This window comes from Nansenia antarctica, assembly GCF_963989245.1.
Source record: "Nansenia antarctica genome assembly, chromosome: 13".
In the NCBI taxonomy this organism is placed as follows: domain Eukaryota; kingdom Metazoa; phylum Chordata; class Actinopteri; order Argentiniformes; family Microstomatidae; genus Nansenia; species Nansenia antarctica.
Window position 1 is genome coordinate 1,783,968 of NC_137683.1, and position 72,089 is coordinate 1,856,056.

Genomic DNA, 72,089 nt, shown 5'->3' on the forward strand with positions numbered 1-72,089 from the left:
TTATCTGCAGAGACAGTCATCAAGCGATGTAAGGCACAGTTCGCTCGGCATGGCCAGCCAGAGAGGGTCATCACAGACAATAGCCCACAATTTACCTCTCAGTTCTCACATTTTGCCTCTGAATGGGAGTTTGAGCATGTGACCTCCTCTCCAAGGCACCCGAAAGCAAACGGCAAGGCAGAGTCGGCCGTTAAGATTGCAAAGAATCTGCTGCGCAAGGCTATGCTTGACAGTGACGACCCCTGGAAGGCCATACTACACTGGAGAAATACTCCCACCGAAAGCATGGACAGCAGCCCGGCACAACGTTTCATGTCTCGTCGGCTGAAGACCTCTATTCCAGTGACAAACAAGCTGCTGGAACCAGTCGTTGTGGTAGGAGTCACTGAAAAGCTGCGCCACAGGAGGCAGCTTGCCAAGTCTTTCTATGACCGGTCCGCCCGGGACCTGCCGGAGCTGGCAGTCGGGGAAACCGTCCGAATGAAGCCTCTGCCTAGTGACAACACTGGCATCTGGAGGGCTGGGACCTGCCTCCGCAGGGTTGCACCGAGATCGTACCTGGTGGATGTCGACGGCTCCCTCTATCGACGCAACAGGGTGGACCTCAGAGTAGCCGAGCCGACTGCTACTCCGACCTACGAAGAGAATGACCCTGTGCCAGAGAGTACCGCTGCAGAGGCTCCCCCAACTGTGGCCGAGCCGAGCCCGGTCAGGTTCACACCTAGGACCTCACCTAGTCCAATTGGCACAGCACCATTTGAGGGACGCGCATACACTAGGGCTGGACGGCTGTCTAAGCCACCTGTGAGACTCAATTTGTAACCTAAACTATATAGGGCTGTTGCCATAAAAAAAAAAAAAAAAGGAAAGACACAGAGAGTACAGAAGTTAACAGAGACTGTTGTTACATTTTATATAAGAACAAACTTTTGTTATTCTTGCACTAGATTACTTTTGCACTAAGTTCTAAGGTGTTTGTGTTCACTTGGAAAAGGAGGATGTTACGGGTCTACTTAGATCGATGCCATCGGCTATCGACTTGTTTGGTTGTTTCTGCATGACCCGTGTGTAGGTGCTTGTTCCCTGCACTTTGATATTACATGGCTGAACTTGATACACGTCTCTGTCGTCATTGCTGCATCATACCATACACAAACAACCTACATCGCAAACAAGGAACAAGTGGCTAAGAGGAACAATTGGCTCAGGATGAGGCAATTCTGTTGATGAGGGCTGCCTTGGTTTTACACAAGTACTGCTTACAACGAGGCCACACATTTGGCGGCTCCTTCCCGTCCAACTGTCTCACAACATCTGTTGCTGAACCCTTACGAGTGTTCAATGATATCGTCCTCCATGGTCCAGAGTTCCTCAAACCCTGTGCAGCTAATACAGAAGATGCCAACCTGCAACCGAGAATAATAATAATAATAATTATAATAATAATAATAACTTTATTTGTATAGCGCTTTTCCTGCAAATGTTGCAGCTCAAAGTGCTTTAATCATTATATAATCTTAATGTAATTATTTTGTAACCTAAATGCAATATTAAAAGGATGGGTTTTTATAATCTTAATTTAATTATTTAGTCATTTAAAGGCAATATTAAAAAGATGGGGTTTTAGTCTTGACTTGAACATATTTGCTGAGGTTGCATCCCTAATGTAAACTGGCAGTGCATTACACAATTTGGGTGCATAAAATGAGAATGCAGCCTCACCAAATCTCTTCTTTTGTACATACGTGGTATACAGAGAAAACCAGCGTCAGAAGACCTGAGAGCTCTATTGGGCTGATATGCTAGCAAAAGGTCTTTCAAATATTCTGGTGCTATGCCAGTGAGCGCTTTATAAACAAGCAGAAGGATCTTGAAATCTATTCTGAACTTAACAGGAAGCCAGTGTAGAGTTTCTAAAATAGGAGTTATATGAGCTCGTCTGCTTGTTTTGGTTAAAACTCTCGCTGCTGCATTTTGGACTAATTGCAGCTGGCCAATAGCTTTCTTCGGAAGACCAGAAAGGAGACTGTTACAATAGTCCAAACGTTTAATAACAAAAGCATGCATTAACACTTCTGCATCAGCTTGCCGGAGAAAATGTCTAACTTTTGCAATATTCCGTAGATGATAAAAAGCATTTCTAGTGATAGATTTGATGTGAGGCTCAAAGCTTAAGTCAGAATCTATATCAATATATATTATCAATATATATTATATTAATATATACAGTGGGGAGAACAAGTATTTGATACACTGCTGATTTTGCACGTTTTCCCACTTAGAAAGAATGTAGAGGTCTGTAATTTTTATCATAGGTACACTTCAACTGTGAGAGACAGAATCTAAAAAAAAAATCCAGAAAATCAAATTGTATGATTTTAAAGTAATTAATTTACATTTTATTGCATGAAATAAGTATTTGATCACCTACCAACCAGTAATTGAGAATGTATGAGACATTCATACATATGTCATGACATATGAGAATGTCAATGTCAGAAGCACAATGTTGGCGGCACCCATCACACCTGCAAGACCGACGCAATACGTCACAGCAAGGACATTGACATTTGCCAATCGACCTGACCCAAAAGCCAAACAAAACAAAACAAATGCATTATGCAAATTAGGGGTCCAGACACACCCAATCATGAATATAAGCATTCCACTGTGTTTCTAATAGTCAAAAAACATAAAATAGACACCAGGCTTGCATTTCTAGTTTATTTGGTTCAAAAGTTATAGCCGAAACCTTTTTCAGAGGGCGGCCATATTGATTTGGCCGCCATGGCGACCCCGGTGGTCGTTGGCTCGGGCGCCCTGCCTAAATCATTAGAGCATACTCTGAGCTACATCGGGGCCAAATTTGGTGCTTATGCACAAATTTGCACAAATATATCCCTAAGGCCCCCAACTAGTAGGGATGGGAGGTCTGTCCATGACGGCCAGGAGTTTGGTCCTCACCTCCTATTGGCCCCCTCCTCCACTAATATCACTAGAGGATGTCCTCAGCCTCCTATTGGCCCCCTCCTCCATTAATATCACTAGAGGATGTCCTCAGCCTCATATTGGCCCCCTCCTCCACTAATATCACTAGAGGATGGTCCTCACCTCCTATTGGCCCCCTCCTCCACTAATATCACTAGAGGATGGTCCTCACCTCCTATTGGCCCCCTCCTCCACTAATATCACTAGAGGATGGTCCTCAGCCTCCTATTGGCCCCCTCCTCCACTAATATCACTAGAGGATGGTCCTCAGCCTCCTATTGGCCCCCTCCTCCACTAATATCACTAGAGGATGGTCCTCAGCCTCCTATTGGCCCCCTCCTCCACTAATATCACTAGAGGATGGAGTGTGATTATGCTATACAATTTGGCATCTTGTAGATTTGGTCACCAATGTCATATTTATTGTGAAAGATATGAAAGAATTGCTGAATATACAATTACCATCATCCAGTGAATGAACTGGATCAATTCACATATTAAGTTCAAGGTCTGCAATATTTTTTATATGTATATGTAATATTCTTCCTTCTTCTAGCATTTCAACCGTCACTGGCCCCTGGCCCAAGCATAGATTAGCGGTACTGTTTCCTGCTATGACTGGTAGATAGAAGATATGACTGGTAGATAGAAGATATGACTAGTAGATAGAAGATATGACTAGTAGATAGAAGATATGACTGGTAGATAGAAGATATGACTGGTAGATAGAAGATATGACTAGACCTGGGCAACGATTCTGATTCTGGCCGGCCCGCGAAAGATGACTGGTAGATAGAAGATATGACTAGTAGATAGCAGATATGACTGGTAGATAGAAGATTCACTTACGGATGACGTAAGTTTAGTCCGTAGTCAAATGACATTTAGTCAAATGTATTTGTTGTAAGTCGCCTTGGATAAAGGCATCTGCTAAATGTCAAAGATGTAATGTCCTCAACTAGTCTATTGACCACTGCAGGTTCATCAGTCTGATAAGTATGTGGCGTCCTTTGTTCTACTACCCAGAATCCTCTCTGATTCGATGGTGATGGGCCCTTCATGAACCTTAGACACAGAGGCTTTCGAAAGAGTCTACTGAGAGAAAGACTGATGGAGAGAGAGAGAGAACAGAGAGAGAGAGAGAGAACAGAGAGAGAGAGAACAGAGAGAGAGAGAGAGAGAGAGAGAGAGAGAGAGAGAACAGAGAGAGAGAGAACAGAGAGAGAGAGAGAACAGAAATGTGTTTTCATGCAGAAATAAAAAGAGGAGGATAAGCTTTCTAGTCTACCACAGAGCTTAGAGACTCTGCCTTCCTATGGTTGATTTGACTGATTATACATGATACTGATGATACTGTTAGTTCAAGCTATTCAATGCCATTGTATAATGACTAAAGGCTAGTGGTGTTCCAGTCACCTGTGACCTTAGGTACATGTATGTGGTATGATGGGATGTACTCAGTCCATACAGATCACTTATGTTTATGGATTGGAGTCACAAAGACTTCCATTGACTGAAACTATGCCACTCACCAACCACTATTTTTGAACAGGCTACTCTAAGGCAGGCTAATAGAATTCTCACAAATCCCTCTCATGTCCTACATGCAGAGTTTGAACTACTGCCCTCTGGGAGGAGGTTTAGAGTCCCCCGATCTAGATTAAACAGGTTTAAAATGATTGTTTTCAGTTAAACTTTTAAACAGCACTTTAAAACGTTATTGTTTTACTTCTACTCTTGTCTGAATCAGGGCTGCCTTCTGTCTGTGTTTTAACATGCTGTATTGTCTGTTGTTCTGTCTGTGTTTTAACATGCTGTATTGTCTGTTGTTCTGTCTGTGTTTTAACATGCTGTATTGTCTGTTGTTCTTTTTTGGCTGCAGTGTGGTGTAGGTAAGCCCAAAACACATTTCCCAGTCATGGGACAATAAAGTGACTTTTGACGTTGACTTTGACCATACAGCATGGTTCTAATGCGCATACATTTGACTTGAATCTGAACTGACCTCTGCTCTTCAACCTTCATAATTTATGGGGCGTATACGAGTGAATAACTGTCTATCTCAGCTTGACTGTGTCAAAATTGTGCAATTTAAGCTTGGTCATTAGGGCGGTTCCATTTCAGTGAAATTAGGAAAGACATGTTTTTGATTCCAGTAACATTCACTCTGACGCCACCATGCTGCTCGCACTGCTGGGATTGCTGGTACTGCTCTCATCAACAGGTACATATATATATATATTTATTCATCAATTTGTGTGCTCTCATTTTTAAACATGCATTTCTGTACAGTAATCTAAAATATAATCAATGTGTACTAACTAGGTAATTATCATTGACTGTCAAGTAAAGAGCAGGTACACGTAAAATAAAACAGAACTGAAATATCACTTTTTATTCCATATGTGTAGGTACTGTACACTTCTGACATCCTTGGTACCTCTATTTGTTGCTTTTGAGTAGGCTGCAGGAGTCTTAGACATGAGCCCTGCCATTGCTATTCTCTTCTGCTTTGTGCTTCTGAATGTAACCTATCACCTCTCAACACACACAATTACTAAAGGGCCACCCCCCTTTGCAACACTTGACTATAAATGTATACATAATTTGTACAAATATGTTTTAGGGCATTCATTTTCTGCTTTATTGGGATAGAGACAGTAGAGGTTGACAGGAAGGATGGGTGAGAGAGAGAGGAGGATAGAGACAGTAGAGATTGACAGGAAGGATGGGTGAGAGAGAGAGAGAGAGAGAGGAGGATAGAGACAGTAGAGATTGACAGGAAGGATGGGTGAGAGAGAGAGGAGGATAGAGACAGTAGAGATTGACAGGAAGAATGGGTGAGAGAGAGAGAGGAGGATAGAGACAGTAGAGATTGACATGAAGAATGGGTGAGAGAGAGAGGAGGATAGAGACAGTAGAGATTGACAGGAAGGATGGGTGAGAGAGAGGAGGATAGAGACAGTAGAGATTGACATGAAGAATGGGTGAGAGAGAGAGGAGGATAGAGACAGTAGAGATTGACAGGAAGGATGGGTGAGAGAGAGGAGGATAGAGACAGTAGAGATTGACAGGAAGGATGGGTGAGAGAGAGAGAGGAGGATAGAGACAGTAGAGATTGACAGGAAGGATGGGTGAGAGAGAGGAGGATAGAGACAGTAGAGATTGACAGGAAGGATGGGTGAGAGAGAGGAGGATAGAGACAGTAGAGATTGACAGGAAGGATGGGTGAGAGAGAGAGGAGGATAGAGACAGTAGAGATTGACAGGAAGGATGGGTGAGAGAGAGGAGGGATGATATGCAAGAGATATGTCGCGTGTCGGAATGGAACCAGGAACCTTGTGATTATGTCTTATACTGTACCTGGGTAGTAACACTGTACCTTTTCTTATGTTTTTCTTGGTTTGTGAGGGGTCTACTCTGCCATGGATGTGTGGGGTCCGACTGAGGTGGCAGGGTATGAGGGTGAGACGGTCTCCATCTTATGCCAGTACAAAAGGAAATATGCCAGACGGATAAAGTCCTGGTGTAGGGGCATGCCCACCATCTTGTGCCAGCCACTGGCAGACACTGGCGGGTTCACCCTGGATGGTCATTACTCTATCAGGGACGAGCGTTTAAACAGCCGCTTCAGAGTGACCATGAGCAACCTGACTAAGGAGGATGAAGGCTGGTATCTGTGTGTGGTGTCTACGTCTGACGTCACTAAAGACTTCTCTCACCTGGTTCATCTTCACATCTACTCCAAGTTAGGTAACGTTTGGGTCTTATGTGTGTGTGTGTGTGTGTGTGTGTGTTAAATTCGGTGTAAAACATAATATATATTATGATTTAGATGGAGAATGCAGTCAGACTACCTAATTATGTTGTGTGGACCACAACTCATGACTCATACTCCATCTATCAATCTGCAGTAGGTCTAAGCCCTTACAGTCATTGGTCTATGCATTTCTCTGTTGTGGTTTTGGTGGACAAAAACAAGTAGTGTTGACAGTGTATGCTAATGCTGCTAACACCGTGATTCTGTCCTAGCAGTGCTGGACCCCCCCACCTCCCCCTCCAGCCCCAGGCCAGACCCTGGCCCAGGCGGCTCAGTCACATGGCAGTCACGTGGCCCACAGCCGTACGTGACCCTGGTCTCACACTAACACACGGCACGAGCATCACATTCAATCACAGCATGACCCTGAGATAGAAGAGACAGAGACAGAGAGAGAGAGAAGCAAGGGCCTATACAGCCCGAGTCCAACAGACCATCTGATGTTGACACACACACACACACACACACACACACACACACACAGATGACTCGCTTTGGCATGCCAGTCTGACTGGCTCCCTGTAGTGTTGAACTGGTAGGGAGTGTGGCTTGTTCTCAGCTATTGTATGGGTGTCAGTAAACAGACTCTGTAGTTAAATACAATCATCAAAACATCTTCCCCCCCACAGGTGGGTCAGTATCTGGACTGTTTCCCGGTGGCTTCTCTTCGCCATCCTGCTAGCCTGTGTTGTGACCACTACATGCTGGAGAAGAGAGACAGGCCAGCTCAACCCTGCTGCACCAAGCACCCCCACCTCCACTGCGGTTATAAATCCCACATATTGCCTGAACCTCAGATATAAGCCTTGAACTATAGCTTTGGATAACCTTTGACCTTTTATACTTGATATACTGTATAGGCCTACTGATTAGTTAGCACAAACAATGATTAGTTAGCATACGTTGTCCAAGGTAGGCCAACTGCCTGTTTCTTCACTTCTGTTTGTTCTGGTGTTTACCGAATCGCTTGCCCTCCCAAAGACAAACTGACAGAGAGACTATTGATTATTCTGTTACCAAGGCCACTGCATGCAGAGAATGTGGACAATGTACCGCAGGCTACACACTCACACACTCACACACTCACACACTCACACACTACACACTCACACACTCACACACTCACACACTCACACACTCACACACTACACACTCACACACTCACACACTCACACACTCACACACTCACACACTCTGCTGTGGGGCTTTACCATTCCTGAGCATAATCGACTAGGACTGTATGACGTTCAGCTTTTCTAAAGAATTGATTTCATTGTTGTTATTGACATGCTTCAATTAATGGCCTAGGCCAGCCTACTGCATATTAGCCTATATGTTTTACAGAGATGGGACGCAAACAAAGCGCAGTAGGCTATTGAAACATCTGACTGTATTTCATGGCAATGCATACAGCTCTGCATTAGGAGGGAGAACGTAGTTGTATTATCATTTCAGGGTGAGTAATAAATAAACCAAATTGACAGAATCCGAGAGAAGGTTCCTACTGTGAATTGTCGTTCACTAGGAACAACGCGGCACATGTTCACAAAGTAATAATTTTACTTTACTAATTATGTTCACAAAGTCAATGTTGATGAAATTCAAATTCCCACCACAATAACGTGAAAAAATACTTTTGTGCAATATGACAACCCTAGTTGACTATCTGTGCAGTATAGTACAGTGGATTGTGTACATAGCCTTTATTTATGTAAACCAGCTCCTTACCTTCTTGTGATTTTATTCTTTTTCTAAAAGTGTTTTTTTTCTTCCCTTTCCTAACACCAGGGGAGCCACCCCTCCTAAATGTCGTTGTTTGGTACCTGTACTGTAGCAATGACAATAAAGTCCATTCATTCATTCATTCATTCATATGTTCTCTGCTGCAGAATTCAAAGAAGCTCAACTCAATCATATGATATGCTAATTATCCCTGAGCTTAATCTATGTCCGCCCCCACCCCTTATGTTAAGGAGAGCCTATTGTAAACTATTTCACAAGATGATAATGTATTGTTAATAAAACATCAACATTTGTGATCATGAGTAATCATACTCATTTCAGGCACTCCTCGTAAACACTGTTTTTAATTATATTCGTCACTTTGTCATGTATCTGTGTATTATCTCTTTTTGTACTGTATTGCAATGTAATGCATTTTGCTGTGCCTGCTTATCTTGTATTGTCTTGCTTTGTCTTGTATTGTCATGTAGTGTATTGCCTGTTGTGTCGCTTTGTTGTGCTTGCTGATGTTTTTAATGACACTTCACCATTCATTTTGTAATAGCCTGCTCAGGGACTACAGATGGAAATTAGCTCATGAGCTAACTCTGGTGTATTTACATTGATGTGGAAACTGATTTGTTGATTAATGTGCACTGTCCCTGGTAAATAAATAAATAAACAAACAATTCTACAAATTGACGTCATTATAGGCATAGTCGAGTCCACTTGATCCAAATGCGTAAAGAAAACTATTTTATTCATGAGAATAACTTGAATTCTGCTCAATTCTGTCAAGTAACCTGCAAGGTCTTAGGTGTTGATGATGATGGGCTGTCCTCTTGTGTATGGAAGCATATAGCTGACTAAATTCAAATGCTAATGCAATATGAGATTGCAATTGCATGTTCCACTTTTGCATGCATTCTTTCAGACAATATTCAAATTCAAATGCAATTCTAATGATTTGCATTTTCATTTTCATGTACCCGATGTGCACATTCGCTGTCAATATTAAAATTATAATGCAAAGCCATTTGACAAAGTAATGCGCTGCTTTGTAGCTGACAAAATTCAAAAGTTCATTCTAATGTGCAAATGACTTTGCAATCCCAAAATAGCATATTCATTTGCCACTTTTGCCTGCGTTATTTGAGTCAATATTCAAATTGTAATGCAATAATGTGATTCGCAATTGCATTTACATGTTCTAGTAAACACATCCGCTTTGTAGCTGACAAAATTCAATTGACTATGCAATCCCAAAATAGCATATTCATTTGCCACTTTTGCCTGCGTTATTTGAGTCAATATTCAAATTGTAATGCAATAATGTGATTCGCAATTGCATTTACATGTTCTAGTAAACCAGGCATGATAATCGCTCACCTTTCGGCGAAATTCGCCGTTTTGAATCCAAAATAGGTGACCTACATTAATCCTTTTTATTTGTTTATTTTTTTTTTCAATCTTGTAATTCTGCATGTGACCACCACTAGAGTAAATCTAAAAGAAATCAGATATGAGAACATGGAAGCTAATTTTTCCACAAAAAAAACTTTCCGCCGGGACCGCCTAGCTGCAGGTTCCGGGTCTCGTATCCTTCTCACCTTTTTCACCCCGACCCATTTTCATGCCTGTAAACTAGGGCTGCAACGATTAGTCGATTAGTCACGACTAATCGATTACGAAACTTCGTCGACGTGAAATGTTGTTGTCGACTAATCGCATAAAAAGATATATTTTTAAAAAACGTTTTTTTTTTTTTTTTTTTTTTTTTTTTTTTAAACGGGAGCCATGCAAGAATCAGCTGGGTAAGTTTTAGCTAACGTTGTTAGCCAACTGGCTAACGTTATATTGTTAGGGTCGTAATGTTTATGTTAGCTTTACTGTTACATGTTGGAAAACAACGTCTCATGGACAGGGCTGTACATGCTATGAGCGTTTGTGCTATTAATTTATTTGCCCTGTGGCACGCATGTGACAGACAGAGGCGCTTGTATGTAACGTTACGTAGCAGGGGTTTTCCATGTTGAAGCCAGGAGAACGCGAGATGAAATGAAGTGAGGGGTGGTCGCTATTAAAATACCAGGTAGTCATGGTGGATAATCATGAATGATGCTTGATAAGTGAATGCTATTTCAATTATGTTGAGTCCACCAGCGAGCTGTCTGTAAGATAAACAGCGCCAAGCGTAGCCTACTAACGTGAGCTGTCTGTAGTCTAGCCAGCAATGCTAGCTAGCCAATCAACTAGCTCTGTGAGCAGCTGTAGCTTGGCGTAACGTTAGGTTAGATAGCTAGTTAAGCCGGATTTATGCTTCTGCGTCGCCATTTACGCGCAGCGAAAAGCCACACGACTAATCGCGACTAATCGAAAAAATAATCGACAGATTAGTCGACTACCAAAATAATCGTTAGTTGCAGCCCTACTGTAAACACATCCGCTTTGTAGCTGACAAAATTCAAACTCTCTATGCAATTCGGTGACAATTCGTGGCTTCCACCAATACCGTGACCACATTACATCCACTGACGGGGTGGTCTTGTTCAAGGACAGGGTGGTCATACCGCCCTCACTCCGCGTTGAGGTACTGAGTGCCCTACACGCTGGCCACCAGGGCGTCTCGATGATGACCGCCCGCGCGGAGTCCTCTGTGTTCTGGCCAGGCATGTCAGCCGACATCAGCGCCGCTCGGAACAACTGCGAGCACTGCCACCGGATGGCGCCTTCACAACCTGGGGCACCGCCGACCCCGCCCATCCCGGCCGTTTACCCCTTCCAGACGGTGTGCTCAGACTTTTTCATGCACAGAGGTGTACACTACCTCGTGACGGTGGACCGTTACTCGAACTGGCCGATCGTCTCGAGGTCATCGGGTGGCGCTCTCGACCTGATAAGCCACTTAGGTCGCGCCTTCGCGACATACGGGACACCTGAGGAGCTCTCATCAGACGGGGGGCCTGAGTTCACCTCCGCCGAGACCAGGTCTTTCCTGCGCAGATGGGGGGTCCACCATCGCCTCTCATCAGTGGCTTTCCCACACAGCAACTGCCGTGCAGAGATAGGGGTGAAAACGATGAAACGGCTGATCACTGACAACACTGGCCCGAAGGGTGAACTCGACACTGATGCCGTGCAGAGGGCGATACTGCAGTACCGCAACACGCCTGACCCGGACACCAAGATTTCCCCAGCGATGTGTGTGTTCGGCCGCCCGATACGCGATTTCATCCCGATCGCCCCTGGAAAATACAGGCCTCATGAAACTTGGCGTGAGACACTGACAGCGAGGGAGGAGGCCCTCCGCAAACGCCATATCCGCACAGCGGGCACCTGGGTTCGCAATGACCAGCTTCCGCCCCGATCGATCTATGATGATCTGGCGATCCGCATCGCCAGGCCGGCGCCCATTGTTGCGCCGCGGCTGCCTGACCCCACAAGCGGCCCTGGAATACCCGTATCGGAGCCTGGGTCCGCCCCGCCGCTGCCATCAGCGGGCTCTCCCCGGCGTGGGACACACCCCACCTCTGCCTCGCCTGTGACACCAACTCGAGACTCCCCAGGGTGTGCCGTCCCCCAGATGTCGCTTCCGGCCCCTGGGGCCACAGTGGTCTCTTCCCCGCCAGTCCCGGCCACGTCGCTGCCGCCGCCGCCGCCGCCGCCGTCAGGCCTACGCTGGTCCGCCAGGGCGACCTGCGTGCCGGCCTGGCACAGAGACTTTTCCATGGGTTGACATTACTAGGTTATATGGGCGTTGTGTCGTGTTGTGCACTTTGCTTGTTGATTTGTGATTTGTATGGACACTTGAGTTATTCTCTTCTTATAGGCTTGTTGTTGTTTCAGCCTTTATTGTAGTCGTGTTAAAGGCTCGGGGGGAGATAGGGAATATTGCACTACGGTCATATGTTTAGGTGCACGCACCGGAAAGGGAATTAGATAGACTACTGTTCTAATGTTTACACCTGCATTCGCCCTGCTCAGGACTTGTTTAATTATTGTCATTTCGCAGAGTCATTTCATTAAAGCAAATGAACAAATGGAATATTGTTCTTATTTATTATTGCATTACAATTTGAATATTGACTCAAATAACGCAGGCAAAAGTGGCAAATGAATATGCTATTTTGGGATTGCAAAGTCATTTGCACATTAGAATGAACTTTTGAATGTTGTCAGCTACAAAGCAGCGCATGCGCATGACTTTGTCAAATGGCTTTGCATTATAATTTTAATATTGACAGCGAATGTGCACATCGGGTACATGAAAATGAAAATGCAAATCATTAGAATTGCATTTGAATTTGAATATTGTCTGAAAGAATGCATGCAAAAGTGGAACATGCAATTGCAATCTCATATTGCATTAGCATTTGAATTTAGTCAGCTATATGCTTCCATACTTGTGCACCTGGTTGCACGCTGCCAATGCTACAATGTGCGACACATTGTGCCTGTGAGTGAAAGGGTTAACACGGGGAGGCTGACGTCCCCAGCACAGCGCAGGGCAGGGCTCGGTGGTTCTACATCAATAACAAGCGGCAGAATACCGCTGGATCACCGACGTTGAATGCATCTCAATACGGGGACTCTAATGTCGCTAGAAGGCTAGGGGTATGTGTGTGTTTAGCCCTGTGCTGCTCAGAGGATAGGAGGACAAATGTTCTTCCTTTCATTATCTCAGAAGAGGGCGTTGCTGGAGGAACAGAAGGTGACATTCCCCTGATCGGCAGTGCAGCCCAGCCAGTCGCGGATCCATTCAGAACTGGGTGCAGAAGAATTAGTCATTTCGAGAAGAATCGGCTTTTCATTGTTATTGTTGGGATAACGGCGGGCAGGTCCACGTCTACGACGGATCGCGCGTAACTGATGCCAACATGCTCAACATCGGGTGGATGTGCGCAGGTGGATCTGGATGGCCAACCTGACGGAGAGAGTCGCGTTTCTCACAGTTGAACCGCGGGGACGTGAGCCATGCTGCCCGGGGTCGGAGCCATGCTGCCCGGGGTCGGAGCCATGCTGCCCGGGGTCGGCGTGTTCGGCACCAGCCTGACGGCCAGGGTGATCATCCCCCTGCTGAAGAACGAGGGCTTCGCCGTGAAGGCGCTGTGGGGCCGGACCCCGGAGGAGGCAGAGGAGCTGGCCAAGGAGATGGACGTGCCGTTTTACACCAGTAGGATCGACGACGTTCTGCTGCACCAGGACGTGGATCTGGTCTGCATCAACCTGCCCCCCCCTCTCACGCGGCAGATCGCTGTCAAAACCTTAGGTGAGTCACTCAGGCCCCCCGGGGGATGCTGGGGCAGGTGGACTCACTCTGCATCAGCATGGGAATTATGAATGATGGAAAACCATACAAACTCTATGTTGTCTAGGCTACACTGCGTTGTTGGCTGGCACAGAAGGCGTAGGAGTCAGCTGGACATAAGGGGCTGGGTGGGGGGGTTCAGGGGGCTAAGGGGCTGGGTGGGGGGGGGGGTTCAGGGGGCAAACAGGACGATTGTTTGAAAACCAGCTTTTATGTGACTTTTGAGAAAAGGATACAGACAAATCATAACTTAAGATGTAAGCATGCAAAGGCCTTGCAGAGAGGCACTTAGTACAGTCTAATCTAGCCGGATAGTGTCCTCCTCTATGCAGTCCTTTAGACAGATAATAGTCTGACACTTTGCATGGATCAAAATAAGCATGACCACGCCAAGACACCGTTTGTAATCAAATTCTTATTTCACTCACTGACTCTTCTTTGGTGGTTCTCAAATGTATCTTGAAAAGTAATTTAATAGCATGTAAAGGCAGTTAGCGAGCAGAACTTTGAGCAAATCCTGAGGTGGAGCTAAAGACTATAGGACGCTATCCTCAGTACTAAACATACCAGTCTATCCTCAGTGTACATACTAAACATACCAGTCTATCCTCAGTGTACGTACATACATAAACATACCAGTCTATCCTCAGTGTACGTACTAAACATACCAGTCTATCCTCAGTGTACATACATACATAAACATACCAGTCTATCCTCAGTGTACGTACTAAACATACCAGTCTATCCTCAGTGTACATACATACTAAACATACCAGTCTATCCTCAGTGTACATACGTACTAAACATACCAGTCTATCCTCAGTGTACATACATACATAAACATACCAGTCTATCCTCAGTGTACATACATACATAAACATACCAGTCTATCCTCAGTGTACATACATACATAAACATACCAGTCTATCCTCAGTGTACATACATACATAAACATACCAGTCTATCCTCAGTGTACATACGTACTAAACATACCAGTCTATCCTCAGTGTACATACTAAACATACCAGTCTATCCTCAGTGTACATACATACATAAACATACCAGTCTATCCTCAGTGTACATACATACATAAACATACCAGTCTATCCTCAGTGTACATACATACATAAACATACCAGTCTATCCTCAGTGTACATACATACATAAACATACCAGTCTATCCTCAGTGTACATACATACATAAACATACCAGTCTATCCTCAGTGTACATACGTACTAAACATACCAGTCTATCCTCAGTGTACATACATACTAAACATACCAGTCTATCCTCAGTGTACATACGTACTAAACATACCAGTCTATCCTCAGTGTACATACATACATAAACATACCAGTCTATCCTCAGTGTACATACATACATAAACATACCAGTCTATCCTCAGTGTACATACGTACTAAACATACCAGTCTATCCTCAGTGTACATACATACATAAACATACCAGTCTATCCTCAGTGTACATACATACTAAACATACCAGTGTGACTGCCGGGTCTTACGACATGTGTTGTCATTCTAGCACGTCGCCTGAACAACCTGTCTTGCAAGTTATCAGACAGATCAGTGTGGAGTGGACTGAGTTTAAAATAAATAAATAATTGAAGGACTCTTTCTCTGCTACTGTAGCCTACTGTACAAAACATGATCAGTTTTTCCACACACAGAATTACCTAACGCTAGCTAGCTAACTCCAGATACAAACCAGCCACTGCAGCCACAGTAGGCCTAACTACCAACCAGGAGAAAGCTTATCATTTTCCAATTATTTTCACATTAATTCTCTTTCTACTCATATTTACTGTTTGTTGTTGCCTACAATGACTTGACCGGGTGCGATGAGTAGGGTAGTGCTGCTGCTGATGCTGACAATGGCAGGGAAATAGTTCTGCATAGTGAGAATGTTATGCAGAACTATGCTGGCCAGAGGTGTGGCAGAATATTAGCCATTTAATGATTAGGGTGGTTAATTATTTCCAAAATAACAGATTCAGTCTTTCCTCTGCAGTGTCATGTTTAGACAAAGGAACGTTTCCATCCATGACTGTACCTGTTTGATTCAACCTCTGGCAAGTCTATTGAATAGGCTAGTTTAAGATGCTGTAATAGGGTTATTATTACTACTATTATTACTATGTTATTACAGTTTTACATTATTGCATTACTTTACCATAGCAATAGCTCATCCTGAAACAGGGGTCGAGGTTAAATCAGTTGTCAGCAAACTTTATGCACTGTTCTGGCATCAGGTGTTGATTTGACCTATAGCCGACCTAGTAGAAAGGGTCAGAAGGTTAAAAGAATAACCTTTTCTAACAGATGAGCTTCATAGGCCACAGGGTTGATGTATGACAGGGGTGGTAATAACCCTTAATGTAGGCACAGTATCTCCTTCTCTACGTGATGCAGTATGACGTAATGGATTCATCCGACAGACAGACAGACAGACAGACAGACAGACACAGACAGACAGACAGACACAGACAGACAGACACAGACAGACAGACAGACAGACAGACAGACAGGAGCGTGTGTCTGGTGAAGTAAGGAGATCACACTGGGACGCAGGCAGCAGTGGTCTGATTCCCATCCAGAGCATGCAGAAGGGAACCTGAAATAAGCCATGGTGTCATACCAGCAGAGGACTGATGGAGAAAGGCAGCATCCCACGCTCTTAAATTGTCTTCTCTCTGGGGTCCAGGGAGCCGCTGCCCAGTTACATAAGACTGAATATAGTTAGCATATGGGTCAGCAGATATATAAATACTGTAGGAAGTGATGACAGAAATGAGAGTACTATAGCAGAGGAGTACTCTTGTCCAGGGTTTGTACCAGGGATACCCATATTACCCACAACATGATAGATTAGGGAGATCTCTGACAATTTGGTTAGACTTTATAGGTAGCAGACATGGGTCTTTATCTGGCCTAGAAGACAGATGCTTGGTGTTCAGCCCAGTGAATTTGGTTATCACTAATGAATGAAGATTACATTTGACTTCTCATTTCTCTGGTATTTTTGGACCTTGGTCAAAAAGCAGCATGACTGAAAGGAGAGAGAAAGAGGGGGGGGGGGCGGTCTGTAGTTGCCATACCTAGACCAGTTTAACCAGGCTGTTATAACCAGTCATATCAGTTTAACCAGTATCGACGAGTTTAACCAGTCGTATCTGTGGTTCGCCTCTTTGATATTCCTCTTAGAGGTCCAGTATGTAGCCTAACATTTAAGCTTTCTAAAAGCTTCCTAATGGTTGTTAATGACTATGTTTAATCAGTAGCGATCAGTTAATAAGATCTCTTGAAATAAGTATTTAATTTACCAACAATGTTTTGGTCCAGAAAAAGCGATTGGAGTCTGCTACCCGACACTCAGTTTGCGTATAAACATGTTGCTGCTGCCAGAGGTGTTCTATGGGACTCACCCATTGTTGCTCTACTGTCTCTGGCGGCTGCCTCTTTGAATAGGCTAGGTGCACGATCTCCCTACTTCCTGAAAGGCAACTGGTATGAACATATCCTGTCTCACTCTATTGGTTTAATTGATTAATCAGCTGTGCACTGTGTGTTCCAACGGTTTACCACACAGCTGATTAATCAATTAAACCAATCGAGTGAGACAGGATATGTTCATACCAGTTGCCTTTCAGGAAGTAGTGAGATCGTGCACCTAGCCTATTGTGCGTGCATGCAGAAACACAACAGCTAATATCTGACTCTGCAATATAGGCCTATTAATATTAGTAAGATCGTCATTGTTGTTCAGAACTTCTAACAGAACTTCGCTGAGGTGGAATTGTTTTTTACAAATGTTTTACTTTTTTTTTTTTTTTTTACAAATGTACCTCCTTTAGGAATTTTTATGTTTCTTAGTTTTTATGAGAACTTAGCCTGCAGTTTGTGTTTGGGAAACAGTGTAAATACAGTAAAGTTGTCAATGTGGACACTACTGTATACCGCCTGCTCAGTGTAAACAGGACATGTGTGTTTGAGTCTATTCATTTTCCTACTGAGGCGCTGCTTGCTTTGGGGCATTTCCACGGTAACAGAATGATGCTGAGACTGCTGGGAAAAAAACATGAATGACGTTAATAGAATGACTAAATGGGTCTCCTACAGAAATGTAGTTTGAATGTCATTCTGTATGATGATGTCACAGCTGAGGGGCAATTAATGTTGTTAGGCAAACAGTTTTTGAAAAAAGAAAAATAGGCCAATGTCATATGCAGACACACGCACACTGAGACACCCAATCTGCTCCGAGGCCGAGCTTGCCTCAGATTTTGGAAAATGAAAACATTATTCATTATCTAATGGATGGTACATTGTAAATGGTAAATGGACTGCACTTATATAGCGGCTTTATCCAAAGCGCTTTACAATGGCCTCTCATTCACCCATTCACACACACATTCACACACCAATGGCGGCAAGCTACCAAGCAAGGCGCCGGCCCGCTCACTGGGAGCAATTTGGGGTTCAGTGTCTTGCCCAAGGACACTTCGACATGTGGCCAGCCGGGCTCGAACCGCCGATCTGCCAACCTTGCTGTCATTAGACGGCGGCTCTACCTCCTGCGCCTCAGCCGCCCCCAACGGTATCTGATACAGATGTGTCAGTGTGCTCTTTAATGATGAAGAATAAATCCCTTGATATCCTTTTTGTAAGTTTTCAACATGTATTTCATCATTCCCAATTGAAGTTACTTGCGCTATATATTTGTGTGATTTGATGCCATTGCTTTCTCCACTGTACACAACAACAATAATAGCTGCTTGACAATAGATTACACTTATGTGGGTTTTTGCTAACAGAATGACTGAGAGATTGGCCAATGATTCTTAAACTTACAGAAGGCTATTTTCTTAAGTGTAAGAGTTGATATTAGTTGACAGAGTTCTGTACTTGAACATTTATGAGGTTTGATGTTTTTGTAAATACCGGATTTCTAATGCAAGATGATTGAGAAATGTTGGACTTCATTTCTCAAACATATAGCCTCTTCATTTGACACTACATTTTCTCTGATGAATTTTACCTTTTGGTGCTTATGGGCCCTTTGATAAATGTAGTGACAATGTTATCATGATTCTGATGATGGTGGAAGGTGTAAGGTACTGGTAGCCAATGAATGGAGTAAAGTGAATGCACCGGAAAGTGTCCCCATTGCCCCACCCTTCCACACAGACATGTACACATGACACACACATACACACACACACACACACACACACACACACACACACACACACACACACACATACACAGACACACACACACACACACACACACACACACACACACACACACACACACATTATGAGCCGCAGACAATCGTAGTTTGTTAAACTTAACACAACTTGATAAACTTAATTCAACCTGTGGCAATGCCTTCCTCTTGACACATTTCCTTATTTTCCTTATTGTCTCATTGTTTAAGAGGAAATGTTCTAGTCCTTTCTCTCCCTGGTCCTTCATATGAGTCAGAGTAGCATGGTCATTGGTCAGACTGAAGGTCCTGTGAAACCTTCTTATTTTATTTTGTGGGAACCAAAACCCCCAGAATGTGAATGACGACATGGTGTTGTCATCCAACATTTGGTGCCAAGATGGAGGATAGTTTGCCTAACTTTGTATATCTCTGCTCTGCCACATTGGCATGGAAAGGTTGGACAGGGAGTGCAAACCTACTTCCCCTTTTCAGGATGTTGGGGGGGCGATGCTTATCTTCGTCACACTGTTTTGTTTACCTCGTGCTTCATGATGATAAGACTAATCTGCCTCTCACAGATTAGGAATGTGGATTTGGAAGGCAGGTGCTGATACAGGCCAACCCAAACCCTAGATAGGGCCTGACCTGACCTGACCTGACCAGGGACTTTGAACCAAACAACACGAAACCAGGGGGCTAGGTTAACACATTGGTATCAGCCAAGCAGCTGCTATTGTTATGCGTTTCACCAGTCAGTAACAAACACAGTCTCATTACACTGAACCAGTCTGGCCTGATGAGCCACATTTTTTCTTCAAAGGGAATTTCTGCTCTTTTCTTCCCGCTGGTCCTACTATACTAGTACTAGTTACTATAGTAACTGTAGCATTCCTGAGGCGTCTGATGTCACAGAAACATTCTCAGGGAACCAAAGACGCAGAGCTCCGTCAACCAAACGTAGCAGTGAGGATTAGAAGCCTAGATCGTCTCACACTCAGCTCTTAAAGAGAGACATGCCTCACTACCTGTCTCACACTCAGCTCTTAAAGAGAGACATGCCTCACTACCTGTCTCACACTCAGCTCTTAAAGGCAGACATGCCTCACTACCTGTCTCACACTCAGCTCTTAAAGGCAGACATGCCTCACTACCTGTCTCACACTCAGCTCTTAAAGGCAGACATGCCTCACTACCTGGCATTTCTGCCCCATCAGGGTTTCTGTTTTTGTAGCCAGAGTGGATTTGTCGCTCCTTGGGTCTTTCTAGTCTTACTGGAACACATTAGAATACATTAGAATACATGAGCATCTCCAATGGGCTCGGGGCTGGAGAGTCTCCGTTGCCTTGCGGTGGTGTTTTGATATAATGGAGAGAGCCAGAGCAGATTGTGTGTATGTGAGGCAGATGCTAGAGGATATCGGAGCCTCTGAGAGGTTCAGTGAAGATGTAATTTGAGGAAGAGGATTTTTTTCTCTGTTTTTGTAGCGCTTGTATATGGGAAGCACTGGGGAGGTGGGGAGGACATTGAAACCAGTCTTGATGCACACACACCCCTCTTCAACACAATATAACAGTAACACCACATGTAACTTGTGTCTGCCTGTCTGTGCAAGCAATGGTCAGCCCCCAAACACCTGCCCGTGCGCTCTTCCACCTCTGCTGGACGACTGGCACCACCACCTCTACTATCTGGTCACGGCGCTTCACCATCGTGGCACCCTGCTGCTGGAACGACCTTCCCCCTCCTGTCAGGTCGACAGACTCACTCCCTATCTTCCATCGTAGACTGAAGACTCATCTCTTCAGGCTACACCTTAACTGTCTCTCCTGAAACCTCTCCTTCCTCTCTACACCCCTGTACAGTTTATCTACTGTAAAAAAGAAAATCTTCCTTCTATCATTATGACTGCCAATGGCCCCTGGCCCGAGCATAGTATTTATTTATTTTCTTGAGATGTCTGATGGATAGATGATTCACTTACTTAGACAAATGTTTGCTGTAAGTCGCTTTGGGTAAAGGTGTCTGCTAAATGCCACATCAAAAATGTGCACACACACTAGGGCTGCAACTAACGATTCTTTTGATAATCGATTAATCTGCCGGTTATTTTTTCGATTAATCGGATAAAAATGAAAAAAACAGATTTCTTTTGCAAATTGTATTTTATGTTTTCTAAATCAGCCAGGCCTATACATATACATGTGCAAAATGAATAAGTATTAATAAAAAAGTATAAATAATATAAATAAAAAAGGCTTTGCTACATCAAATAGGTTTAACAACAGGCCATGGACTATGGCGGTAGATTGTTTCAATAAAGTAGTTGAACTCTAGCTCAATACATGCATTGTTTTAGGTAATAACTTTGCTTAATGTAAAGGTCAGTAACCCAAAGTGCAATAGGCTACAGACAAGACACTAATGTTTTTATATAACAGATATGCTCCAAAACAATGCAATGTGTCCTCTCACTCCATACAATAGGCTAGGCTACAGTCAGTGCCTCACTCTAACTCACGGGTAGCTTGGTAGGCTACCACTAGCTAGCCTTTAGCTTATCACCTCTGCTCTACCACTGACGTTAGCCAGCACACTTGTCATGCAATATTGAATTCATGAATGCGAGCAAACACTCACTGGCTATCGCATTACATTACAGTCATTTAGCTGACGCTTCGCCAGAACTCACAAGTGCATCTCCTTACTAGTGACTATGAGCATACTCCGGTGCTGAATGCAATAGGTCATTAAGAGGGAGAATCTATTAGATAAACGAGAAGAACTAACTTAGGCCTACAGCTGTGCCAGTGAAACGAATGATCCTCACTTCAAAACGCAACGTATGGCATGGGTACAGCCAACGTTAAACTCGTATAACTAACCCTGCTGAGGGTAGCTTTTAATGTGACGATTTCGGTCGAGTCGTTTTCTCCGCCTCCGCCATGATTTAAATGTAGCCGCCGCAGCGGCTCCGCAAGACAGCGTGGTGTGCGTCAACAGGAAGTAGGTTTGTTATGGAACAAGACCCGACGAATCGATAATGGAATTTGTCGCCAACGAATTTCATTATCGATTTTTATCGATTTCATCGATTCGTTGTTGCAGCCCTAACACACACACACCTTGATGGTTCACAGGAAGTGAAACCCTATTGAGATGTGGCAGGTAGAGGTGGACTAGTGAGGCCTGGAAGGGAAGACAGATGGGTGCAGTTGGTCAGAACAGAACAGAACTGGACAGGCAAATGCAAATCCTTCTATAGGCCTATAGGCCTTTTACACCCCAAAAATATTTTCCAATGAAGACTTTGCTAAGACGGTGGGTACATCTTCAGTGCAGATAGAGGAGAGGAATTCACTTCAAGCTATTGAGATGCATCCACAGCCACTCTCCTGTCCTCTCTGCCTCTCTGCTCTAACTATGATGCATCTGACCTTTGCAAGCTCTGTGTTGAGCCTCCTCCTCTCCGCTCCGCCCCCCAACCTGGCATCATCGGCCAGGGCTATCAGGTAACGGGTCAGCAGCGTCCACTGAGTCAGACTGGCAGACGCTGCCTCATCACTGCTCCGCTCCACTGACTCGACCAGACCCGTTCACGAAGGATAGTAACAGTCCAGGAGGAGATGCTCACTTGGCTGCCTACTGTTCTGGGAGCCTAGCTGGGGTGGACAGTCCTGCACAAGACTATAATTATATCTCTCGGAAAAGGGCAAACGGGCCACCCCCGAACGTGCATGTTAAGGCCTTGTGTAGTCTGCAAGCTTAACTCCTTAACTGCCAAAGAATTCCGGACCACTCACCGCCTGGAGTGCGAAGTGTTTTATGTGGTGTTTACCTAGCAACAACACTTTGATTGGCTACAAAATGAAGCATCATAATTGATGCATGTTTGGTAAATCAAGTGACCCATGGCACTCTGGAATGTTGACAATTTGGATGACATTATTCACCCTTGGCACCAAATGAGTTTAGATCAGAATTAGATTAGATTCAACTTTATTGTCATCACAGAGTACAAGTACTATACAACGAATTTGTCTGTATCTGTAAGGGAGACATATACTGTAGGAAACCCCTCAGAGAGAGAAATGCGTTGCCATTCCCATGCCTCCCCCTCTGAATGTGGCTGCTTGTATCAGGAGGTTCCCAGTCATTCATGTTAAGCCCTTGTGAACGTCCATTACCATGCGTATAGCAGCCAGAGAGGAGGAGAGAGAATGGCTCAGAAGGGCCTGTGTGTCCTTGCCTTTGTCTGCCAGATGAATGGCTGAAGGGGAGTCCTTTCAACTCCACCTTCTCCCCCAGTGCTGAGAAGTGAGCATTCCTCCAGAGGAGGAGAGGTTTAGGCGTCCCCTCCAGACCCTCCAGACCCGGGTCCTCTATAGGAAATGATACTCTGTTCTTCTTCTGGCTCATTTATGTTTTATGTTTGACAACATGTCTTTAGCATGTCTAATGTCTTTATTTAGCCACCCACTCCACTTCATGCTAGTGATGCTTAAAGTACATATACAGTACATATACAGAACATATACAGTACATATACAGTACATATACAGAACATATACAGTACATATACAGTACATATACAGTACATATACAGTACATATACAGTACATATACAGAACATATACAGTACATTTATACAGTACATATACAGTACATATACAGTACATATACAGAACATATACAGTACATATACAGAACATATACAGTACATATACAGTACATATACAGTACATATACAGTACATATACAGTGTTTCCTCTACATGCATTTCATCGTGGCGGTCCGCCACGATGGAATTTCCTCCGCCACCATGCAGATTTCTCAACCCCCCCCAAAAAAAAAGGATTTAGGCCGCTTTTCAGACCTTCACAGCGCTAGACACACCCACAAGCGCGAAGCGACGCGCTTGCAAAACTGTTTTGTGATTGGTCGAATACATCTAGGTAGGCTGCGTCTAGTCTACAAACTACTTCAGGTGTTACAATCCATTACAGATTGATTAGCAACACTGCATCAGCACGACGGTGGGTTATTGCATTCTATGGTTCGTGTTCTTATACCAGTGCTCAGTATACAAGTATTTTAAATGAACATTCGTAATGTAGTCTGATGTTCATGGTCAACTAAATCAGGCTATTTTGTGAAACAATTATGTTTCCGCTACCTTAGAACTACTTAAAGTAATTGCCAGAAATGTTAGCTAGCAATGTTAGCTAGCTATATGTTCATAAATTCCTGGTTCCATTTTCAGATGAGTTTGTTAAAGTATTTCAAACGAAAAGTACCAGAAGATGAGGAAGACGGTCAGGTAACCACACATAGTGAAAAATATGATGATAAATACGATGTAATAATTATGATGAGACGGTATGATTTTTTTGTATCATTAAAATAATAATAGTTACAACAACCATAAAGCCTCCATAATGATAATGAAAAGAAGGGGAGACGATTTTTTTATTGACAACGGAATTACATGCTGGAAAAACATGCAGACACAGACAATAAGAGAGAAGTACAGGAAAACATTTTATTTTTTTGGGCCATCCACGAGTTTTGGCTGAAATTACGTCGTTGTTTTGAGCGCGCGTGCGCGTTTCATGCGCGTGCACGCGAAAAATCGCGCGCGCGCGGTCAGCACTACCCGCCACCATGGTAAAAATTCCTGGAGGAAACACTGATATACAGAACATATACAGTACATTTATACAGTACATATACAGTACATATACAGTACATATACAGAACATATACAGTACATATACAGAACATATACAGTACATTTATACAGTACATATACAGTACATATACAGTACATGCATAATGACTCATTAGTTTCAGTCATGTTGTGACACGCTGCACTAATCGTTGTGTAATTGTTCCAGTCGTCATTCAAATATCCGAAGCTGTTGACAGGATGGCATCATGACTGTTGCGCAATCAGGTCTCTGCCAGGCTGTTGATGAAATAATAGTGACAGATGTGTCTTAGACCAGGAGCAGAGGAGTCAACCACTCCTGAGGCTAACACTGTAGGGCTTGTCTTCACAAAAGACAAGCCTGCAGCTTTAGCAAGAATTGAGGAATGTGTGATGAAATCATTACTCACATGCATGCAACTAAGTCACAATACCTATCTATGAAGAGCTATATAAGTGAGTCATATAGCCAGTGTTTGGTACTCCAACTTTACTTACTATCTAGTATCTGACAAGCAAGCTCTCTTTGTCTTTCTGAGATTGTATCCTCTATTCCCAAAAGTATATTTTCTCATTGTCTCAGATGTCCTTTATGTGAGTGTGTACTGGTCTGGAGCAGCCTGGTCTGGAGCAGCCGCACTCATGTTTCCTAATTGGACGTTGGGGACAGGAGACAGGAGACAGGCCCATGTGTGGCGGCCCTGAGGGGGGGTTAGGGTTAGGGGGGGGGGGGGGGGGGGGCAGATCACAGTAGGCTGGTGGTCTTTCACCTGAGCCACCACTCCAGGGCCAGGCTCATATTTGGGTTGATAATAGAGTACAATGGAGTAACATCATTGCTCTGATCTCATTGCCTCATTGATTGTCATTGCTTCCCTGCAGAGAGCGGTAAGATCAAGTCTAGCAGACTTAAAAGGGAGAGAGCCTCACTGTGTAAAGGTCTGATGCAAAATCATCTCCTGTCGTTGGTTGCCGGTCTCTTGTCACTGGTCACTTGTTGCTAGTGGGTGTGTCTACATGGATGCAGTTCATTTCTGAATTAATGTATCCATTTATTAATACTACGTAATACTGTAATAATTCTGTAATAATTACTTAACAACTACTGTAATAAGGCAATTCTGTAATAAGTAATTATTGTCATGTAGCTTTCCATTTACTAATATTTCAGTTTGTCTTTGTCGTGTCGCTAGCCAGTGTCGCTGATGTCCGAGTCGCACGGTCTCTCCACAAGTCACTCCGTCTGCATGGACTGATGTTCCGGCCGTCAGGTCGTTCAGATATCCAAAGCTGTTTGACAGGATAGTCTGACTGTTGCCCAATGATGTCTCTGCCAGTTGATGGAATATAGTGATTCCACAAGTCGCTGCGTCTAAAATGAATGATTTCAGTGGCTCACTATGACATTGCTAATAATGGTAGCCACACACCACACACACACACACACACACACACACACACACACACACACACACACACACACACACACACACACATACACACACACACTCACACACTGTTGAGGAGAGCCTGCTCTGGCTGTGACATCAAAGTTATGAGTCATATAAAAAGTCCCTTGATTGGCATGTTCCCTATTTCCTTCACCCCAGCAGTCCCATTATGACTTATTCATTTCAGTTCTCCATTATTTCTGTCTCCCCCCCCCCCTCCACACACACACACACACACACACACACACACACACACACACACACACACACACAGGTCATCATCTCTTATGTCTCTCTAAGGACATGTGTTTTCACACACACAGAGATATAAAGTTCTGTCCCACTTTATATTTACACTAGATGTTGTGCTGCTGTATCTGCATGCATAGACATGTGAAACGAGGCTCACACAGATTCACTTCACCTCCATTCATCCCCCCATCTCTTTGATGTAATGTTGTTTTAATGTCAGGTCATCGGAAGCATGCCTATCTCCAATCCTCCATACCACTCATACCACTCTCTCAGACGCGAGCCACAGTGAGGGGCTCAGTAAGAAAGCACTGCTGAGCCTGGTAAATACACACAGTCAGTGTCATTTAGCAGAAGGCCTCTTATTGACAGTCTACAAGAACATTATATGTTAATAAGACTCTACTCAGACAAAAAAGGAAAAGGTACAAAAAGGCTACTTCCAGAGAGACAGTATTTAGTCAGGACTACAAAACTGTGGTATTCATGAAAATGCTTCCACATTTTATTGGATTTATTTATTTTTATTATAGACTAGCTCACACTCCTCCCTCCACCACTATAGACTAGGACACACTCCTCCTCCACTATAGACTAGGACACACTCCTCCCTCCAACACTATAGACTAGGACACACTCCTCCTCCACTATAGACTAGGACACACTCCTCCACCACTATAGACTAGGACACACTCCTCCTCCACTATAGACTAGGACACACTCCTCCAACACTATAGACTAGGACACACTCCTCCACCACTATAGACTAGGACACACTCCTCCTCCACTATAGACTAGGACACACTCCTCCTCCACTATAGACTAGGACACACTCCTCCACCACTATAGACTAGGACACACTCCTCCTCCACTATAGACTAGGACACACTCCTCCTCCACTATAGACTAGGACACACTCCTCCACCACTATAGACGAGGACACACTCCTCCACCACTATAGACTAGGACACACTCCTCCCTCCACTATAGACTAGGACACACTCCTCCACCACTATAGACTAGGACACACTCCTCCACCACTATAGACTAGGACACACTCCTCCACCACTATAGACTAGGACACACTCCTCCCTCCAACACTATAGACTAGGACACACTCCTCCTCCACTATAGACTAGGACACACTCCTCCTCCACTATAGACTAGGACACACTCCTCCAACACTATAGACTAGGACACACTCCTCCTCCACTATAGACTAGGACACACTCCTCCCTCCACTATAGACTAGGACACACTCCTCCACCACTATAGACTAGGACACACTCCTCCCTCCACTATAGACTAGGACACACTCCTCCCTCCAACACTATAGACTAGGACACACTCCTCCACCACTATAGACTAGGACACACTCCTCCTCCACTATAGACTAGGACACACTCCTCCTCCACTATAGACTAGGACACACTCCTCCTCCACTATAGACTAGGACACACTCCTCCCTCCTCCACTATAGACTAGGACACACTCCTCCCTCCACCACTATAGACTAGGACACACTCCTCCTCCACTATAGACTAGGACACACTCCTCCCTCCACTATAGACTAGGACACACTCCTCCTCCACTATAGACTAGGACACACTCCTCCACCACTATAGACTAGGACACACTCCTCCTCCACTATAGACTAGGACACACTCCTCCACCACTATAGACTAGGACACACTCCTCCCTCCACTATAGACTAGGACACACTCCTCCACCACTATAGACTAGGACACACTCCTCCACCACTATAGACTAGGACACACTCCTCCTCCACTATAGACTAGGACACACTCCTCCCTCCACTATAGACTAGGACACACTCCTCCACCACTATAGACTAGGACACACTCCTCCCTCCACTATAGACTAGGACACACTCCTCCTCCACTATAGACTAGGACACACTCCTCCTCCACTATAGACTAGGACACACTCCTCCACCACTATAGACTAGGACACACTCCTCCTCCACTATAGACTAGGACACACTCCTCCAACACTATAGACTAGGACACACTCCTCCCTCCACCACTATATACTAGGACACACTCCTCCCTCCACTATAGACTAGGACACACTCCTCCCTCCACTATAGACTAGGACACACTCCTCCCTCCACTATAGACTAGGACACACTCCTCCACCACTATAGACTAGGACACACTCCTCCCTCCACTATAGACTAGGACACACTCCTCCCTCCACTATAGACTAGGACACACTCCTCCACCACTATAGACTAGGACACACTCCTCCCTCCACTATAGACTAGGACACACTCCTCCACCACTATAGACTAGGACACACTCCTCCACCACTATAGACTAGGACACACTCCTCCACCACTATAGACTAGGACACACTCCTCCACCACTATAGACTAGGACACACTCCTCCTCCACTATAGACTAGGACACACTCCTCCTCCACTATAGACTAGGACACACTCCTCCCTCCAACACTATAGACTAGGACACACTCCTCCTCCACCACTATAGACTAGGACACACTCCTCCTCCACTATAGACTAGGACACACTCCTCCACCACTATAGACTAGGACACACTCCTCCCTCCTCCACTATAGACTAGGACACACTCCTCCACCACTATAGACTAGGACACACTCCTCCCTCCTCCACTATAGACTAGGACACACTCCTCCACCACTATAGACTAGGACACACTCCTCCTCCACTATAGACTAGGACACACTCCTCCCTCCACCACTATAGACTAGGACACACTCCTCCACCACTATAGACTAGGACACACTCCTCCTCCACTATAGACTAGGACACACTCCTCCTCCACTATAGACTAGGACACACTCCTCCACCACTATAGACTAGGACACACTCCTCCCTCCACTATAGACTAGGACACACTCCTCCACCACTATAGACTAGGACACACTCCTCCAACACTATAGACTAGGACACACTCCTCCTCCACTATAGACTAGGACACACTCCTCCTCCACTATAGACTAGGACACACTCCTCCCTCCAACACTATAGACTAGGACACACTCCTCCTCCACTATAGACTAGGACACACTCCTCCTCCACTATAGACTAGGACACACTCCTCCACCACTATAGACTAGGACACACTCCTCCTCCACTATAGACTAGGACACACTCCTCCCTCCACCACTATAGACTAGGACACACTCCTCCACCACTATAGACTAGGACACACTCCTCCACCACTATAGACTAGGACACACTCCTCCCTCCTCCACTATAGACTAGGACACACTCCTCCAACACTATAGACTAGGACACACTCCTCCCTCCACTATAGACTAGGACACACTCCTCCACCACTATAGACTAGGACACACTCCTCCACCACTATAGACTAGGACACACTCCTCCAACACTATAGACTAGGACACACTCCTCCACCACTATAGACTAGGACACACTCCTCCACCACTATAGACTAGGACACACTCCTCCCTCCACCACTATAGACTAGGACACACTCCTCCACCACTATAGACTAGGACACACTCCTCCTCCACTATAGACTAGGACACACTCCTCCACCACTATAGACTAGGACACACTCCTCCCTCCACCACTATAGACTAGGACACACTCCTCCACCACTATAGACTAGGACACACTCCTCCACCACTATAGACTAGGACACACTCCTCCCTCCACTATAGACTAGGACACACTCCTCCACCACTATAGACTAGGACACACTCCTCCTCCCTCCACTATAGACTAGGACACACTCCTCCACCACTATAGACTAGGACACACTCCTCCCTCCACTATAGACTAGGACACACTCCTCCCTCCTCCACTATAGACTAGGACACACTCCTCCTCCACTATAGACTAGGACACACTCCTCCCTCCTCCACTATAGACTAGGACACACTCCTCCTCCACTATAGACTAGGACACACTCCTCCCTCCTCCACTATAGACTAGGACACACTCCTCCACCACTATAGACTAGGACACACTCCTCCACCACTATAGACTAGGACACACTCCTCCACCACTATAGACTAGGACACACTCCTCCTCCCTCCACTATAGACTAGGACACACTCCTCCTCCACTATAGACTAGGACACACTCCTCCTCCCTCCACTATAGACTAGGACACACTCCTCCTCCACTATAGACTAGGACACACTCCTCCTCCACTATAGACTAGGACACACTCCTCCTCCACTATAGACTAGGACACACTCCTCCTCCACTATAGACTAGGACACACTCCTCCACCACTATAGACTAGGACACACTCCTCCACCACTATAGACTAGGACACACTCCTCCCTCCACCACTATAGACTAGGACACACTCCTCCACCACTATAGACTAGGACACACTCCTCCACCACTATAGACTAGGACACACTCCTCCACCACTATAGACTAGGACACACTCCTCCACCACTATAGACTAGGACACACTCCTCCACCACTATAGACTAGGACACACTCCTCCTCCACTATAGACTAGGACACACTCCTCCCTCCACTATAGACTAGGACACACTCCTCCCTCCACTATAGACTAGGACACACTCCTCCACCACTATAGACTAGGACACACTCCTCCACCACTATAGACTAGGACACACTCCTCCCTCCACTATAGACTAGGACACACTCCTCCACCACTATAGACTAGGACACACTCCTCCACCACTATAGACTAGGACACACTCCTCCACCACTATAGACTAGGACACACTCCTCCCTCCACTATAGACTAGGACACACTCCTCCCTCCACTATAGACTAGGACACACTCCTCCACCACTATAGACTAGGACACACTCCTCCACCACTATAGACTAGGACACACTCCTCCCTCCAGGCAAGTTGAGTCCTCATGGGAGCGTACCTGAACCACTCCTGTGACATCCACTCTATAACCTTTATAACCACTCTATAACCTTTATAACCACTCTATAACCTTTATAACCACTCTATAACCTTTGACGTTGATTACAGTAAGGATTTGTTTAGCTGTCTCACTCATGCCAGGATGGTGCAGGATAGTGGTTACCACAAACTCAAACATACAAAGTCGAGGACCCAGACAACTGCCCAGACGAGAGTTTTTATATTTGACTATTCAAATGTTCACAGGCCACAACGGTGTCATTCAAAACCACATGGTCTCTTACCAGACAGTTGTTTGGTACCAGTCTTGAGGCCTGTCTGCTGTTGTTGGCCTAACCCTCAAACAGTTTATGTTTATTTGCCCATTGAAGTGATGGTGTCCTTGGGGTACTGTGCATATTTCATCTTGTTTATCCGGCATCTTGATGCACTACACTAATTATTCATTGTGTCTTTCCTCTCAGCGACTCTTCTCTTCACACAAATGCTCCTCTCTCTCCTGCGACTATGCCAAATTACACTGAATAATATGCTCAGCCAAAGTAATTAGGGAAAGATCAACCTAATTCAATTGTCGCTGTACCAAATGGCCGAATCAGAAAGAGAATTTAAACTCGTCCCTATCTCAATGGTTAGCAATGTTGTCAACAACCAGTAGAGGTTATCCAGGGACATTTTTCTTCAGGTCAAAACCTATATCTCACAGCCTTATGTTAACTTCAACCTCCTAGTGGATATTGGGCCCTATTATACACTTCTTAACTTGCCGTCTTAAGTGTTAATTAAGACGCACCGCCAGGTTAAGACCTACCGCCACCCTTATTATGCGCTTCATACGCGCTACTGCTATTATGCAGGTGTCGATAGGCGCCCACACATAAGACGTAAAACTCCCGTGCATATATTACTCATTGTGGGAGTGTTCATATGTTAATGAAGTGCACTAGGCGCCCCTGCTATTATGCGATCTGACTTTGCTCCTATCGCTAAGAAGTGGTTTGAAAAGTTCTTAAGTTTAGACTTCATGCACGTTTTGAAACACGAGCGCGCCTCCGCGGTTTGCGCATGCATGTGGGCACACATGAACACGCACGTGGCTCCACGGCAAGACGTCAATTACGGTCACAGTATAAATGCTTTATTTCAGAAGGGAGAGGCAGAGAAGCGCGCTGACCTCCTTCTCAGGACTTCCATAATAGCATAGCGCTAATGACTCAACGCAGACGGTTCTTAAAGGGAATGGCACCTGGCACGCTGATTGGGTTGATTGAGAAGACGCCCAAAACACACCCATGACTAATTTCTTTGCTTAGCGCCGGCTTTTAGGCGCCCACTGCAGCACGCATAATAGCAAAGTGGCCTTGACCACGCCTCCACGTCTTAAGTTTAGATCTACCGCCTCGTCTTATTGATGAAGTGCATAATAGGGCCCATTGTCTCCTCTCCTGGGTGCTATATTTGCCCATGTCATCAGTCATGCCTAATGTGTGTTATCTCCAGGAGTGTTGTTAAAAAAGACAAAGGTCAACCATCAAAATCTTTTTTGATATTAGTGTGCTCTCTTCAGGATATGATATTAGTGTGCTCTCTTCAGGATATGATATTAGTGTGCTCTCTTCAGGATATGATATTAGTCTGTCTGTATCTCTCTCTCTCTGTATCTCTCTGTATCTCTCTCTCTCTGTCTGTATCTCTATCTGTCTGTATCTCTCTCTCTGTATCTCTCTGACTCTCTCTGTCTGTATCTCTCTCTCTGTATCTCTCTGTATCTCTCTCTGTCTGTATATCTCTCTCTGTATCTCTCTCTCTGTATCTCTCTCTCTCTGTGTCTGTATCTCTCTCTCTCTGTATCTCTCTCTGTCTGTATCTCTCTCTGTATCTCTCTGTATCTCTCTGTATCTCTCTCTCTCTGTATCTCTCTCTGTATCTCTCTGTCTGTATCTCTCTCTCTGTATCTCTCTCTGTCTCTATCTCTCTCTCTCTCTCTCTCTCTCTCTCTCTCTCTCTCTCTCTCTCTCTCTCTCTCTCTCTCTGTCTCTATCTCTCTCTATCTCTCTCTCTCTCGGCTGACCCTGAGTGGAGGGAACTCTTTTTCAAGAGATCCAGTCAAGCGTTATTCATCTTCTCTTTCTTAAGTGTAAAACAAATGTAAAACAGGAAGTTCATTTGTAGCACAGGAAGGGCAGACAGTGACACGTAGAACAGCGTAGCTACATGAGCCCATAGCTGTTAGCGTCTCTGCCCTCCAGTCACTGTGAGTCAATGGAGATGACACGTCTGACTGCCTCAGCCAAGCCTCTAAGCCAGTGGCGGATACAGAAAGTGGCTGATGGGTAGGCCTGGAAAAATCTGGGTGGGCCTGAGTGAAACTCATCACCGCACGTTTTAGACCTATGTATGAGCAGCCAGATGGATGGAACACAACCGGGCTCGCGATCATAAGCGCCGATTTATGTTTCTGCCCGTGGGTGCTCGAAACATTTGGGTGCAACGGACAGCCAAACAAGTTATTATAATACACACACGCAAGGCATTCAAGTGCCCGCAATAGTCAACGAATTAACCAATAACCATCAACTATGGAGGACCAAGTATAGAAATTGTAATAAGAAATGCCTGTATTATCATTTGCAAGCTTTTAACTGTGGGTGTTGACAGTCCAGTGCAAACCGAAAGCTCAAGTTGAATCATACATGTACCTGGCTCGGACCAGTTGTGGTGATCCATCATTTTATTACAAAACCTAATGCTGCTTATTAGGGGATTTACGTAAACTGGTGTATACACATATATTGTTGTGTACTTCTATTGTATTATATTATTATATCCAGTGAAGGCATACACAATGTTGTTCCACACAAATGTTTCCCTCTTCGTTTTAATCTTGGAAAGTCTCATAAAAAATATACTTCACCGAACTATTACAGCGCTGTCTCGGACTCTCCGCACGTCAGCGTGTGGCGTCATCATCTGTTATTATGAATAAATAAGATTTCTAGACAAGGCCTGGTCCAAACTTTCATTATTTTCACTGACTTCCAGACGTGGCTTTTTAAGAAAGCGGGACAAAGTTAGCTGTTTAGCCATCGTAGCGCGCACACTGAACAACTGGTCAAGGTCAACTGAACAATCAGAGTAAACGTAAAAGAGGAAGCAATGTAAACGTAAGAGAGGAAGTTGAATATTATTAGTATTAATACATACTTTTAATCATTTCCAAGACAAAACTATTCACATTACAGTTAGTTAGTGAAAATGAAACTTTAAAAATATTTTATTATTAAAAAAAAAAAAAATTGATGAATCTGACTGGGTGGGCCAGCTGTCAATCTGGGCGGGCCTAGGCCCACCCAGGCCCACCCATAGATCCGCGCCTGCTCTAAGCTGCATGTTGACTTCAGGGCATTGATGATTATTATTGAATTATTGCTGGCTTTCATTACACTGATTAATTTATATGACGTTTATATTTAATGGTGTCAATGGTGTAAACCACCCAGGCCATTTGGTGCCCTAATTCTAATTCCTGAAGAGGAATTAGAATGTCTCTGTCTCTGTCTCTGTCTCTGTCTCTGTCTCTGTCCCTGTCTCTGTCTCTGTCTCTGTCTCTGTCTCTGTCCCTGTCTCTGTCTCTGTCTCTGTCTCTGTCTCTGTCTCTGTCTCTGTCTCTGTCTGTCTCTGTCCCTGTCCCTGTCTCTGTCTCTGTCTCTGTCTCTGTCTCTGTCTCTGTCTCTGTCTCTGTCTCTGTCTCTGTCTCTGTCTCTGTCTCTGTCTCTGTCTCTGTCTCTGTCTCTCTCTCTCTCTCTCTCTCTCTCTCTCTCTCTCTCTCTCTCTCTCTCTCTCTCTCTCTCTCTCTCTCTCTCTCTCTCTCTCTCTCTCCCTCTCTATTATGGAGGCCTACAGAGTCATGTGCTCTGCCAATGTCAGGCAAGGGAGGGTGTGTGTGTGTGTGTGTGTGTGTGTGTGTGTGTGTGTGTGCCTGTAGTTCATCAGAGTATTAGCATTCAAGGCACCTTCCTCTCACCTCATACTCTTTCATTCATGTATGGAATGGCCTTGAAAGGTGCCCTTCATGGCCCCAACAAAAGCAATTAAAAGGGAGGCTTGAGTTCATTTAATGTGTCACAAAGCAAGGCTTGTTCTAAATGACAGACCTCACTGTAATGCTGAATGATGTGCCAGTTGACTCTGACTGAAGAGCAGCTAGCGTGTGTGTGTGTGTGTGTGTGTGTGTGTGTGTGTGTGTGTGTGTGTGTGTGTGTGTGTGTGTGTGTGGGTGGGGGGGGGGTGAGTTAGCAGCACAGGCAGGCAGATAATCATTATCCAGTGGATAAAGGAAATGGAGTCAGTCACACACATTGTATTATTATAATAAATTGTCCAAGACAATTCAAGAGTCATCACAGAAGGAGAATACCTTGCACAAGGCTGTTTACCGTGCTTCCAGTGTTGTGTGGTAATTACTCATACAACGTGTTACCCCCTCAAAGTAGCCTGTTATTGTTTTGACATTATGCTGCCTGATTGATTAAATAGGGAGCGCATAATATGCATAGCTAATTTACATAGCTAGCGCCTGTTCAACGTCCATTCATTAGCATAAAAATAAACTGAATGTGTCTATGAATAGTAAATATAGCCTACACCATCATTATTTTCTTTATGTTGGCGCCATGTTTTTTTGGCTGCAGGCGTAATGTTAGTACTCAGGAGATGTAGAGAGACTGCTGATTAGGTAGGTAGGGGGGTTAGCGGTTAACACACTGGCTAATTGGCCCCAAAGGACTATGGCATGTGGAAGCTTGATCACACACACACACACCCACACACACACACAGACACCACCTTGACAGGTGCATGTGATAGAAGTGGTAGATCAGGGTTAGGGTTAGATGAGGTCATAATACATCTTTGAGATAGCAGGGAATTCTGTCCTCTTGTATGGTGTTACTGTGTGATGCCTTTATGACATAGCCGTGTGTTTCTGGGCATTGTGACGAAAGCACCAAATAATTTGTTTGGAAAAAATATCTGCAGTATTAGGCCTACTCTTCTATATCTGCAGTATTAGGCCTACTCTTCTTTTGTACAAGAATATTGCACCCGTCATTAAAACCTAATTGCTATTGTATGTAATGGGGTTAGTCGTGTCCATAGTAGCCAATAGCCTATGCAGCATAATGGCTGCACTCTAAGCAATTTGGGAAGGCTCGGCTGCACTCTAAGCAATTTGGGAAGGCTCTCTGTTAGTGAGCGTAGGGCATTAGCTGCAGTTATGGTCGTCTAAGTGATGCTTACACTCTCCGTCATCCAGATTCACAGGACTGCCCTTCTCTTCACAAAGGTCCGCTCGTTAATGGAGGTCCTAGCGTCCCCACCTCATGGTTGGTTTGTACGGAGGGTTACCCTCCTGCACACAAACACACACATGTACCTGGACCACTATTCACATTTGAGATGATTTTATTTGTGCTTTTATTTCCAGACTGCAGTGAAGACATTTCTGAGGTGTGAAAGAAGTCTGCCTGTTCTTTACAACTCTTAATATAAACTTTAGATTTACTGTGCACTGTTGTTCTTTCCTGGTGTTGTTTTGTTCAAAAGACAATGGAGAGCAATGACATACTGTGCTGTGACTGCCAACTCATCCAGGTGTTGTTTACTTGGTTTCAGTCGTGAAGCTCAGTTAGTTCCTGCTGGGATCATATCATATATAATATATATATATATATACTGAAACATGGATGCACTCACTGCAATGTAGGCTAAGTCGCTTTGGTTAACAGCGTCAGCTAAATATCATATATATGATTAGTTACACAGTGAGCTCAAACTCCCCTTTTCAACTGGATTTGGCTGGACGGCAGCCTCCGACATCTCAGAAGGGTCATAACAATGTTAGGATGTTATGTTATTATGACATCACAACCCTGTTAGCCTCTCTATTAATACCATCATGACATAATGCACAAAATCATAAGTCTATTTCTAACCAACACATAATGTAATAAGAACAAGTATGTATCATGTAATACCCCTCCTAATACCTCTTACTCTGTACACTTCCTCTACTGATAATAGTAAAACTAATAAATAAATAAGTCATCCTTCCTACTTCTAGCATTATTACTGCCCATTTGCCCAGGTCCTAGCTTAGATTGTTGCTTATGATGACTGATGTATAGAAGATGATTCACTTATTTTAGACAGATGTACATGTTGTAAGTCACTTACATTTACATTTTAGACATTTAGCTTACAACAAGTACATTTGTCTAAACAGTAAGTGAATCATCATTCATCATGAAAAAACAACCAACAAATCTATGCTAGGATAAAAGTGTCCGCTAAATGTAAAAGTGGTCAATGTAAAATGTAAATGTATGTAAATGCAGGCTAATTCTGTTGGCCCTGCAGTGCATCATGGGTAGAGCCTGCTCCTGTGCCAGAGCGTAGGAGTGGTTTCAGTGCTCAGTTCAGTGCCGCTTTATGGCGTAGCACATACAGTAATGTAGCATATAATCATTGGTTTCTTGTTAGATTCCGACCCTCAACATATCTTGTTTGTCATTCCTCCTCTCTCGCCCAACCTTCCTAGTTTCTACTGTTTCTTATCCCAATAAAAGCAGAAATGCCCTAAAATGCCCTTCCCCCCCCCTATTTTTTAAGTTGTCAGTTCACTGGCTAATGTAGTGTTTCCAGGGCCGTTGGAACGACCTTTTCCATGTTCACTGGCTAATGTAGTGTTTCCAGGGCCGTTGGAACGACCTTTTCCATGTTCACTGGCTAATGTAGTGTTTCCCAGGGCCGTTGGAACGACCTTTTCCATGTTCACTGGCTAATGTAGTGTTTCCAGGGCCGTTGGAACGACCTTTTCCATGTTCACTGGCTAATGTAGTGTTCCCAGGGCCGCTGGAACGACCTTTTCCATGTTCACTGGCTAATGTAGTGTTTCCAGGGCCGTTGGAACTGCCTTTTCCATGTTCACTGGCTAATGTAGTGTTCCCAGGGCCGCTGGAACGACCTTTTCCATGTTCACTGGCTAATGTAGTGTTTCCAGGGCCGCTGGAACGACCTTTTCCATGTTCTAATGTAGTGTTCCCAGGGCCGCTGGAACTGCCTTTTCCATGTTCACTGGCTAATGTAGTGTTTCCAGGGCCGCTGGAACGGCCTTTTCCATGTTCACTGGCTAATGTAGTGTTTCCAGGGCCGCTGGAACGGCCTTTTCCATGTTCACTGGCTAATGTAGTGTTTCCAGGGCCGCTGGAACGGCCTTTTCCATGTTCACTGGCTAATGTAGTGTTTCCCAGGGCCGCTGGAACGACCTTTTCCATGTTCCGTGTCTCACTGCCAGTAGAGCAAACATGGTTCTGTCCCTAGGGATGGACTCATCCATCACTCCTTGCATGGGAGCATTTAGATGCTAATGTCTGACGGCACACTAACTGGAGGAGACAGCCCAATGGAACAATGGGACCAAATTAGTCAGCTGAAAGCTGTTTTGTTTAATTCACGTCCGACAAGAAAGCAAGCGAGGCAAGCAAGAATGTCTTGTCTTCCCCTCCCTCTGTATTTGTTTCCCGACCTACTCAGCTAATTGCTTTAAGCTAAATTCGATTTGGGAAAGCAGCAGAAATATGTGCTTGTTGCTAGGTGCCTGGTGTGCTGCTTTAACCTTCCTTCCTTTGTTGCTGTGCTCCCAATGTGATACTGCCTCGAATAGAAGAATCCAGAAAGAGAGTAGGCCTCAAGACCGTACACCCAATCCTAAAATAGGGTAAATGAGTGAATTATCCTGTCTTCTAGTATTATATGACTGCCAATGGCCCCTGGCCTGAGCAGCGATGACTGATGGATACATGACTTCACTTACTTAGACAAATGGATTTGTTGTAAGTCGCATTGGATAGAGACGTCTGTGACTTAATGTTATTTATCGATTTAGAGCCACGGGTTACTCACCCATGTAATGGGTGGAATATTTCGTGGACCTCTGTATTGGTAGAGCATGGCGCTAACAACACTTAGGTTGTGGGTTTGACTCCTGCTGGGACCATCTATACTCTGTATGCACTGCAATGGAAGTCGCTTTGGATAAAAGCATCAGCTGAATGCCATATACAGCATTTATATATTTATGTACATACTGTATATTATGTGCCTTCATATTTGTGTCTGTTGCTGTAACATTGTTTTTCTAATCAGTGGGTCTGTTTCACTTCCATCCGGTCTATTTAGTCCTACTCCATTCTGTAGGTTGATTTCTGTTTTGTTTTATCGGCCTTGGTTGATTACTCAGTGCTGGGGCAGAACATGGCCTCCTGGGTTTAATGGACAAACTCATTACTGTTCCACTGGGTCAGTGGCAGATGGGTCAGTGGCAGATCTATAAAGTCCCCCCCCCCCCCCCCCCCCCCACACACACACACACACACACATCCACGTGCGTAGTGATTCCACTGTTAAACTATCTATTTTTCCAGCCAGCAGTCAGGCGCTGTGTAATGTATCTTACATTTTTTTCCTTCCAGTCACAGTGTCTCCTCTTAACCTTCGCCCCACACAGAAGCATGTGCATGTGACAGCATCACAGATGGCTATCACATAATTGGGACTGACCGGTTTTCCCCTGGTTCTTCTATTTCGGGCATCCTCCTGAATCCTGCTCTATTGTGTTGGGCTGTCACAATAACATCCACCATCATTCACCCGGTTTTTCGAACCCCTCAAGTCAGTTGTTGCCCAGGGGTGTCAGCAAGGCTGGGCTGGGCTGGGCTCAACTAATCCACAGCTGCTCCCACTGGGTTCAGCCTAATGGAGAGTTGTGCTCTGGCTATGTGGAGGAGCTGTAGCAGAGTTGGCAGGCCCGTAGCAGAGATAGCAGGCCCGTAGCCAGCCTGGTGGAAGGGGTGGGCCCGTAGCCAGCCTGGTGGAAGGGGTGGGTCTTTTTTCTCAAAAAGTGGACCTTTTTTCAGTGTTCAGTTTTTTGTCAGATTGCTAGCATTCTTACACATAGGCCACATCAATCAGTAGATTGCCAAATGATCTACACCACTCAACAGTAGGGGTGGGAAGGTACTCAAGGTAACTCACGTATCGATAACTGTACAATATTTTGCCCCCTGTACCGATAGTATCGGTGCTCTCACTGGCACAGCACCAGAATATCTGAAAGACCTTCTGCTAACATATCAGCCCAATAGAGCTCTCAGGTCTTCTGACGCTGGTCAGAAGAAAAAAGAAGAGATTTGGTGAGGCTGCATTCTCATTTTATGCACCCAAATTGTGGAGTGCACTGCCAGTTTACATTAAGGATGCAACCTCAGCACATTATGTTCAAGTCAAGACTAAAAACCCATCTTTTTAATATTACATTTAAATGACTAATTATGATTAGCCGATATAATGATTGGAGCACTTTGAGCTGCAACGTTTGCATGAAAAGCGCTATAAAAGATAGTTATTATTATTAGTAGTAGTAGTTTTTCCCCACTTCAGCTGCACCATTTCAGCCATTCATCTTCTTAATATAACATCACAACATGCTGATAGAACATCTACATGCTAGAAACACATAACTACACATAATTAGATGATCACACAGCCCCAAACATGAACAGGTATTTACAAAAGTCTCCCTTATCAGTAGCCTATGGCAAACGAGAATAGTGAATCCAATCCACAAATTAGTATTTCGTGATCATTAAACTGTTGTTTATTATATTGAGTGGGTACTTTAAAACTTCGAGTTTCGTGTTATGAAAAAAAAGTCTGCGAGTGGTTTAGCCCTAGGCTGCGTTCGTAAATTCGCTCTGGAAATCTGATCAGCAGTCATGACACTGAGTTCCTTTATGACGTTGAGCCCAGTGTGCCCTCCGGCGCTCTCAGAGCGAATTTACGAACGCAGCCCTAGACTGGCTCACGTACCCCTTTACCTCGCTTCTACCCTGCTGCTACGCTGCTTCTATAACATCAGGATCTATAACGCAGGGTGAGACCTTCAAAATAAACCTTTTTACTGGCTTCTGTGTGCTTTAGACTTGCGTAGAATCGATTTTATTTTGAAAAAGTCAGACCGGAAAATGTATTATTGTATTATTAACTCCTGCTTTCTGGGCAGTTCAGCCTTTTGGCACTTTATTTTGTATGAATGATGGCAGACACACATGGACAAGTTGCAGTCAGTGTGTGTGTGTGTGTTAGAGACACTAAGCTAAAAGTATGAAAGATGTATGCTAGTACTAAATTATTGTTTGTTACATTGTTCACAACCAGCGAAAAAGTGAACTTTATAGTGGTATTTCTTCTTCAGTTAACAGATATTGTGATGTATCGCTGTCAAATTGTTTTACAATGTATCGATTATCGCAGATTCGCTGTACCGTGACAGACAGACAGACAGACAGACAGAGACGACATCTACACACACACTGGTGTCAGGGGTTCTGGTGCTGCTGTCATGTCGCCCTGGCCTCTGATGTGTATGAGGATGTTGTTGTTGATTAGAATATAGTGCAGCCAAGCAGGAAGCCCAGCAGGTAAATGTGAGCAGCGCGTCACAACACCACAGGAAACCTGCCTGCTGGCTCTTTTGCTATGCAGCTCCATCTCATCTCTTTCATTTCTCTCTCTCTTTCTATCTCCCTCTCCCCCTCCCCCTCCTCTCTCTCTCTCTGTCTTTCTTTCTCTCCCCTCTCTCTCTCTCTCTCTCTCTCTCTCTCTCTCTCTCTCTCTCTCTCTTTCTCTCTATCTCTTTCTCACACACACACACACACACACACACACACACACAGCGTGCTCAGTTAATTTACGTCGACCTCCATCTTTCTCAATTTCGAGTCGCTACACTGTCAATATCCTGTGCCTATGCTGACAGGAGAGGAATCTGCTGTATTGCGTGCAACACATAAACCTTAACCCCCAGAGGAGATGGAACCAGTTTAACATGTCTCTGAATTAAGGGGGAAAGTTGATGGATATAGAGGTGTTTGTTTTAAGCCCTGAGGCCAGGGTTTCAGGAGAATATCTTGACTGAGGTTGGGGTATCACATTATAAAGAGACTTGTTTACTCTCGCTCTCTCTCTATCTTTCTCTCTCTCTCAATCTTTCTCTCTCTCTCTCTAGCTCTCTCTCTCTCTCTCTCTCTCTCTCTCTCTCTCTCTCTAGCTTTCTCTCTCTCTCAATCTTTCTCTCTCTCTAGCTCTCTCTCTAGCTTTCTCTCTCTCTCTAGCTCTCTCTCTCTCTCTCTAGCTCTCTCTCTCTAGCTTTCTCTCTAGCTCTCTCTCTAGCGTTCTCTCTCTCTCTCGCTCTCTCTCTAGTTTTCTCTCTCTCTCTATAGTTTTCTCTCTCTCTGTCTCTCTCTAGTTTTTTCTCTCTCTAGCTTTCTCTCTCTCTCTCTAGTTTTCTCTCTCTCTGTCTCTCTCTAGTTTTCTCTCTCTCTAGTTTTCTCTCTCTATATAGTTTTCTCTCTCTCTCTAGTTTTCTCTCTCTCTCTCTCTAGTTTTTTCTCTCTCTCTGTCTCTCTAGTTTTCTCTCTCTCTCTCTAGTTTTCTCTCTCTCTCTCTCTAGTTTTCTCTCTCTCTCTCTGTCTCTCTCTAGTTTTTTTTTCTCTCTCTCTCTCTAGTTTTCTCTCTCTCTGTCTCTCTCTAGTTTTTTCTCTCTGTCTCTCTAGTTTTCTCTCTCTCTAGTTTTCTCTCTCTCTCTCTATGTCTAGTTTTCTCTCTCTCTGTCTCTCTCTAGTTTTCTCTCTCTCTGTCTCTCTCTAGTTTTCTCTCTCTCTCTAGTTTTCTCTTTCTCTCTCTCTCTCTAGTTTTCTCTCTCTCTCTAGTTTTCTCTCTCTAGTTTTCTCTCTCTCTCTCTCTCTAGTTTTATCTCTCTCTTTCTCTCTGTCTCTCTCTTGTTTTCTCTCTCTCTCTAGTTTTTTCTCTCTCTCTCTCTCTAGTTTTCTCTCTCTCTCTCTAGTTTTCTCTCTCTCTCTCTAGTTTTCTCTCTCTGTCTCTCTCTAGTTTTCTCTCTCTCTCTAGTTTTCTCTCTCTCTCTCTAGTTTTCTCTCTCTCTGTCTGTCTAGTTTTCTCTCTCTCTCTAGTTTTCTCTCTCTCTGTCTAGTTTTCTCTCTCTCTGTCTCTCTCTAGTTTTCTCTCTCTCTCTCTAGTTTTCTCTCTCTCTCTAGTTTTCTCTCTCTCTCTAGTTTTCTCTCTCTCTCTCTCTAGTTTTCTCTCTCTCTCTAGTTTTCTGTCTCTCTCTAGTTTTCTCTCTCTCTGTCTCTCTCTAGTTTTCTCTCTCTCTCTAGTTTTCTCTCTCTCTCTCTAGTTTTCTCTCTCTCTCTCTCTCTGTCTAGTTTTCTCTCTCTCTCTAGTTTTCTCTCTCTCTCTCTGTCTAGTTTTCTCTCTCTCTGTCTCTCTCTAGTTTTCTCTCTCTCTCTCTCTAGTTTTCTCTCTCTCTCTCTCTCTAGTTTTCTTTCTCTCTCTAGTTTTCTCTCTCTCTCTCTCTCTAGTTTTCTCTCTCTCTAGTTTTTTCTCTCTCTCTAGTTTTCTCTCTCTCTCTCTAGTTTTCTCTCTCTCTCTAGTTTTCTGTCTCTCTCTAGTTTTCTCTCTCTCTGTCTCTCTCTAGTTTTCTCTCTCTCTAGTTTTCTCTCTCTCTCTGTCTAGTTTTCTCTCTCTCTGTCTCTCTCTAGTTTTCTCTCTCTCTCTCTCTCTAGTTTTCTCTCTCTCTCTCTAGTTTTCTCTCTCTCTCTAGTTTTCTGTCTCTCTCTAGTTTTCTCTCTCTCTGTCTCTCTCTAGTTTTCTCTCTCTCGCTCTCTCTCTAGTTTTCTCTCTGAAAGGACCGCAGCTCCCCTTCTACAGCCCCTTCCCCTACAGACGACCGTTTAATTACCTATGTGGTGTGAAGTGGGTTTTTCCCCTCTCCTCTCCTCCATGTCCCTCTCTTTCTGTCCATTTACAGTTGGTTACTCCCAGAGACACATTGGGTAATTGAGGATAACAATTGTGCAATTTTGGAAATCAAGAGGCAATTACCTCCCATGATGCAAACGCTCACTGAAACACTCACTGTTGTCGTTTTTATCTTTGGAAGTAGCAGCTCTGGTGTGGAGTTCTGTGGTGAGTGACACATGGGGCCCTATTATGCACTTCATAAGTCTTAAGCAATAAGACGAGGCGGTAGATCTAAACTTATGACGTGGAGGCGTGGTCAAGGCCACTTTGCTATTATGCGTGCGGTAGTGGGCGCCTAAAACCCGGCGCTAAGCAAAGAAATTAGTCATGGGTGTGTTTTGGGCGTCTTCTCAATCAACCCAATCAGCGTCACAGGTGCCATTCCCTTTAAGAACCGGCTGCGTTAAGTCATAAGCACTATGCTATTATGGAAGTCCTAAGAAGGAGGTCAGCGCGCTTCTCTGCCTCTCCCTTCTGAAATAAAGCATTTATACTGTGACCGTAATTGCCGTCTTGCCGTGGAGCCACGTGCGTGTTCATGTGTGCCCACATGCATGCGCAAACCGCGGAGGCGCGCTCGTGTTTCAAAACGTGCATGAAGTCTAAACTTAAGAACTTTTCAAACCACTTCTTAGCGCTAGGAGCAAAGTCAGATCGCATAATAGCAGGGGCGCCTAGTGCACTTCATTAACATATGAACACTCCCACAATGAGTAATATATGCACGGGAGTATTACGTCTTATGTGTGGGCGCCTATCGACACCGGCATAATAGCAGTAGCGCGTATGAAGCGCATAATAAGGGTGGCGGTAGGTCTTAACCTGGCGGTGCGTCTTAATTAAGACTTAAGACGGCAAGTTAAGAAGTGCATAATAGGGCCCATGATGTGTTTGAAAACCAACTACAGTGTTGGTCTAAACGAGTTGGTAACCTCTAATCCAAAAAGATGTTCAATCTATTGAGTATGAAAGATAGTTTTAAGGCGTATTACCCTTATAAGGCTCTAGCTAGAAAGAGGAATATTGAGACTGTTTGCTTTTACGTTTTTGTCTGTGTTCCCCTACCGCCTTGCCTGGTCTGATGCATCCACATCATAGAGGAGATGGATAGGATGGATGTCTGCTCAGAGAGTCTACAGACATCAGTGAGATGACAAGCCACCATCTTGGACAATCGTCTCTACTAGGTGATTCTAGCAGGGTGCTAGAGCTCGTTAAATCAGGGCGTTTGTAAATTCGCACTGAAAATCTGATCAGCACTCATGGAATGCCTCTACGTCCATGCTCCTCATGGTACTTGGCGAAAGATGTTCTCTTTTCCACAAAAGAAGACACACAAACCACAAAACACGAGCAAGATTGTAGGAGAGGGGTTGTGTCAGCCAACGAAGTCCTCTCTCCCCCTCACGTATCACTCTCTCTGGCAGAGCCCCGTGGCCGCTCTCACCCTCACGTATCACTCTCTCTGGCAGAGCCCGGTGGCTGCTCTTTAAGGCCTCTCTCACCCTCACGTATCACTCTCTCTGGCAGAGCCCCGTGGCCTCTCTCCCCCTCACGTATCACTCTCTCTGGCAGAGCCCGGTGGCTGCTCTTTAAGGCCTCTCTCACCCTCACGTATCACTCTCTGGCAGAGCCCTGTGGCCTCTCTTTAAGGCCTCTCTCTCCCTCACGTATCCCTCTCTCTGGCAGAGCCCTGTGGCCTCTCTTTAAGGCCTCTCTCACCCTCACGTATCACTCTCTCTGGCAGAGCCCGGTGGCCGCTCTTTAAGGCCTCTCTCACCCTCACGTATCACTCTCTCTGGCAGAGCCCCGTGGCCCCGTGGCCGCTCTTTAAGGCCTCTCTCACCCTCACGTATCACTCTCTCTGGCAGAGCCCCGTGGCCCCGTGGCCGCTCTTTAAGGTGCAGTCAGTGTGTTTGTTTGAAGTGCTGTTGGCTGGGTACCACTAGTATACATTATTGATGGCAGGGGGCGTGTGCTGCTCCATTACTGAGCTCCCACTGGGCCTTTAGACATTACCTGTGAGATGAGTACTAGCCCCCTGCCCCTGAGTGTGTGTGTGTGTGTGTGTGTGTGTGTGTCTGTGTGTGTGTGTGTGTGTGTGTGTGTGTGTGTGTGTGTGTCTGTGTCTGTGTCTGTGTCTGTGTCTGTGTCCTTGGACTAATGCACCTAAAGAAGTGACACGCATGCATGTGTGCGTGTGACACGGTGTCCCTCTGGTAGAGGGCTCCTGTCACTGCTCTGTGCACTTGCCAGTACTGGGGGTCGTAGTGGAACTCACTTCTTTTAGGTGCATTAGTCCAAGGACACACACACACACACACACACACACACAGAGCACATGCACGTTTGTCTGCGTCTGACTGTCATGTCACTGTACCTCTCTACGGTCGTAGCAGGACTCACTTTGCATTAGTCCAAGGACACAGGAGTAGGACACAATACTCCCATGGCACATCACCACAACACAAACAGAGGACATAGAGGTCAGGATCATACTAGTTATGGCGCACGTGTTATAGCCTAACATGTCGTACCAGATCCCTGGCTCATATTCTCTGGCTGGCTGTCATTCGTCTACACTGTGTAGGGCCAAGTTGTGAGAGTGGTGAGTGGTGTTGTAGCCTTGCTGGCTTTGTCAGGGAGAAGGGTTTTCCCATGGCACCACAGAACTGGGTCAAGGGGATTAATTTCCTGGCCTAGATATGGTCTGGATATGGCGGTTTGGAGCTAATGGAGATTAACTGGCATGTTTCACTTCCATCCAGCCTCTGGAAGCCCGCCGCTCCTCACACAGGAGGTTCTTAAGGAAGTGTGTGTGTGTGTGTGTGTGTGTGTGTGTGTGTGTGTGTGTGCGTGTTTGCCTGCCTGCCTGTGTGTGTGCGTGCGTGCTGTGTGCGTTATCTTCCCACTCCCCACTGTTGGTGGATGTGACCAGGGTCACTACACTGTCATCATTACTCTGTCATCATTACTCTGTCATCATTACTCTGTCATCATTACTCTGTCATCATTACACTGTCATCATTACACTGTCATCATTACTCTGTCATCATTACAATGTCATCATTACTCTGTCATCATTACAATGTCATCATTACACTGTCATCATTACACTGTCATCATTACACTGTCATCATTACTCTGTCATCATTACAATGTCATCATTACACTGTCATCATTACACTGTCATCATTACTCTGTCATCATTACACTGTCATCACTACACTGTCATCATTACTCTGTCATCATTACACTGTCATCACTACACTGTCATCATTACTCTGTCATCATTACACTGTCATCATTACTGTCATCATTACACTGTCATCACTACTCTGTCATCATTACACTGTCATCATTACACTTTCATCATTACACTGTCATCACTACACTGTCATCATTACACTGTCATCACTACACTGTCATCATTACACTGTCATCATTACTGTCATCATTACACTGTCATCACTACTCTGTCATCATTACTGTCATCATTACACTGTCATCATTACACTGTCATCACTACTCTGTCATCATTACACTGTCATCATTACACTGTCATCATTACACTGTCATCATTACTCTGTCATCATTACACTGTCATCATTACTGTCATCATTACACTGTCATCATTACACTGTCATCATTACTCTGTCATCATTACTCTGTTATCATTACTCTGTCATCATTACACTGTCATCATTACTCTGTCATCATTACTCTGTCATCATTACTCTGTCATCATTACACTGTCATCATTACACTGTCATCATTACTCTGTCATCACTACTCTGTCATCATTACTCTGTCATCATTACTCTGTCATCATTACTCTGTCATCACTACTCTGTCATCATTACTCTGTCATCATTACACTGTCATCATTACTCTGTCATCATTACACTGTCATCATTACACTGTCATCATTACACTGTCATCATTACACTGTCATCATTACACTGTCATCATTACTCTGTCATCATTACTCTGTCATCATTACTCTGTCATCATTACACTGTCATCATTACACTGTCATCATTACACTGTCATCATTACACTGTCATCATTACTCTGTCATCACTACTCTGTCATCATTACTCTGTCATCACTACTCTGTCATCATTACTCTGTCATCATTACACTGTCATCATTGCTCTGTCATCATTACACTGTCATCATTACACTGTCATTTACTGTATGGGTTCACGGGGGAAGGCCAGTCAGCCAACTGTGCCAAATGTGGTGTGTGCACGTGTTCATGTGTTTGCGTGGGTGTGCATAATGTGTGCATGTGTGAATGTGTGTGTGCGCGTTCCTCCTCTCCTTATGCAACTGAGAAGCTGTGTCTGGGTAAACCCACACCCTTTAGGTCCAGTGTCCGTCCATTAGGCTGTGGTCTGCAGTGTTGTGCAGACAGAGACAGTTCTGACTGGGCTGATAGACCTGGGTAATGTGCCCCTTGTGGTAATGGTGCAATGGGCTATTAGCAGCTCTATGTTAATTGTTTGAGCTTTTCTCATGGACTGGGCGGGCGGTCGGTCAGGGCAGTGTGAAGAAAACACTCACCCTCTCTCTCTGTCGGCAGATCAGTCTCTCTCTCTCTCTCTCTCTCTCTCTCTCTCTCTCTCTCTCTCTCTCTCTCTCTCTCTCTCTGCTGCAGATCAGTCTTACCCTCTCTGCTGAAGGCAGCTCCATCTCATCTCACAGATGCTCTCTGCAGAGCTCTCTCTCTCTCTCTCTCTCTCTCTCTCTCTCTCTCTCTCTCTCTCTCTCTCTCTCTCTCTCTCTCTCTCTCTCTTACTCCAGCTCGTTCCCCCTCATCCCTCTGCTCCTTCCTCGTCGCCTGCAGCAAAGCCTAATTGCGACCTCCTGTCTGCAACTGGGTCTCATCTGTCCTCACATTAAAAACAACGGTATTGACAAAGCTAGAATGTATTTTCTGTTTTGATCAGAAATTCAGATTCGTTCTTTTTCTTCTTTTCTTGTTGTCTTGAAATGGTTTCTGATGGGCCGGGTTGGAATATTGAGTCAGTTTGTTGAAGTTGGCAGTTTAGCAGCGCTATATTGTCTATTCAAGGGATGTTTTCATGGAGAGGAGGATAACTATGTCTGCATTGTGACTAACTCTGACTTCTCTTTCTCCCCCTTCCCTCGGACCAAAGGAATCGGTAAAAACGTCATCTGCGACCGCACCGCCACCCCTCTGGACGCCTTCCGCATGATGTCGGCGGCCCAGTACTACCCCAAGCTGCTGAGCATCATGGGGAACGTGCTGCGCTTCCTGCCGGCGTTCGTACGTATGAAGGAGCTGCTGGAGGAGGGCTACGTGGGCGAGCTGCTGGTGTGTGAGGCGCAGGTGCACAGCGGCAGCCTGCTGGGGAAGAAGTACAACTGGAGCTGCGACGACCTGATGGGCGGCGGCGGCCTGCACTCCGTAGGGAGTTACATCATCGACCTGCTGACCTTCCTGACGGGCCAGCGGGCCGCCAAGGTCCACGGCTTCCTCAAGACCTTCGTCAAGCAGACGGACCACATCCGGGGCATCCGCCAGATCACCAGCGACGACTTCTGCACCTTCCAGATGGTCCTGGAGGGCGGGGCCTGCTGCACCGTCACGCTGAACTTCAACGAGCCCGGAGACTTCCGCCAGGAGGTGACGGTGGTGGGCACGGCGGGGCGGCTGACGGTCAGCGGGACGGACCTGTACGGACAGAAGAACAGCCACGGCGGGGGGATGGGCGGGGGGGGGGGCGGGCCGGAGCTGCTCCTCAAAGACAGCACCCCCCTGGAGAAGGCCTCCCTCCCGGAGAAGGCCTTCAGCGACATCCCCTCGCCGTACCTCACGGGGACCATCCGCATGATGCAGGCGGTGCGGGAGGCCTTCCAGGACCAGGACGACCGGCGCACCTGGGACGGCCGGCCCCTGACCATGGCGGCCACCTTCCAGGACTGCCTGTACGCGCTGTGCGTGGTGGACGCCATCAAGAGGTCAAACGCGTGCGGCGAGTGGCAGAACATCGTGGTGATGACAGAGGAGCCCGAGGTCAGCCCGGCCTACCTGATCAGCGAGGCCATGCGGCGGAGCAGGATGTCGCTCTACTGCTAGCGTAGCGACCGGCGGACTTAGGTCGCAAAGATGACCCGGTGCTGGAGACTAGGGGGGAGGAGGAGAGGGCAGGGCAGGGGGGGAGGGAGGAGGAGGAGGAGAGGGCAGGGCAGGGGGGGGAGAGAGAGCTGTCACAGCGATGGGAGGAGGAACACTATGGATGAGCGCTTCTGCCTTTGCAGACAGGGAGAGGGAGGGAGGGAGGGAGGGAAGGAGGGAAGGAAGGAGGGAGGGAGGGAGGGACAGTCGGCCTGGGGTTAGTGCCGTCGGCCTCCTCATTGGCTGTCTGTTGGTTGGCTGGCTATCGATGGCCAATTGTGGGGTAGGAGGGTGGTCCTGCTTCCTGGGACTCTCTCCTCTCCTGCGTCTCCTTGATGACATCACATCCTGGGACTGAGGGGCAGGCAGGAAGAGACAGCGTCTCACGATGGTTACTATGGTTAGTGTAGGCTTAAAACAACGCTGGTTACTATGGATACTACTGTAGGCTTAAAACAACGCTGGTTTGTAAGGTTCCTGATTTTAGCTTGAGTGCTTCAGTCTCTGTGTACGTCTGGTGTGTGTGTGCGTGCGTGCGTACGTGTGTACGTGCGTGCGTGCACGTGTCTGTGTGTGGAACCAGAGAGTGAAATGCCGAAAAATCTATAGTTTGGCTGCTAGGGCTTCTAGAGAGGTGGTCCCTCTGGTTAGGTATGCAATAAATCCACCTAAAGCTCCTTGAGTGGAATTATGTCATCCCACCTGCACCAAGGGAATGCCTTTTTCCTGCTTCTCTATTTTGTTATAGAAGTTGATGTAGTAGCTTACGTCCATATGCAATAGACTCCTAATCTGTGGATACTGACCATGCAATCCTGTGCTATGCTGTGAGAAAAGCCTAGAAAGGCACATGTTGCTTTTATATCTGAATAATGTTCATAACATAATCATGTTCAATCTCAAGGTGGTCCCTGTGTTCTCCTTAGCCTGTTAGCGTTCGCATGCTTTAAAGCTTCTTATGTAGCCGCAGACGTGGAGAAGAACAATCAGTAACAGCATCCCTCTGGGCAGGACACAAGCATGCAGCCTGTAGACTCACATCAGAGACTTGAACCAGTATCAGCAGAAGACCAAGATAAGGCCATACTCCATGTGTGTAGAGGCCAGTTGAATGACTGTCTGGTTCCCACTGTGGTTGCCCTATAGGAATAGGATGAAGTTGAATTTATTGTACTGACTGAAGAGAAGGAGAAACGATGACCTGTAAGACAAGATCCTGAGGTAGAACGTCAGTGTATAGGACAGCTTTGGTAGGTCCTTCTGACCTGGCTTTCAACCAACTGAAAATAAAAAGGAAAAGAATACCAAATTCAGATTTATGGTTTGAAAAAAAATAATTAAAGTGATTTACAAAGATAATAAAACAAATTTTAGAATCTGTTTTATAGCTCAAAGATTTCCAAATGGACTGTAATTTCTAAAGACATTTGACCCATGAGAGAGGCCCAGGTCGACATCATTGTTTACTCATAGCGATCCACACAGGTCAAGGGAGAGCATTGTAGTACATGTTGACCTATAAGCCAAAACATTGATTTTCTTATTTTTTTATTTTTAGTTCCATATTATTAATGTTTTCCCAATGTGTATTGTCTGGTCTCAAGTTCTCAAATGGTGCTCTATCACCATCTGCATAAGCCTCCTCATCCATAATAGCCATGTATATTACAAAACGTAATATGGGTTTTGTCACGATAAAAATGCACTGTATGTATTTTATTTGTTTGTAAACTGCCTGTGAAAAGAGAGAAACTGGAAGATGTTTTGACACTCTGTTCAGACACACACTGTTCAGTAAAACAAAGTATTTATTTGGTCTTTTTTAAAGGACTGGTTAGTACTGTGGGGATACTGTATGTCTGACGGGACAGTCAGGTTAGAGTGGTCTGCTCCTCAGTGTGTGCGTGTTCCTACTGTGTGTGTGTGTGTTCCTACTGTGTGCGTTTGGTGTCTGAAAACAGTCTTGTACAGTACTACTGACTCACACCAGGGCTGGAACTACTAACTCAAACATACTACTGTGTGTACTACAGTACTATATAGTACTAATACTACTGTGTTCTACTATATAGTACTAATACTACTGTGTGTTCCGGGAGGTCACATCCTTAGGGACAGGGTGTGTTCAGACTTGACCAGTAAAACGCTGTACAACGATATCAACCTTATATGAATAATTAAACAACCATGTCAACGGGCTAATTTGAACACAGACCATTTTAGGTGCAGTGTTTCTGAAAACACTATCTCATATTCAGATTGTGTTAGGTGATGTTTCCTAAGAGGCACTCCCATGCAAACACGATAACATATCTCACTAATGATAAGACCTCTCACCTCTGTACCCATGGTAAAGTATGTTATGATAAGACCTCTCACCCATGGTAAAGTCTGTTGACACATTAGTGCTTATCAACACTAGACTTTCACCTTTGTCTTGCATCATCAACATGCCTTAATTAGATCTATGACATCTGGAGAAAAAAAAAAACTACAACTGGAATATGTTCTCCAAAGTCTCATGCCTTTGGTCTCATAACACTGGACGTTCCTGATCGGTCTCAACGAGTCGCACACCGTGCGTAAGGACCCTGTTGTGACATGAAGATGGCCTTTTTAACCTAAAGGAAGGAGAGAGAGTAAAGCCCAAAGATGTGTGAACTGTACTGTACCATTCTCAAGATGTTTTCTGAGCTTCCCATCATCTCTGCTCCTCTCACATGGGTTTGGTTCTGTTGTGACATTGACATGAACACACACTACTGCTGTGTTACAGGAAAAACAAACCGCAACAACTGGGAGATTGTCAATGCAACAGGAAACGTGTATATTACTGAACCTGATGGTATTACCCTGTTAGCACACGGTGGTGTGCTTCTAATGCACACCCCCAACCCTCTTAGACACTGGAGTCACTGTCTGTGGTATGAAGAAATAGTCATGTTGCCAATATTGGTGTTTGTCGTAGCTCAGTTTGCCTGTGGCTTCTTATGGTGCATCCAGCTCTTCGCTCAAAAAAGAAAAGAAACACTTGAAACAATGGGGACATGTTACAGTGAAACAATGGGGACATGTTACAGTGAAACAATGGGGACATGTTACAGTGAAACAATGGGGACATGTTACAGTTCAGAATGTTCATTGTGTGTGCTCTTCTGCTTTGTTATCTTAAGTGTAAATGTGAAGATGTTCTCCTTTACTGTGGCAGCAGCATTTACAACCACTCTGAGGGAGGGTGTGGGGGTTTGGTCCTTTACTGTGGCAGCATTTACAACCACTCTGAGGGAGGGTGTGGGGGTTTGACCACTCTGAGGGAGGGTGTGGGGGTTTGACCACTCTGAGGGAGGGTGTGGGGGTTTGACCACTCTGAGGGAGGGTGTGGGGGTTTGGTCCTTTACTGTGCCAGCAGCATTTACAACCACTCTGAGGGAGGGTGTGGGGGTTTGGTCCTTTACTGTGGCAGCAGCATTTACAACCACTCTGAGGGAGGGTGTGGGGGTTTGACCACTCTGAGGGAGGGTGTGGGGGTTTGACCACTCTGAGGGAGGGTGTGGGGGTTTGACCACTCTGAGGGAGGGTGTGGGGGTTTGACCACTCTGAGGGAGGGTGTGGGGGTTTGGTCTCCTTTACTGTGGCAGCATTTACAACCACTCTGAGGGAGGGTGTGGGGGTTTGGTCCTTTACTGTGGCAGCATTTACAACCACTCTGAGGGAGGGTGTGGGGGTTTGGTCCGGTTCTATACCTCCCCCCCCTCCCCTCCCCTCTCTCTCCACTCCTCTGTGGTTGCGGGGGGAGGGGGTTCACACACTGTTCATTATGGGAACACCAACCTCAAAGAGGGGCTTCACTCACAGCCCGTCACCTAGCAACCAGTAGCCACAGTGCCAAACTCGGCCTTTTTCCTCTCTCTCTCTCTCTCTCTCTCTCTCTCTCTCTCTCTCTCTCTCTCTCTCTCTCTCTCTCTCTCTCTCTCTCTCTCTCTCTCTCTCTCTCTCTCACACACACACCCATCTCTCTTTTCTCTGATCTGGCTTCATGGTGGTGGTGGTGAGTTTAACTGTGTATGTCAGTTGTTAAGTGAAGGCTGTTTATTCCCATGGTCCATAAGCCCTAAACCCTAATAGTAACTCTTTAACCAGAGTTTCTGTTACCATGACGCCAAATTGTAATAGCCAATCAGATGGTGTGAGCATTTGTTTACTAGACACAGTTCAGAGGTGGTGCCCTCTGAAACACCTCCCTGGGAGACCAGACTAACACATACACCCAGAACACCCTTCTCCAAGAGATTTGTACATGCTGGCAATTACAGTTGCTGTACCGCTTCATCTCTCAGTTCATGTTGAAGGAAGTCTCCATCTTGATGCCGTTTTGATGTGTGACTATATTTATTGTACTGTACTTATGTATATCGTGGACGCATGGACCTTTGTAAATATTTTTTTTTAACCAACACACAACGCATATTTATTAGTCTTAAACTAGATAATGTATTGTAGGAATATATTTATATCTATATTTTCTATATATCAGAAAATGACAGTTGTGGTGTGGGAGTTGTCACTGGAATAACTGTCCTCTTCTCTCTGTTTGCTGTTGATGAAAAGGCATGATGAGTGTCTGTGGTTGGAGTCCCTCATTAACCGAGTTGAGTCTGTGAACCTGTGTCAGTGTTTCACTGTCTGATCTCCCTGCTCTCCAGTGCTCTCTTTGCACTGTGTGTGTGCGTGTGTGTGTGTGTGTGTGTGTGTGTGTGTGTGTGTGTGTGTGTGTGTGTGTGTGCGTGTGCGTGTGCGTGCATGTGCATAGATGTGTGTGTGTGTGTGTGTGTGTGCGTCTGCGTCCGCAAGCAACATGGTTTATGGCTTCAGCACTCGCAATGCTGCAGTTTCTATGGAATTAAACAAAGTGTACACCTATATTGTGTGTCATGTATTTGTTATGTGGTTTCTTATGGAACTGTTAACTGTGACCTGAAGGGAATCTTTTTTCTACCGTTTCTTCACATACTCAGACCCGTGTGATACGATGAGCTCGGTCACTAGCGTACACGTCAAAAACACAGGCTACACGTCAAAGCTTGTCTGGCTTTCTATTTACATTTTTGTTGCAACAGAGATGTCTGCTGCCACCTAGTGGTTCTACTGCAATGCAGCACCATCACAATCACTATCAGCATCAGTATGAACTGCTTAGCTAACTCTCTCTACCCCCCCTCCCATGGGGCATCATTATCTCCATATTAAACTCCTATAAATCCTCTCATACAACATCAGGATGTGATTAATCCAGTTTGATGCGGCCATTAAAAGCATGTTGATGGGGAAGGAGAGAGAGTACCAAGCCTGCTACTGTTACCCAGAGGCCTCACACAATCTCCGTCTTTCTCTCTAACTCTCTCCCTCTGTCTCTCTGTGTCTTTCTTTCCCACTCCTTCCCCCTCTCCTAAAGGTTTTTTTGGTTTTGTTTTAAACTCCTCTCGGTCACATTGACTCCCTCCCTCCGGTAGTGTGGGGATGGATGTTGGTTCAGAAAGCTCTGTTTGATATGCAGCGTGTGAGGCCCGGGGAGGTTATGATATCAGGGGTGCAAACTTGTCACATTTCTGCTAAATCTGCAGTTTTTACTTCAAAATAGGTCATCCACGTGAATCGTGTAGATCTGGAAAAAAAATATTTGGGGAGAGGGTGGGGGGTCTACGTATCATCCAAGTCACATTATGACTATTCTTCAAATGAATCTTCCTGCCTGCTAAACTAGGCTGCTGTTGAAATAACGTTTAGCTTCATGCAGCTAGGTACAATTCTAGACAGTGTGGAGGACACAGTCACAGTAAGCAACCTGTTTTCAACATAATTATGCGGGTGTTAAGGTTAGGGCCCACGCTGATGTAATGTTTAGACCACCTACTGCCACCTGGTGGTAGACTCGATACACTGTCAAGAGTCAAGACCCGGTCATGCGCAGTCTGGAGTCAGTCAATGCATATGCTGTAATGCGACCACGTCGAATAACTAAAGAGTCCAATTGATATCCAGCGTGTGTCTCATCATTTATACATTATATTCTTGCTACACGTCAGAATATCACAATGGCGACGAGGATTCAAAGTGGAAACGCCAACAGTGTCGATTTTTGAAGGAGGAAGAAGAAGAATCCGTCCGGAAAAGTCGAAGTGAGTAGTTAGCTAGCAAGAAGCTAAGCTAAGCTACCCAGGCTAACGCTAGTATCATGCAGTCGGCATTTTCGGGCCACATGGCCATACAGCCATTCGACACAGAAACCGATCCCAGTTCGCTTGGAACGCGATGGAACAAATGGATCAACCGATTTGAAAATTACACCGTAGCCACAAACATTACTCAAGAAATAAGGAAAATGGCACTGCTGCTTCACTTAGCTGGAGAGAGAGTCCATGATATCTACGACACGCTGGCTGACGACAGTGATGACTATGAAAACACAAAAACGAAGCTCCACGGATATTTCTCACCGAAAAAGAACACACACTACCTTGTGTACAAGTTCAGACAAGCCATACAGCTTCCCGGTGAGTCTTTAGACACATTTCATACCAGACTGAGGATGCTAGCTAAAGATTGTGAATTTGCAGATGCAGACAGAGAAATAGTCGCGCAAATAATACAGAGCTGTACCTCGACACGGCTGCGCAGGAGAGCGCTCAGAGAGCCAAACATGACTTTGACTAATATGTTAGACCTAGGAAGAATGTTAGAGATCTCTGAACAACAGGCAGAAAGCATAGAAGAGAAGGCTGTCACCGCAATTAATGCACTGCATCTCAAGGGCGCCAAACAGCAACATGCAGCATACAGGCGTAAAGAGAAGAGCTTGCAATGTAGAAACTGTGGAGGAAATTATCCACACGAGGGTGACTGTCCAGCCAGAGGGAAGGACTGCAGGGCCTGTGGAAAGCCTAACCACTATGCCAAACACTGCCGTGGTCAGAAATTTGCACATCAAAGCCAAGAGGAAGACACAGCTCACTACAAGCAGCGGAGCACTAAGAAAGTGAACCAGGTGACAGCATGCTCCGAGACCAAATCAAGAGACTCATCAAGTGGAGACGAAAGGTATGTGTATGTAATCAACAGCACAAGTATACAGCAACCCCAGACCAACATCAAGCTGAATGGTGTCAGTGTTAAAATACTGATTGATTCAGGAGCAGCTGTCAACATAATTAATGAAGATGTGTTAAACACACTTGACCCAAAGCCTATGCTCAGCACAGCCATGATCAAAATATTTCCATATGGGTCCAACAACGCTCTACCTATCATTGGTAAATTTGCATGCAAAGTACAGGCTACTAACAAGCGGACAGAGAGTGTGTTCTACGTTCTCAGAGGCGACGCCGGACAATCTCTGCTCAGCTACGCAACTGCCAGTGAACTAGGGCTGATCCAGATCATCAATATGGTGAACACGCCGCCAGTGATGCCACCCAGTGGGCGTACTGTCGCAGATGAGCTCGTGCAGAGCTACCCAGAGCTTTTCACCGGAATCGGAAAGCTGAAAGACTTCCAGGTGAAACTGCATATAGACCCCGACATCCAACCGACGTGCCAGCCGCACAGACGGGTCCCTTTCCATGTCCGTCAGAAGGTCGAGGCGGAGCTTCAGAAGCTGGAGAACGACGGTATCATTGAAACTATATCTGGACCAACACCCTGGGTTTCCCCGATCGTCACACCACCGAAGCCAAAAGACCCTGATAAAGTCCGAATCTGCGTTGATATGCGTCAAGCGAACACAGCAATTCAGCGAGAACGACATATCACCCCAACAATGGACGATGTAATACACGAGCTGAACGGTGCCAAGGTATTCTCGAAGTTGGACCTCACAGCAGGCTACCACCAGCTCGAGCTGCATCCAGAGAGTCGTTACATCACAACGTTCACAACACACCTCGGGCTAAGAAGATACAAACGCCTGAACTTCGGTATATCATCCGCCGCTGAAGTGTTCCAGAACGCCATCTGCCAGACGCTGCAAGGTATACCGGGCGTGAAGAACCTCAGCGATGACATCATCATCTATGGCGTCTCTCAGGAAGCACACGACGACACTCTGAGAGCAGTGTTTAAAAGACTGAAAGACAGTGGTTTGACACTCAATCGCAACAAATGCGAATTCAACAAGCAGCGCCTTGAATTCTTTGGGTTCATTTTTTCTGCCGACGGGATTTCTGCAGATCCAAAGAAGGTGTCAGCCATTCACGACGCCAGCGACCCCAAAGATCCAGGTGAGATCAGAAGTCTTCTGGGCATGGCCAACTACTGCGCCAGGTTCATAAAGGACTACTCAACCATCACTGCACCGCTCCGTGAGCTCACGAAGAAGGACGCTCCGTGGCAGTGGGGCAGTGATCAAGCTACGGCACTCCAGACGCTCAAGGACAGCCTGACGAGCGACACAACAATGTCATATTTCGATCCCAGGAAGGAGACGGAGCTCATTGTTGATGGAAGTCCGGTGGGGCTAGGCGCCATTCTCTGTCAGAAAGGAGGAGGGGGAGAGAAGCGCATCATAGCCTACGCCAGCCGCGCACTCAGTGATGTAGAAACGAGATACTCGCAAACAGAACGTGAGGCCCTAGCCATCATCTGGAGCTGCGAACATTTTCACCTGTATCTGTATGGACATCCATTCACCATGGTAACCGACCACAAACCATTGGAGATGATATGGAATAACCCGAGATCAAAACAACCTGCACGGATCGAGAGATGGGGCCTCAGACTACAGCCGTACAACTTCAGAGTGGAATATAGAAAAGGAGCTGACAATCCAGCTGACTACATGTCTAGACACCCCCTCCCGGTACAGTCGTCACAGAACACAAGAGCATCCAAGGTTGCAGAGGAGTACGTTAACTTCGTAGCACTTCAAGCAACACCCAAGGCGATGACACTACAAGAGATACAGCGAGAGACATTGAAAGACACAATCCTGCAACAGGTCAGTGCACACATCATAAATGACTCATGGCGTTTCATCACAGACCGCTCACCAGGTGCTGCTGCACTGAAACCATACAAGCTCGTCAGTGATGAACTCACAGTGTCCACAGGTAACGACATCATACTGCGAGGCACCAGGATTGTCATACCTGCAGCTCTACAGCAGAGGGCGCTGCAGATTGCTCATGAAAGCCACCAGGGCGTAGCTAAGACAAAGGCCCTACTCAGAGAAAAGGTATGGTTCCCTACCATAGACCAACAGGTAGAGACCATCACCAAGACCTGCCTCCCATGTCAAGTGAACACTCCAGTTACCCGGACCGAACCACTCAAAATGTCTGAGCTGCCAGACGCACCATGGCACAGTGTTAGTGCTGACTTTTATGGCCCACTCCCATCGGGAGAATATCTGTTAGTTATAGTCGATGACTACACACGATACCCAATTGTTGAGCCAATTCGATCTACCTCAGCAAACACAGTCATACCAGTCATGGACAAAGTCTTCTCCATGTTTGGAATCCCAAGAGTTGTTAAGACTGACAACGGACCTCCTTTCAACAGCAACCAGTTCGCTGAGTTTGCCAACTACCTAGGGTTCAAGCACAGGAAGATAACACCTCTATGGCCACAAGCTAATGCCACAGCTGAGAGATTCATGCGCACCGTCGGGAAAGTACTCAGAATCGCCCAGATGCAGAGGATGCCATGGAAACAACAGCTGCACGTCTTCCTGCGTGAGTACAGGTCCACTCCCCACAGCACGACGAACACGTCACCTGCCGAGTTACTATTCCAACGGAAGATGACCACCAAGCTACCCTCAGCAGACACAATCACCATCCCTGCTGACGAAGAGATACGCAGAATCGACAGAGAGGCCAAGGCAAAGATGAAAGCTCTCTCAGATGCTCGACGACACGCTACGCCTTCTAACATCAAGCCAGGAGACACCGTCCTGTGTCAACCAAAACAGAACAAGCTTACTACGCCTTACGCCGCTCACAGTAATCGATGTCAAAGGTTCCATGATAACAGCTGGAAGAAGTGGTTACACCACCACTAGGAACAGTTCATTCTTTAAGAAGATTGTCCGAGACAACCCAGACACTCTAATGGACTTAAGTTCAGAGGTCAGTGAGGAAGTAGGCCCAGCTACGCCTCCACCCGCACCTCCGCCGAGGTATCCAGTTAGGGAGAACAGACAACCTCCCGCATACCTGCGTGACTTCGATTAAAGAGCAGGAGTACCAAAGGACTGTTAACATGTTCTTCTGAGTTAACAATGTTCCAAGTTAATGGACTGTTTGAATGTTATACATCTATATAGATCTGAGAACAATAGACTGATTAAAGTAACACAAAGAATGTATTTTGATTTGCTACTTTGTTGAGAGCCATGTTTTAGGTCAGGAACCAGTGTATGTGCTAAATGTTATGCACTTTATAATTTATTTAAAAAAAGGAGTGATGTAATGTTTAGACCACCTACTGCCACCTGGTGGTAGACTCGATACACTGTCAAGAGTCAAGACCCGGTCATGCGCAGTCTGGAGTCAGTCAATGCATATGCTGTAATGCGACCACGTCGAATAACTAAAGAGTCCAATTGATATCCAGCGTGTGTCTCATCATTTATACATTATATTCTTGCTACACGTCAGAATATCACAGCTGAGACCACCATTAGTGCTAGCACTATCCATCTACCACCGCTAGTGCTAGCAATATCCATTTAGCACCGTTAGTGCTAGCGATATCCATCTACCACCGCTAGCGATATCCATTTAGCACTGTTAGTGGTAGCGTTATCCATCTACCACCGCTAGTTCTAGCGCTATCCATCTACCACCGCTAGTTCTAGCACTATCCATCTACCACCGCTAGTGGTAGCAATATCCATCTACCACCGCTAGTTCTAGCACTATCCATCTACCACCGCTAGTGGTAGCGCTATCCCCCCATCAACAAAAATGTTATCCACTCATTGGTAATTGTCTTAGTGCAACAAAAAAAAGTGTCACCTTTTTGGGCCATCACCAGTTTGCACCCCTGTAGTTAGCTGTCTAGCTAACGCCCAGGCTCCACTATGGCCATCGAGCGTTGCGTCCAGAATTGCTGTCAGCCAGGGAACGTTGCTTTTGTAATCAATGAAAGGTGCTCTACTGCCTACGTTGCTTTTGTAATCAATGAAAGGTGCTCCGTTGCGGCCGCGTTGCGTTGCGGCCGATGGCTGCGTCCAAAGTAAAAATTCTGCAAAGTTTGATTGATTGATTTATTTATTTATTTTTTTTTCAGATTTTATCCCTTTTTCACCCAATTTGGTATCCAATTGAACCCAACCTAGCATCCAATTATCCCCTGCCTATTGCTTAGGATCCGCCGCACGACCCCGTGGCCGGCAGCCCCAGAGGAGGCCGCCAGGCAGACTAGCTGACTGGCTCCTCGAGCCCAGCACCGTTATTCCGGCACCCCGGCGGCGCTGTTGCGCGACGGATCCTTGTCCGGAAATAGTCCTATACCGCCCTCTGGAGCGGCCGCTCAATATGCCGCTCCCTGTGTGCCTCGGCCATATCCGGATCTGGCGAGACCGGGATTCGATCCCAGTCCCCGGTGGGCAGCTTGCACTAGTGGCTAGTGCTTAGACCGCTACGCCACCGCGGGGCGCCAAAGTTTGGTTTCTGATGGCGAATGCGAACGTATATTTACAATTGTATATTGGTTGTTGGTTATAATTGTATATTGGTTGTTTTCTGGTGTTGTTTTCTTGTTTTGCTCTGTTTGTAGTCTACTTGATGTCTTTTTATCATCAGTTAAATCACCACAGCGGTTAATCCACTAATAGCGAAGATACCAGATTGAAAATGCTCGTAGCCATATACTCTATAGCTCGTGCCTGGTCGCAGCTATTGCGAATTGTGGGGAGCGTACCTATGTTCCCCGGTTCCCCGCTTCCGAAAAAGGGTCCTATGTTCCCCGCTTCCGAAAAAGGGTCCTATGTTCCCCGGGTCCTATGTTCCCCGCTCTCGAAAAAGGGTCCTATGTTCCCCGCTCCCGAAAAAGGGTCCTATGTTCCCCGGTCTTATGTTCCCCGGCTAATTAACTACTAAATCGAAGTAAATTTAAAGTTGTTTCTGTCCATGATTGGAAGATTGTATAGCCCATATCCAAATGAGAGAAATACCAGTGAAAGGCTATCTCCCAGCTAACACAGTTACGCAGTGCTTAATTTGTAAATCTGGAGGTGCTGGAGCAAAAAGTGCTCCGGTGACAGAGGCAACCAAAGCCTCTGAGAGGCTTAGCTGTTTGTCAGCCTCTGGGTCGCGTTATGGTGTTGCGTTATGGTGGTAAATAGACCCATTAGACCTAGGTTGCATCAACGCGTTGCCCATGCCCACAGGTTTACTGTTTGAAGTAAATTGAACCATATGCACAAACATAGTTTAATTAGTTGGTTGCAATAAAAGCCTATATTTTGGATTGATATCTCTACTGTATTTATTTGATTTCGTTTGACAAAAATATAGAAAAAATATTTAATAATGTGTATATATATACACTGTCACTGGTGTTCTTTTAGGAATATAAGATTTTCAATTCCATCTCGAAAATGATCTATCTAGGGAGTTACACTCATCAACACGGAGCATTATGACGTCACGTTAACTCGCTGGAGCGGGGAACATAGGACCCTTTTTCGGGAGCGGGGAACATAGGACCCGGGGAACATAGGACCCTTTTCCTGGAGCGGGGAACATAGGACCCGGGGAACATAGGAACCTTTTTCGGAAGCGGGGAACATAGGACCCTTTTTCAGAAGCGGGGAACATAGAACCCTTTTTCGGAAGCGAAGCTAAGAAATCGGGGAACATAGGACCCGGGGAACATAGGACCCGGGGAACATAGGGATGACCCCGAATTGGGAATCACCACAGGTGCTTGAAGCTTGTTGCAGAAATGGATGACGAACGGCTGATACTTGAGGTGGAAAAATCTATATTTTTATATGCGACAAATGACGGTGGAGCAGGTACAACGTCAAGTTAATGCAACGCCGATGGCGAGGTGACGCAACGCTGGTAGTGGAGCCAGCCTGTAATATTCTACAGTAGCCAGCTATCAAGATAACAATGACTGATGCCTTCTTCTGTTTACACGAACACAGCCCATTGTCATATATATGCATTCTTATCATTTCAATTGATAGGAGACATGCTGAAGGTATGAAGGTATTGTCTTGTTTTACTTCTGTCTACAACTACTATTTCCTGCAACGACAACATGTAGGCTCCAATTTCCTCAATCTCACGTAAGTCATGTATTATGTTTATGTCATCACAACATTATGGCCTCTACCTCTAGTAGCGACACCATTAATTGGGACCTATGCTGTCTCTGCCAATGAGATGCTGATGAATTGATTTTTTTTAAATTATTTTTTTGAACTTTTTGTTGACATGCGTAAGTGACATTTTGTTTATAAAAGTTTCAATGTTTTGATTATGCATTCATGGGGGGACATGCATACATGTAACAAGGGTAGGCGCAATAAGCCACGGCTTCAGCCTACACCTTTTTGGTCCTGATGTTATAAATTGTGACTATGTACATTTTCTTATATCTGTATTGTGAATTGTATAGGGGACCAAAATAAACATTCATAAACATAAACATAAATGAACCATTGCAAAGACCCAAGATACAACGACTTGTATCACTAGAAAGGGAAAAAAAGATTTCTTAGCTATTGATAATGTTCTTCCTTCTTCTGTTAATGTTACAATTGATCAGTTGAATGACGGTTCAGGTATTGCAGCAACGCTTAAAACACATAATGCTATGTATCACAAACGCTGTAGAAGCTACTGTAGTAGTTATTGTGTCAAAAGGGCTCCAAAGTATGACGTTGGCTCCTCCTTAGTAGTGAGTCCTAAAAAGCTTCGATCATGTCAAACCAAAGGCATTCATTGTGTCATATGTGAGGGGGAGATGTGGATGACCTTCATAAGGCAGTAACAGATAATGTTGATTCCAATCTGAAAAGCTGGGCAGAATCCTGTAAACATGTTTAGCTTTTTGGTAGATTAGTTACACAAGCTTCCGATGTGCACGCAGCAGGTGTGTACTACATGCCAAATGTTATCTCATGTTGCGATATGCAGCAAAACGGCAAGCATCTCATGACACTGCCAGGCCAGGGTGTCAGAAGGGGAAGCATCTACCAGTGAGTGGGGGACAACCTTTGACCATCTAACTATTGCACAAATTGTTGCTCTGGTTGAGGATTCAGATCCTCCTTCACAATCTCCTATTACGGCAACTCTACAGGAACCTTATGAACGCAGGTGTTTGTGTCTGATTATGAACCCCACACAACAACATTCAAGCAACATCTCCTCAGCGATCTGCCTGAATAGAGTGAACACCAGAAGGGGAGGGAAACCTACATCGCAAACAAGGAACAAGTGGCTAAGAGGAACAATTGGCTCAGGATGAGGCAATTCTGTTGATGAGGGCTGCCTTGGTTTTACACAAGTACTGCTTACAACGAGGCCACACATTTGACGGCTCCTTCCTGTCCAACTGTCTCACAACATCTGTTGCTGAACCCTTACGAGTGTTCAATGATATCGTCCTCCATGGTCCAGAGTTCAATGCATTTGGCGGCACCCATCACACCTGCAAGACCGACGCAATACGTCACAGCAAGGACATTGACATTTGCCAATCGACCTGACCCAAAAGCCAAAAAATAAATAAAAATGCATTATGCAAATTAGGGGTCCAGACACATCCAATCATGAATATAAGCATTCTAATGTGTTTCTAATAGTCAAAAAACATAAAATAGACACCAGGCTTGTATTTCTAGTTCATTTGGTTCAAAAGTTCATTTGGTTCAAAAGGGCGGCCATATTGGCGCCCTGGCTAAATCATTAGAGCATACTCTGAGCTACATCTGGGCCAAATTTGGTGCTTTTGCACAAATTTGCACAAAAATATCCCTAAGGCCCCCAACTGATTCTTATTATGTTTGTTCTGACGATCAAGTTCAGCGCACCCACACTCCGTCGCGCATTGTTCATGTTCCTTGTTTATTGTCTCTGAATGAAGGAGATAATAAAAAAAAATTTTTCTCCCACAAACCTATGTCTTTGTAATAATTTACTGGATAAGAGAGAAACCTGTACACATACACACTGGTGTGCGCACACTAGTTATATATGTAGAACAGGCAATAAGGGATGATAAATATACATATATTAATCACATATTAAGATGGCCACAACTGATGGCCACACTAAAATATCAGCTTGCCACCCCTTTGCTACCCCATGTATACATCTCTAGAATCGCCACTGCCTTCTTCCTGTCCAGGAACTCTGCCGTGGCTCTCTTTAACAAACCCAACTGATTGGCTCTGGGTCTAAACAGGGGATGACAGCCACTGGTCAATATTTATACACTTCATATTTACACTGTCTGTCTGTCGAAAGAAGTGTTTTGATACTGTATAATAGGATCTTAAAACAAATCGATCCACTTTGTTAAGTACTCACTTCTGTGTGTTCTTCTCAAGAGAGGCTGTTCGGGGGAGTTGGAAAAAAGAGAGATGCAGTGAGAATAGGAAAAGAAATACGAAATAAAACATGGAAGATATTTGAGATATTTTATAGAATATGGTGTGTCAATGTTATTAAATAAAATTACAGCTTTCCCAATCCTTCAACTCCATTTCCAGGCTGTTGTACTCTGCTTAAGTGATTTGTTTGTAATGGGTACTGAAGACAGTGTGGCCAAGTAAGGTATGCAGCTGGTGAGCACCCAGCACCGCAATCCTTCAGGAATTCATCCAGTGGCAGAACATCGTGGTGATGACAGAGGAGCCCGAGGTCAGCCCGGCCTACCTGATCAGCGAGGCCATGCGGCGGAGCAGGATGTCGCTCTACTGCTAGCGTAGCGACCGGCGGACTTAGGTCGCAAAGATGACCCGGTGCTGGAGACTAGGGGGGAGGAGGAGAGGGCAGGTTAGGGGGGGGAGAGACTAGGGGGGAGGAGGAGAGGGCAGGGCAGGGAGGGAGGGAGGAGGAGGAGAGGGCAGGGCAGGGGGGGGAGAGAGAGCTGTCACAGCGATGGGAGGAGGAACACTATGGATGAGCGCTTCTGCCTTTGCAGACAGGGAGAGGGAGGGAGGGAGGGAGGGAGGGAGGGAGGGAAGGAGGGAAGGAAGGAGGGAGGGAGGGAGGGAGGGACAGTCGGCCTGGGGTTAGTGCCGTCGGCCTCCTCATTGGCTGTCTGTTGGTTGGCTGGCTATCGATGACCAATTGTGGGGTAGGAGGGTGGTCCTGCTTCCTGGGACTCTCTCCTCTCCTGCGTCTCCTTGATGACATCACATCCTGGGACTGAGGGGCAGGCAGGAAGAGACAGCGTCTCACGATGGTTACTATGGTTAGTGTAGGCTTAAAACAACGCTGGTTACTATGGATACTACTGTAGGCTTAAAACAATGCTGGTTTGTAAGTTTCCTGATTTTAGCTTGAGTGCTTCAGTCTCTGTGTACGTCTGGTGTGTGTGTGCGTGCGTGCGTACGTGTGTACGTGTGTGCGTGCGTACGTGTGTACGTGCGTGCGTGCACGTGTCTGTGTGTGGAACCAGAGAGTGAAATGCCGAAAAATCTATAGTTTGGCTGCTAGGGCTTCTAGAGAGGTGGTCCCTCTGGTTAGGTATGCAATAAATCCACCTAAAGCTCCTTGAGTGGAATTATGTCATCCCACCTGCACCAAGGGAATGCCTTTTTCCTGCTTCTCTATTTTGTTATAGAAGTTGATGTAGTAGCTTACGTCCATATGCAATAGACTCCTAATCTGTGGATACTGACCATGCAATCCTGTGCTATGCTGTGAGAAAAGCCTAGAAAGGCACATGTTGCTTTTATATCTGAATAATGTTCATAACATAATCATGTTCAATCTCAAGGTGGTCCCTGTGTTCTCCTTAGCCTGTTAGCGTTCGCATGCTTTAAAGCTTCTTATGTAGCCGCAGACGTGGAGAAGAACAATCAGTAACAGCATCCCTCTGGGCAGGACACAAGCATGCAGCCTGTAGACTCACATCAGAGACTTGAACCAGTATCAGCAGAAGACCAAGATAAGGCCATACTCCATGTGTGTAGAGGCCAGTTGAATGACTGTCTGGTTCCCACTGTGGTTGCCCTATAGGAATAGGATGAAGTTGAATTTATTGTACTGACTGAAGAGAAGGAGAAACGATGACCTGTAAGACAAGATCCTGAGGTAGAACGTCAGTGTATAGGACAGCTTTGGTAGGTCCTTCTGACCTGGCTTTCAACCAACTGAAAATAAAAAGGAAAAGAATACCAAATTCAGATTTATGGTTTGAAAAAAAATAATTAAAGTGATTTACAAAGATAATAAAACAAATTTTAGAATCTGTTTTATAGCTCAAAGATTTCCAAATGGACTGTAATTTCTAAAGACATTTGACCCATGAGAGAGGCCCAGGTCGACATCATTGTTTACTCATAGCGATCCACACAGGTCAAGGGAGAGCATTGTAGTACATGTTGACCTATAAGCCAAAACATTGATTTTCTTATTTTTTTATTTTTAGTTCCATATTATTAATGTTTTCCCAATGTGTATTGTCTGGTCTCAAGTTCTCAAATGGTGCTCTATCACCATCTGCATAAGCCTCCTCATCCATAATAGCCATGTATATTACAAAACGTAATATGGGTTTTGTCACGATAAAAATGCACTGTATGTATTTTATTTGTTTTGTAAACTGCCTGTGAAAAGAGAGAAACTGGAAGATGTTTTGACACTCTGTTCAGACACACACTGTTCAGTAAAACAAAGTATTTATTTGGTCTTTTTTAAAGGACTGGTTAGTACTGTGGGGATACTGTATGTCTGACGGGACAGTCAGGTTAGAGTGGTCTGCTCCTCAGTGTGTGCGTGTTCCTACTGTGTGTGTGTGTGTTCCTACTGTGTGCGTTTGGTGTCTGAAAACAGTCTTGTACAGTACTACTGACTCACACCAGGGCTGGAACTACTAACTCAAACATACTACTGTGTGTACTACAGTACTATATAGTACTAATACTACTGTGTTCTACTATATAGTACTAATACTACTGTGTGTTCCGGGAGGTCACATCCTTAGGGACAGGGTGTGTTCAGACTTGACCAGTAAAACGCTGTACAACGATATCAACCTTATATGAATAATTAAACAACCATGTCAACGGGCTAATTTGAACACAGCCCATTTTAGGTGCAGTGTTTCTGAAAACACTATCTCATATTCAGATTGTGTTAGGTGATGTTTCCTAAGAGGCACTCCCATGCAAACACGATAACATATCTCACTAATGATAAGACCTCTCACCTCTGTACCCATGGTAAAGTCTGTTATGATAAGACCTCTCACCCATGGTAAAGTCTGTTGACACATTAGTGCTTATCAACACTAGACTTTCACCTTTGTCTTGCATCATCAACATGCCTTAATTAGATCTATGACATCTGGAGAAAAAAAAAAACTACAACTGGAATATGTTCTCCAAAGTCTCATGCCTTTGGTCTCATAACACTGGACGTTCCTGATCGGTCTCAACGAGTCGCACACCGTGCGTAAGGACCCTGTTGTGACATGAAGATGGCCTTTTTAACCTAAAGGAAGGAGAGAGAGTAAAGCCCAAAGATGTGTGAACTGTACTGTACCATTCTCAAGATGTTTTCTGAGCTTCCCATCATCTCTGCTCCTCTCACATGGGTTTGGTTCTGTTGTGACATTGACATGAACACACACTACTGCTGTGTTACAGGAAAAACAAACCGCAACAACTGGGAGATTGTCAATGCAACAGGAAACGTGTATATTACTGAACCTGATGGTATTACCCTGTTAGCACACGGTGGTGTGCTTCTAATGCACACCCCCAACCCTCTTAGACACTGGAGTCACTGTCTGTGGTATGAAGAAATAGTCATGTTGCCAATATTGGTGTTTGTCGTAGCTCAGTCAGCCTGTGGCTTCTTATGGTGCATCCAGCTCTTCGCTCAAAAAAGAAAAGAAAAACTTGAAACAATGGGGACATGTTACAGTGAAACAATGGGACATGTTACAGTGAAACAATGGGGACATGTTACATGTGTGTGCTCTTCTGCTTTGTTATCTTAAGTGTAAATGTGAAGATGTTCTCCTTTACTGTGGCAGCATTTACAACCACTCTGAGGGAGGGTGTGGGGGTTTGGTCCTTTACTGTGGCAGCATTTACAACCACTCTGAGGGAGGGTGTGGGGGTTTGGTCCTTTACTGTGGCAGCATTTACAACCACTCTGAGGGAGGGTGTGGGGGTTTGGTCCGGTTCTATACCTCCCCTCCCCTCTCCTCTCTCCTCTCTCTCCACTCCTCTGTGGTTGCGGGGGGAGGGGGGTCACACACTGTTCATTATGGGAACACCAACCTCAAAGAGGGGCTTCACTCACAGCCCGTCACCTAGCAACCAGTAGCCACAGTGCCAAACTCTGCCTTTTTCCTCTCTCTCTCTCTCTCTCTCTCTCTCTCTCTCTCTCTCTCGCTCTCTCTCTCTCTCTCTCTCTCTCTCTCTCACACACACACACCCATCTCTCTTTTCTCTGATCTGGCTTCATGGTGGTGGTGGTGAGTTTAACTGTGTATGTCAGTTGTTAAGTGAAGGCTGTTTATTCCCATGGTCCATAAGCCCTAAACCCTAATAGTAACTCTTGACCAGAGTTTCTGTTACCATGACGCCAAATTGTAATAGCCAATCAGATGGTGTGAGCATTTGTTTACTAGACACAGTTCAGAGGTGGTGCCCTCTGAAACACCTCCCTGGGAGACCAGACTAACACATACACCCAGAACACCCTTCTCCAAGAGATTTGTACATGCTGGCAATTACAGTTGCTCTACCGCTTCATCTCTCAGTTCATGTTGAAGGAAGTCTCCATCTTGATGCCGTTTTGATGTGTGACTATATTTATTGTACTGTACTTATGTATATCGTGGACGCATGGACCTTTGTAAATATTTTTTTTTAACCAACACACAACGCATATTTATTAGTCTTAAACTAGATAATGTATTGTAGGAATATATTTATATCTATATTTTCTATATATCAGAAAATGACAGTTGTGGTGTGGGAGTTGTCACTGGAATAACTGTCCTCTTCTCTCTGTTTGCTGTTGATGAAAAGGCATGATGAGTGTCTGTGGTTGGAGTCCCTCATTAACCGAGTTGAGTCTGTGAACCTGTGTCAGTGTTTCACTGTCTGATCTCCCTGCTCTCCAGTGCTCTCTTTGCACTGTGTGTGTGCGTGTGTGTGTGTGTGTGTGTGTGTGTGTGTGTGTGTGTGTGTGTGCGTGTGCGTGCATGTGCGTCCGCAAGCAACATGGTTTATGGCTTCAGCACTCGCAATGCTGCAGTTTCTATGGAATTAAACAAAGTGTACACCTATATTGTGTGTCATGTATTTGTTATGTGGTTTCTTATGGAACTGTTAACTGTGACCTGAAGGGAATCTTTTTTCTACCGTTTCTTCACATACTCAGACCCGTGTGATACGATGAGCTCGGTCACTAGCGTACACGTCAAAAACACAGGCTACACGTCAAAGCTTGTCTGGCTTTCTATTTACATTTTTGTTGCAACAGAGATGTCTGCTGCCACCTAGTGGTTCTACTGCAATGCAGCACCATCACAATCACTATCAGCATCAGTATGAACTGCTTAGCTAACTCTCTCTACCCCCCCTCCCATGGGGCATCATTATCTCCATATTAAACTCCTATAAATCCTCTCATACAACATCAGGATGTGATTAATCCAGTTTGATGCGGCCATTAAAAGCATGTTGATGGGGAAGGAGAGAGAGTACCAAGCCTGCTACTGTTACCCAGAGGCCTCACACAATCTCCGTCTTTCTCTCTAACTCTCTCCCTCTGTCTCTCTGTGTCTTTCTTTCCCACTCCTTCCCCCTCTCCTAAAGGTTTTTTTGGTTTTGTTTTAAACTCCTCTCGGTCACATTGACTCCCTCCCTCCGGTAGTGTGGGGATGGATGTTGGTTCAGAAAGCTCTGTTTGATATGCAGCGTGTGAGGCCCGGGGAGGTTATGATATCAGGGGTGCAAACTTGTCACATTTCTGCTAAATCTGCAGTTTTTACTTCAAAATAGGTCATCCACGTGAATCGTGTAGATCTGGAAAAAAAATATTTGGGGAGAGGGTGGGGGGTCTACGTATCATCCAAGTCACATTATGACTATTCTTCAAATGAATCTTCCTGCCTGCTAAACTAGGCTGCTGTTGAAATAACGTTTAGCTTCATGCAGCTAGGTACAATTCTAGACAGTGTGGAGGACACAGTCACAGTAAGCAACCTGTTTTCAACATAATTATGCGGGTGTTAAGGTTAGGGCCCACGCTGAGACCACCATTAGTGCTAGCACTATCCATCTACCACCGCTAGTGCTAGCAATATCCATTTAGCACCGTTAGTGCTAGCGATATCCATCTACCACCGCTAGTGCTAGCGATATCCATTTAGCACTGTTAGTGGTAGCGTTATCCATCTACCACCGC

The 72,089-nt window shown here is 45.2% G+C and overlaps 1 protein-coding gene across 1 annotated transcript; it reads left to right on the forward strand.

Annotated features, from left to right (window-relative positions):
- Positions 1-13,546: 13,546 nt before the first annotated feature.
- gfod1 (glucose-fructose oxidoreductase domain containing 1) lies at positions 13,547-50,427 on the forward strand (the record flags this gene model as incomplete). The annotated part of the gene is made up of 2 exons (XM_080544454.1): positions 13,547-13,799; positions 49,484-50,427. 2 exons carry the CDS (start codon positions 13,547-13,549, stop codon positions 50,425-50,427), a joined length of 1,197 nt encoding a protein of 398 aa, XP_080400580.1.
- Positions 50,428-72,089: the final 21,662 nt, after the last annotated feature.